We start from the raw sequence: 71,725 nt of genomic DNA on the forward strand, positions 1-71,725 counted from the left end.
CTCAAATAAAACCACGACCTCTGCTTCCTCTCCTATAATGATAATCATTTAAATAAGAAATTGTTCGGGAGAATCATAACAATATGAAATAAGTTCAAAAAATCTTGAAAGCGGACTCAAATCAATGAATTGTACAAAAGGGTATCAACTTGACATGTAAAAGGTATTAAATTATTTCTTTCTATGATCACACTAATGCATGCACCTTATTCTCATGAAGGCGGCCATTCATGCATTTTACCGCGAGAATGTTTGTGGAATTTGGATGAATAATGTTCTTTGATACTCTAGTAGTCTTCTTGTAGTTTTTGTTGTCGTTGTTTCTAAGAATCCCCATCCCAACCATTGCAAGGAGCACGACTTTGTCGGACATGGTGGGTCTTTTTCAGATCTGAGCCATGAACACATGTCTTTTTTGGTTGGAGTTTTAGCTTCTATAGATGGGGGCTCGTCTTCATCTAATGCAGTTATTAGAGAAGACCTTTGAAGATTTCGAGGATAATGAAAAGGGAAGAAAGAACTAACCTCAAATCTGTCAAACAAAAAAATCAAGGGAATAGATCGAGTTAGTCTACACGCTGGAGATCAAATGAGAGAAAAGGATGTAGTGAGAAGAGAGGAGAGATCATCAATTCGAGGGACTTATTAGTGGGAGAGAGAGATTAGTTAAATTGAGAGTTTTTTCCTCCTCTGATTTATCATAATTTTTTTTTTTTTTTTTTTTTGACTTTGTGAGAGTTTGGGGTTTTGTTGGGGTTAGATTCCGCTTTAAAAAAAGGTAGATGAATTTTTTTAGCTCTCCCTATTTTATCGTAATTAGTTTTGCCCACGTGGACACTCTCAAAACTCTCCCTCAATTGATGAGGGGAGAGCTATAATATATATATACAGAAGATTACTTTTATTGCAATGCAACTATCAATGTCCTTTCGAGGTAAATTAAGTTGTACGTCTTAAATCATGAAAAAAAATCATGGAATTGATGGTAAATGTTATTAAACTTGGTACAGTTCTTGGTTTCACAGTATCATCTGAAAATTTTAAGCTTCCAACATAAAAGTGATAAAACTAATAGACAAAGAGTGGGTGCATGCGCTTTGTCCGTCCAAAGCGATCTACTTAAGTTTCTAATGATCGAGGTTAAAACATTTTTTTTACTGTCTATCTAAACATATTACTTCAAACAATAAATAAATCTTTTATTATTTAAAAATCTTGACCCCCACCTACAAGTCTTTGCAATAGTGATTTAATATTAAAAAATGTGTGACTCTTGGTGTGATAACTACGAATTTACTCCTACACCCAAAGCAAAATAAAAAAAAAAAAAAAAATACTACATTCAAAAATGTTAAATAAGTAATTCAATTTTTGTAGATTATTTTATAGAATGGGGCAGAGGTGCATAGCACCTGCATCAGACTAGTAAAAAACTAAAAAATGTGGGGTGTGAGCAATAATAAATTCAGTTGTAAGTGTTTTATAGCTTAGTTGGTAAAATTTTTGGGTGATGATACCAGAGGTTCGAACCCCGCTACACACTATTGAGTTACTAATCTCTTTAAAAACATATTTGCCTACATATTTTTTGCAGTTTGTGTCTCAGTAGGAATGTAAATGTTGGAAATGTGAATGAATTTGTGTCCTCATGGGTTTGAACCCATGACCTTTTATATCTACTACACTCCCAATGTGGGGGCTTGATCCCACATTGGTTACTAAACTTAAGACTCTTAAGTTTATATTGGTTGTGTCCTTATGGAGGGATAGTGTAGAGAGATATAAGGAGGTGCTGCTAGCACACAAGGCCTCCTCCTGGTTTGGGGGCTCTCGGGAGGTGGGAGCTCGAAAAAACCTTAGTCGCGTCAGCCTTGAGAGGGTGCAAATCCACCCAATTGGGCTTCAGCGTGGAGTGCGAGTCTTGGGCTTGTTTTTGCGGGATATATTTCTTGATTCGAGTCAAACCATAAATCAGGTGGTGTCGTGACTCTGCGCCTTGAGTTGCGTTTTTCAGATCTATAAAACTAAGGTCTCTCTGTTTATCTAATCTGAACACAACATTATTTTTTCCTCTTATTAAAACTTATGTCAGGTATCTTTGAGAGTTCTTTACTTGAGCTGGTCATTGGCTGGTGACACAAAGCTCATCCAATTGGGAGAGGCGATTGAGGCTTGGCAACAACCATACCGTGGCGTTTTTTAGTCTTAAGGAAATTGTGCCGAAAGCAATCCTCGATGATAAGTTTTACTTGCATTCTTATTACTGTTTTTCGATACTAGCTATAACAATCTTAAGGCGAAAAAGTTTTTAAATTGTCTAGTATTGTGCTTTCGCTTGTTCTTTATCTTTGCTAAAATGGAAAAACCTAGTGGTAAGTCTACCATCCAAACCTGAGATTTTTATGGCAGAAATTTTAAAGTAAAAGGCGGATGAAAATCGCGGTTTTATCGACTACTCTGGCTGGTTGAATAGATTTCGATTGAGAAACCCATTTACAATGAAAATGAAGATGAACACGGTGGATTACGGTGGTGTGGAGAGATGGAAAAAGAAGGATTATTTATGTCGAAATTATATACTTGATTGTCTTTCCCTTTTATGATGTTTATGTTGTGTGTATGACTGCTACAGAATTGTGGAGTTTACTTGATAAGAAGTATGCTCTTGAAGATCACGGGTTCTAAGAAGTTTCTTGTAGGAAAGTTTAAAGAATTCAAGATGGAAGATGGGAAATCTGTTGTTTCTCAAGTGGAGGAGCTGCAAATAATCATTCATGAGATTTTTCGGGAAGGTTATAAAATCTGCAAAAGGTTTCAGGGTTGCTTCCATCAAACATAAGAAGAAAGAGATGACCTTAGAAGATCCGGATCGTCAACGCCCGGATCGAGGAGGATAAATCGGGAAGGCTTTGAAATCAATGTGGAGACTTCGAGATGAAGGCTAAGGCTAACCTGGTTGAAGGTAACGCCGCTAGTTCTTCTAAGTCTAAATCAACTAAATTCCCGTAAAAGAAACCATATCACGAACAAGAATAAACAGTCCCAACCTCATTTTAAAAAGAAACCTTACAATCCTGAAATTCATTACTATGTGTGCGGATCACGAGGTCATATAGCCCCGGATTGTAAATTCAAAAAAGGTCCGAATGATGGGAAGAAAGATAAGGCACAAGCAAATGTAGTTCAGGATGGTAATTTTTCTACTGTGGTTACTGAGGTTAACTTGGTGAGTAACATGGTAGTGGTGGGTAGACACTGGGGCTACCAAACACATCTGTGGCACCAAAAGTGCATTTGCGTCCTTCACTCCTCTGGGAGAAGGAGAGAGTCTGTTCATGGGTAACTCATCTGCTTCTAGAGTTGAAGGAAAAGGGACTGTTAATTTGAAGTTCACTTCTGGAAATGTTCTTAATTTGAAGGATGTTCTTTATGTTCGATATTAGGAAAAATCTGGTTTTACGGTTCCTTTTTAAGTAAGAAGGGGTTCAAACTTGTCTTTGAGTCGGACAAAGTTGTTGACTAAAGGGGAACCTTTGTGGGTAAAGGTTATTTAGATGAAGGCTTGTTTAAGCTCAATGTAACTGATTTTGAATTTAATAAAGCATCTACTTCTTCTTATATGGTTGAGTCATTTGATCGTGGCATAGTAGACTTGGACCGTTAATAATGTTTCAATTAAAAAGCTGATGCATCTAGGTAACATATCCAAGAATACTATTTCTGAAAACAAGAGATGTGAAGTATGTGTAGAATCTAAATATGCTAGGAAACCTTTCAAAAGGTAGAAAGAAACAACGAGTTGTTGGCATTGATTCATTTGACTTATGTGATCTTAAAGGTTACATGACTATAGGAGGTAATAAATATTTTGTTACATTCATTGATGATGCTTCACGTTTACGTCATGTTTATCTTCTTAAGAGTAAGGATGATAGCTTAGCTAAATTTATTTCCTTTAAAACTGAAGTTGAGAACCAGGATAGACAAGAAAATAAAATAGTTAGGTTAGATGGGGAGGTGAATATTACGGTCCTTTCAATAAATTTTGTGAAAATAATGGTATTGTACATGAGACCACTTGCCCTTATGCTCCCCAATCCAATGGGATAGCAGAGAGGAAAAAAATAGGACTCTCAAAGATATGATCAATTCAATGATCAATAGCTCTGGGGCTTCTATGAACCTATGGGGGGAGGCTTTGCTAACGGCCTGTTATATTCTGAATAAGATACCTTTTAAAGACACAGATAAAACTCCATATGAGATGTGGAAAAATAGGACACCGTCTTATAAATTCTTTAAAGTGTGGGGGTGTTTGGCTAAGGTGTCTATACCAACACCCAAGAGGACTAAACTTGGCCCTAAAACTGTAGATTGTGTCTTTATTGGGTATGCACAGAATAGCATAGCCCCTCTGGGTTTTAGTTTTCAAATCTAAAATAAATTTGTTGATGATAATACCATTATTGAGTCTAGGGATCTTTGTCTTTTTAGGATAAATTCCCATTTATTGAGAGATCACGGAGGGACTCAGAGTTCTTCTAGACTTGCTCCTAGAGTTCGAGAAGATTCTTCCTGCTGAAGATGAAATTGAACTTCGGGAGGAGGAGCAAGAGACCTAGGACTAACACCTCTTTTGGACCTGATTTCCTTACTTTCTTGGTAGAGGATGATCCTCGAGACCTATTTAGAGGCAATGTCATCTTAAGATGCCATTTTTGGAGAGAGGCCATTCTAAGTGAATATGAGTCCATTATAACCAATAACACTTGGGAGCCGGTTGAGTTGCCCCCAGTTTGTAAAACTATTGGGAATAAATGGTTATTTAGAAAGAAACTTAAAGGCGAGATGGATCCATTGATAAATATAAAGCGAGATTAGTAGCAAAAGGCTATAAAGCAGAGAGAGAAGGGTTTGATTTCTTTGATACTTACTCTCTGTGACAAGGATTACATCTATTAGAATGTTAATAGCTTTTGCTTCTACTAAATAATCTAAGTAATTCACTAAATGGATGTCAAAGCGGCATTTCTAAATGGGGAATTACAAGAGGAGATATATATGGATCAGCCCAGGAAGGTTTTGTTTTAGAAGGCCTTGAGAGAAAAGTTTGTAGACTAAAGAAATATCTTCTGACTAAAACAAAGTGGCATGAGAAATTTGTGATTGTACTAATCTCTAATCGTTTAATATTAATGAAATGGATAAATGCATTTATTGTAAATTTGAGGAACAATCTGGTGTAATTATCTGTTTATATGTGGATGCCATGTTGATCATTGGAACCAGGTTTAAAAACCGTCAATAAGACTAAATCTTTTTTGAGTAAGCATTTTGACATGAAAGATTTGGGTATTCTTGATGTCATTCTTGGCATTAAGATTGTGTATAATTACGATGGAATTACTTTGACTCAATCTCATTATGTAGAAAATGCTTAAAAGGTTTAATCAATTTGATTTGTGTACACCTGCCGAACACCATATGATCCTAGTATACATTTGACAAAAAATCTTTGGATCGGTGTATCTCCTTTAGAGTTTTCTAGGGTTATAAAAATGGTCATGTATCTTATGAACTGCACTAGACCCGACATTGCTTACGTGTAAAGCAAACTTAGTAGATACACCATAAATCCCAAAGCAATGAGCATTGGGATGCTCTTATCGAATATTGAGATATTTGAAATATACTTCAAATTCGGTGTTCATTATGGCGGATATCCAAATTATTTGGGGGAAATGCAGTGATGCCAATTGGATTCTTGATTCTCGGAATCTAAATCCACTAGTGGCTATGTGTTCACTATGGCGGGGGTGCGGTGTCTTGGAAATCATCTAAGCAAACTTGCATTGCCTGTTCCACTATGGAATTTGAGTTTATAGCTTTAGACAAAGCTAGTGAGGAAGCCAGTGGATCGGGAATTTTTGATGGATATCCCGCTTTGGCTAAACACATTCCACTGTCTCTATTCATTTGTGATAGCCAAGCTGCTATCTTGAGGGCCAAAAATACTTCCTATAATGGGAAATCTCGACATATTAAATCGAAGACATAACAACGCGTCGCGACGATTGTTAATAGATGGGATCATAGCTATTGACTTTGTGAGGTCAAAAGAAAATTTAGGCGATCCTTTAACTAAAAGCTTTGGCTAGAGAGCTGGTTTTAGTACATCGAGGGGATGGGGCTAAAGTCTATTAAAGACTAATTGCCTATTTAATTAAATCACCGATAACTGACACCCAACCTTAGTGAATGGAGATCCCGGGATCAAGGTTCAATGGGGAAACAAGTTATCTGCGTGATTTGTGGGAATACTACACCTAGAGTGAAAACTCTGTACCCATCCCTATGATGTAGTAGTACCTTACGTATCATTTAAAGGATGAGTGAATACTCTTAATGCTTTCTATAGCTGGTTTTCGATTGGGGTGTAAAGATCTGATTACACTCGATAGAGGCACCTATATGAGTGAGGAAGTAAAGGCTGCTTCCTATGAGAACTTATAGGCTTGTTCTCTAGAGCACTCATGAAACACAGGAAGCTCATGGCTATCTGAGCACAACCGAGGGAACTCTATGATGTTTTTTTTTTTTTATGTGTGTTACCTGTTGACTTGGCTTACATATATGTTGAGCAGTTCAAGACTATGGTCACCGGGTCAACTAGTAATCCCGACAGACAAACACCAGCCGAAGGTTCAAGTCGTTATGACACCTTCAACCCATTCATAACTTCTTCATACTCGGACATTCTTGTTTTTGTTTTCTTTTTCTTACGTTTCTTAATAATTCCATTCATGTGGGGATTGTTGGAAATGTGAATGAATTTGTGTCCTCATGGGTTTGAACCCATGACCTTTTGTATCTACTACACTCTCTACAATGTGGGGGCTTTAGTCCCACATTGGTTACTAAACTTAAGACTCTTAAGTTTATATTGGTTAATGTCCTTATGGAGGGATAGTGTAGAGATATAAGGAGGTGCTTTCAGCGCACACAAGGCCTCCTTGGTTTGGGGGCTCTCGGGAGGTGGGAGCTCCATAAAACCTTAGTCTTGGCGTGTGCCCACACACGTCGTCGCCTTGAGGGGTGCAAATCCACCCAATTGGGCTTCCGCGTGGGGCTTGTTTTTGCGGGATATATTTTGTTGGTCTTCTTTCCAAAGCATGCTTGATTACAAAATCTTTCCTTGATTTGAGTCAAACCATAAATCAGGCTGTCGTGACTCTCGCCTTGAGTTGCGTTTTTTCATATCTATAAAACTAAGGTCTCTCCTGTTTATCTAATACGGAACACAACATTATTTTTCCTCTTATTAAAAACTTGTGCGGGTATCTTTGAGAGTTCTGCAGAGTCGGTCATTGGCTAGTGACACGCTCATCCAACTGTTGTATCACGGGAGGCGATGCGGCGAAATGGCGGCAACCATACCGGCGGCGTTTTTCGTCTTAAGGAAATTGTGCCGAGCACAATCCTCAGTGATAAGTTTTACTTGCATTCTTATTACTGTTTTTCGATACTAGCTATAACATATTTTTTGCAGTTTGTGTCTCAGTAGGAATGTAAATGGGGCTGGTCAGGAGCGGGTTTGCCATCCCCATCCCCGACTTCGATTTTATTCTCCATACCCGCCCCAATCCCCACTTGAGAGCAATAAGAGATTTCCCATCCCCTCCTCGTATGGGTACCGGGTCCCCATACCCGCCCCATTTCCCATTAACCAACTTTGAAAAAAAAAAAAATAAATAATCATGACTTGTACTCATTATACTCACCTAACTAACTAATTTTACAAAAAAAATGTTACATCATTTAACAAAAACTAATAAGTTTTCACATTAGTCTAAGTAGTAAATTAAATTTGCAAGTACAAAAACCATATTCTAACTCAATAATATATAAGTATAAGTATCTAACCAATAATATATTTCATATAGCATAAAAATGGTTTTGGTCTAGTAATTTAAGGGTTACTTTTCCATAAAATGAGTTTTGTGTTCGACTTGTATACAAGTGGGGAAAAAAAATACATACATACATACATAATCGGGTCGGGGTCCCTTTCCCTGTCCTCGCTCCATCCCCGCTTGAGACCGGTCGGGGGGATTTCCTATACCGACCCCATACCCATTTAGTACCCCCATACCCATTCCATTAGGGTTCCGATCCCTATAGAAATTACTGTACCCATGGGTAATATTTACATCCTTATGTCTCGGATTAAGTAAATTTTACATTTTACAGTGGTAATTTTTTAATTTCATAATTTTTTAGTATTTTTTTGACTTTTGGAGGTGGCAAAACCGTAACTTTGCAAATTTTATAATTGTTTTTTGGCAAAATGGTAATTTCGGCATGGCAGATGTGTGAATATCGTAATATCACTGGACAAATTTATAAATTTGTCATTTTTTAAAAAATAACCATCACATCACTAAACCCGCACATGTTTTGAGAATACGTGTGTTACACGTGCATAGATGCTTTTTTTTTTTCGATAATCTCACATGCATAGATGCTAGTATAAAATAAAGTAGTATTTCTAGAGTACACTTTTTTTATGGGTGTTGGTTCTAGACACCCTTGATTAGAGAATCTGCCATGCAATAGACTCTCACCCCTGACCTGATGGAGGGCCTAGATTTCATAGCCCAGGTACAACCTCCATACTCTAGTATTTGGTAAAAGAGAGAAAAGGATCAGGCCAGCAATAACATTCCTAATTCAAATTTGGTTCACATGGCTGACATGTTAGAACTCGAATAGTCGCATGTACTACACACAAGTAGTACACACTGGTGCACTCCGCAGTTAAATGCCTTAATTTCAAACGTTGTACGTTTGTACTTTGTAGTACAAAATCGTATTGCTCAAGTAGTACGGCACAATTTCTTTCCTTCTCTTCTCGGATCTAATTTGATATATAAATGCCAGGGATTGAATGCAACTCACTAGACCACTTGAATTCACTCAAAGCTAAGGTCTCGTGAACTCTGCTCAATCTTTAGGTATTTGAGGTAGAACACTAATGGCTATCAAATGTTTGACTAGTTTTTGAAGAATGGCGCTCTTAGCAGACTCATCATGTTCTTCAAAGAGTATGCATATTCTTGTATGTTCATATTGATTGTCAATCTTATCTGAATTCATCCTTCCAACTCTCAGTTGTTACCCTTAAATGCATTGATCAAATATATTTTTTCTAATTTCCTTACTTTCTTTATAACCCTTTTTTATTAGGCGTTGTGTCTTTTGAGCATGAAAACCGTGAAGAAAATATTGTGTCCGTCACCGATGCCAAAAGGGCTCAGATATGGTTTGAGAGGTACCGTCTCTAAATAAATCATTGCAATATTTGCTTAGCTAAGGGATTTGGACTTAGCATCAAACTATCAAACCCGTGTCCAAGTGAATTATTATTATTATTATTATTTGTCGATAAGTATTATTTATTTTTGCATTATACTTTAGAAAATGGCAGGATTTATTTTTATGTACTTAGCAATATACTACCAACAACTACGACGTTTCAATGGGATTCCTGTCAATTTTACACACAATTTTTTTAGTTTTTGTTAGTTCATTTTTATACACAAGATTGCCTAATGATCGCGCTATTTCTAGACGAAAAATGGCAACCTTTCGAACTTGATCCTTATGAACTGGGATTGACTTGAGTGTTAGTTAATCACTGTACTAGTACTCGTGCTAATAATCTCATTCTTCAATTTGAACAGTTTCCCCAATACAATGTTCTCGAGTCACAAATGTTCGTTTACACGTTTATTGGAGAGCGAACTTGGCTGTACCAAATACGTGGGCAACTTCCACACTGCTGCGCGAGACTCATTCCGCGCCCTTCCTCTATATAATCGAATCTGTCCATTATGGAAATTGTTGCGGAACAATTGCTTTGTGGATGAGAAATTTTCTTTCTCCACTTCCACCTTTGCGCTCAACAAGCCACAATCATGTACAATTCTCTCTCTCTTATTTGGATTGTTTTATTACGTGAAAAAATTAGATCGGATTTCTATTGAAAGGATCTCAGAATCACCAAGTTATCAATCTTATTGTCCTCCATTTATGTTTAGGGGTGCTTTATGTTTAGGATGATTGTTAAAACTAAGAAGTACGTTGGGCTGGAAAATTGCCCAAGCCCAATGTTCACTTGTACCTGGGCCTGCTCTTCACAATTCGATGTTATAAAGTGCGTGGGCGTGCATATTGAATTTGAAGCCTCAGATCCAAAACCCTGGCCCCATAAGTATTAAACTAATGTACTATCCTTTTTAATTACAGGCAACCGTTAGACCTAATTAACTTTTCTTGATCGAATTTTAACATTTGGAATGATTACTGATTTTTTTTTGGGTTTATTATTTTTTGGCCCCACTTTTAATATTTTATTCAGCATTAGCCCCACTTTGTTCATTCGTTTATTCGTTTTTTGCCCTAGTTCAATTAGTTGACTCAATCAACGTTAACTCCACCATTTCATATTTTCAAAATAACATGTAGTAAAATTTTGTTTTGTTGAAATCGATTTAGATTACCACATGACAAGTATCTAAAACTCAAAAATCGACGGCTTGGATGTATGTAAATTACTAACTAACAATTAGGGTTAAAGTTATTTGTAAATTTTGGGTTTTTTTTTTTTCAAATTAGGGTTTAGTTTTTCAAATTTGGGGTTTTGTCCAATTATAGTATATTAGTCAAATTGAACACTAATTAGCTAAAATTATACCATATAAATTGGGGTTTTTGTCAAATTAGGATTATCAGGTTATATATTGGATATTTTACATAAATTGGCCTTAATTACACTTGACAAATTAGGACTTTTGTCAAATTAGGATTCTATGGTGCATGTTGAACATAAATTGGCACTAATTACATATAACAAGTTGGGGTTTTGTCGAATTAGGGTTTTATTTTGTAAAGTGAACACTATGAAGTCTATTTGATTGGGGACTTAAATATATTTAAAAAAGTCATTATATTTAAATATATTTTTGTTTTTGGCCCTTCTTTCATCAAACATTTAAGTGTTTTTATCCCCTCTTCCATTAATGGATTAGATATCAGTAATTGGATGCCAACTCTAAGATTTGAAAATGCGTAAATTTATTTAGTTCAGTAGGAAAATATGATGAGCAAAATATACGGTGCGATTAAAGTTGACTAACGGAACGGAGGCCAAAAACGAATTAACGAACTAAGTGGGGCTAACCGCTGAATACCATATTAAGTATGGCCAAAAGCTAATAAACCCATTTTTCTTTCTCTTTCTGGGTAAGATGATTTTTTCTGAATCCAACCATTGTTAATTTCTATGGACAAATTAAATGAAATCATCTGGTTATCTCCCAAGTAATTCTATAAAGAAGGAATTGAAATACCAAAAGGTTAAGGGACATGGGTCATGGGTCATGGGATATGCCAAACATTATTTTCCAAATATTGGTAACCAAGACGCTTTATATATTTTTGCAGTGTTTACATATCTGCTGGAGCTCACAATGTCTTCAAAGTGAAGCCTACAGCTTTCAAGGACGCACTGTGCCATAAGAAAAGGAGGCTCTATCGACTAGAAAACAATTGAGTTAATCCTCTGCACCAGGGAAAAAGTGGTACATCTGTGTTGTATTCCAGAGGCCAAAAACTTTCTGTCAATCGGAAGCGCATCAAAAACTCAAAAAGCGTCATTGCTTGCACCGATATCTCTCAGTTTTGTAATAGGAATTGTTAAACTTGGATGATTATGAGGCAGTGGCCTGGCAACTGTTAAATGTCATCATTATCTTTTGTTGGTAGGGCATCTCTAATGGGGGTGTAAAATTACACCTCCACGTAGGTGCTATTAGAATTTTACAACTCTAATTGCATATTATTGTATAACCTATAAATATTTACTCTATATTTTCCAATGGAAAAGTGTAAAAAAATTGGATTTTAAACTCGGACGTCACTTAAAGTGACGTTTCTCTTTAAATTAAAGTGGGACGACACTTTAAGCGACGTCCGAGTTAAAAAATTACGAATTATGACTTTAGAACTAAAAAGGGATGCGACTTAAATTGACGTCCGAATTTTTGTTTTGTTAAGACGTTGGTTAAAGTGTCACCCGAGCTATTTATCAACTAATTGTGAGATGGGGAATTCCCCACCTACGGTATATCACTCCTATTAGAAAGAGTGTTTTGGCACTTGGAATGTAAACTTTACACTCTATACGGTTTACACGCCCAATTGGAGATGCCCTTATATTGTAATTGTAGACTACCAAATATTAATGCTACATACACATTTCTAGTGTAAAACAAACATTGTATGAGAAGACTAAATTTGATCAAAGTGCATAACATATACATTTATTTATTTTTTATTTTTTATTATTTTTTCCAAAAACACTTCCGAATGTACATTTTACAAGAGGAGGGTTTGGCTGACCCCTACCAATTTATTCAAAAAAATGAAAATAGACTACAAGAAGATTGTTATAAAAAAAAAGGGTTATTTTGACTTGCCCCTCATTTGAAAACGACATTAGACTTGCCCCCCAGACTAACTCACCGTCATAGTCAATTGTCATTGACCGTCATCTCGTGGTCAAAGCAGTTGAAATGTCTTAAATACCCTTTTCGTTGAAAAATTACCAAAATGACGATGAGTTAGTTTGGGGGCAAGTCTAATTTCGTTTTCAAATGGGGGGCAAGTCAAAATGACATATTGGTTTTGCAATTCAAGACACATTTTCATGTTTGAGAAAGAAAGAGACACGTGTCGACATCTCGTCCTATCTAATCTAACTGTCACAAACATATAATATATTAGACACGTGTTATTAGACATGCCCCCCCTAAATCGCCATTACAATTGAATAATCTCCATTAATGAACTCAAGGTTTAGGGCTTAATTACCAATGAGTGATGTGAGTCGTTGGATGTGGATAATTAGATTTTGACACGTGTCATGTACATTTTCTAGTTTAAAAGGGTTACTTTGGGTTATTTTGACTTGCCCCCCATTTGAAAACGGAATTAGACTTGCCCCAGACTAACTCACGGTCATTTTAGTAATTTTTCAATAAAAAGGGTATTTAAGACATTTCAATTGTATTGACCACGAGATGACGGTCAATAACAGTTGACTATGACGGCGAGTTAGTTTGGGGCAAAAGTCTAATGTCGTTTTTCAAATGGGGAAGTCAAAAAAAAAAAAAAAAAAAAAAAAGAGAGACCATTCACGTCATGAATAATCTCTTCCAATGAAATTGGTGTTGAAGGCCACCATGAGAAAACTGTTAGAGTGTGTGGACCAGAAAAAGAAATAGTCCCACATTGAACAAGAAAGGAGTTCATCATGGGTTGATAAAGTGGGAAGCTCACTAACCAAGTCACCGGGCCTTTTAAGATAAAACCCACACCCATGGCCAAGATGTGGCCCAAAGCCCATGGGGTGGTTAAGTGGGGACAATATCGGTACTAGTTATCCCACGGGCGCTGAGGCTGAGGCCACGGGCGTGCCCGTGTCCTAACAATCGGTATCGAGCCGATGGTTCAAGGGACAAAGGCAATTGATCATGCGAGAATCAAGAGGCGAAATCATTCAAAATCGAGCGCCCGGTGCGCCGCAACTTCAGTGGAGTTGCTTAACGGCGTGCGCCCGCTACACCGAAGATTGGTGCCCTGGATGTTGTAGATTCGGAGGGTGTAACTTCGAGTTGGATCTAGCAACATGGAATGATGTTCGAGGTGGAGTAGGCTCGAGGTTGAGAAAAATCCCCCTCCCCGAGGCCCGCACACCACCGAGCTCACGGCATTGGATCGTGCTCGACGATGAACGAATATACTCCCTTGGAGTTCGGTCTAAGGTGGAGATACTCCTTTGGAGTTCGGTCCAAGGTGGAGATTGTTAGAGTGTGTGGACCAAAAAAAGAAATAGTCTCACATTGAACAAGAAAGGAGTTCATCATGGGTTGATAAAGTGGGAAGCTCACTAACTAAATGCAGGGTGCCTTTTAAGATAAAACCCCACACCCATGGCCAAGATGTGGCCCCAAAGCCCAATGGGTGGTTAAGTGGGGACAATATCGGTACTAGTTATCCCATGTAAGCCTGAGGAGGCCCAGCTGTGGGTGTGCCCGTGTCCTAACAAAACCGACTTAGAGCTAAGTCCATTGTACATGTACATGTTATATTAATCATATCTTGAAATCAAAGTAGATACAATGAATGAGATAGATGAGAATAATACATTAAGTTTGAGAATCGATCTATGACAATCATCGTTGTTGTGATCACTGCTGCGGTAAGCACTTGAATCCATGATTTAGCAATTCCATTTCGAGTTTTTGGAACCCCTTTATGTTTCTTGCCAATCGCTACCGCGTGATGACTAATTTCTGACCTCCCCCCGACAATGATTTCCGACACCACAAATGTACCACTTTTTTTTTCCTATACTTGTAAGCCTAATTGCGTCGTTCCCAGTGGTGAGGGCCTCATTCAAGGACGGCTTTATGCATTTGTCAAATCCATTTCCATCCACCTTCTGGACATTGTGAGCTCCCTTGGAGTACTTAAAAACTGCATCATGAAATATAAGTATTTTGTTTAATTCATGCATAAACGATACTGTTGATCTACTTGAGAGTGAACACAATACATTCCATCAATCAACTTGAGGCAATGAGGCACTCATTTTCTTCCCAAAAAGAAAACAGAGGAAAAAATTATAGGATTTTTCATGAAAGAGGCATAAAATGAAGTACTTTACCTAGTGTATCTCCAACACGAATTTTTTTGTCTTTAGCCCAAGCTTGATAATCGAATCCCGTTGTCCAGCCCTGACCATCTCCAACTGTGAAAGTCTTCGCCAGTGTGATCATTGGAAGGACTGAAATAGCCATAACCACGGCAAATATGATGAGCATTTGTTTAGACGCCATTGGAGTTTCACACACTTTACGTAATTAAATGGCTTTAGAGAACATCATATCTTATGTGACCCCGAGTACTCAACCCAATACCGAGCAGGACTCCAGGAGCATACACGAATGGTAATTTTTGACTTTATGACTTGGAGAGTTGACAGGCTGAAGACGGCAAGCCTTCTGAATGCATTCCATTTCCATATACATATACTCACAAAATACAAAACAAAAAATTCTATATTCTTAAAACTGGGAATTTTGTAATATATGTAATCTTTTGGAAGAATCATGGTAATAAGACAATACTGGTGGAACTACTCTTAGGAAAACTTAACTTTAGTGTTGTACTAGATTTTGGACCCGGGCATACGCCCGGGATCTATTAAATATTTTGTGTGCTGAAAAGGCTTTATAAAATGTCTCACTCAAATTTTGAATCGGAATATATTTTTATTGAAAATAAATCGAAATATGTTAATGAAGCGGCGATTATGGTGCATAAGTCTTAGAAATTAAGAGATCAAATTGAGATAACATCTTCACTTTATGGTTTAGGATATTAATCCATAATTTTCAAATAAAATTATCTTAAACTCGATCTAGCTTGTATAATATTTTTTAGATTTATGGTGATTTAGCGGCAAATTTTCGAATCAAAATATATTTTTATTGAAAATAAACCCGAAATAATTAATGAAGCGTGATTATGGTGCATAAGTACTTGGAAACTAAGGGATCAAATTGAGATAGCCGAAGCGATTATGGTGTATAAGTACTTGGAAACTAAGGGATCAAATTGAGATAGCCTCTTCACTTTGTGATTTAGGATATTAATCCGTAATTTTCAAATAGAATTATCTTAAACTCGATCTAGCTTGTATAATAGTTTTATTAGATTTATAGTGATTTAACGGTAAATCATCACCACCGGCTTTACGTACTAATGTGTACAAATTACTAAAATAGATTGATTGTTTCCATATCCTCAAAGAATACACTACTCCCACTTGAAAAGATTTATCACATGAACGTGTCCTACTGACGAGGGTGTCGTTATATTAAATTATTCTAAAAATATTAGCAACTATGCATATATAGCTATGAGATATGAAAATTATATTAATTACTCAATTAAATTTCTTGCACCACTCTCTATAAAAAGAAAACATCAAACTTTGATAAAACTCATCGACTTCTTTTCATTGTTAGTTTTAACAATAGAAGTTTGATTGAAGTTTTGAGAATGTCCAATTTGGTGAAGATAATATTGAAGCTACTTGAATAGCAAGGCATTCCCAATCACAATAAAAGAAGTATGATAAACATTACTTAAAAATGCAAAACTATATTTGTCGAGACATTTATTCCCCTACATATAATACAAATATATTTTAGGGTTATTAGTTGAATGCATTTGCATCAAGTTTATGATTTTTCATTAATTATTCTTTGAGGTTAGTTTAATATAGTCACGTTGCATCCAATTTCCAAATTCTCATTAATTATTCTTTGAGGTTAGTTCAATGCGGTTGCATCAAGTTTTCGATTTCCCATCAATTATTATTTAAGGTTAGTTCGGTTGCAATTGCATCCATTTTATGATATCCGTTACTTATTCATTAAGGTTAATTCAATCTGATTGCATCCAGTTTTTTATGTTTAGTTAATTAGTATTTGAGATTAGTTTATTGAATTTGCATCCGTTCTAAATCTCGTTAATTACTCTTTGAGGTTAGTTCAATACATCCAGATCCAATTTGATTTCTGTTAATTGTTTTTCTAGGTTAGTTCGATAGTTTACAATTTCTATACAGGTTTGCATACATATAAGAGTATGTTTTTTTAAACTCACTTTCATTTTGAGTTCCTAATTACTCGTAATTACTTATGTGAGAAGGCTTAAAAACCGACATTTATGCTATGAGGTCGGTCGCGATCTTGATTACATTCGACTTTCGATTTTCGATTAACTATTTTTTTGAGGATATTTCAATGCATTTGCATCCAATTTCTGATTTCCCGTTAGTTAATATCTTATTTTAGTTTAATGCAGTTGCATCTAGTTTTTGGTTTTTTGTTAATTATTTTTTGAGGTTAGTTCAATGCAGTTGCATCCAATTTCCGAATTTATGTTAATTGTTCTTTGAGGTTAGTTCAATACATTTGCATCAAGTTTTCGATTTTCCGTTAATTATTTTTTGAGGTTAGTTTAATGTAGTTACATCACATTTATAATTTCCCGATAATTATTCATTTAGGTTAGTTCAATGTAGTTTCATCCATTTTTCAATGTTTAGTTAATTAGTCTTTGAGATTAGTTCATTGCATTTGGATCTAGTTTTCGATTTCCGTTAATAACTCTTTAAGGTTAGTTCAATACATCGCATCTAGTCTCGATTATTTATGCTTTGAGGTTAGTTCAATGCAATTATATCCTCAGTTTCGATTTCCGTTAATTATTTTTTGAGATTATTTCAATGCATTTGCATTTAGTTTCCGATTCCCCACCAATTATTCTATGAGGTTAGTTTAATGCAGTTGCATTCGGTTTTTTATTTTATGTTAACTATTTTTTGAGTTTAGTTCAATGTATTTGCATCCAGTTTCCGATTTCTCAGCCTATTAATTATTATTTGAGGTTTGTTTGATGTATTTGCATACCGTTTCCGATTTCCCATTAAATATTTTTCAAGAATTTGTATACAATTTCTAATTTCCCTTTAGTTATTATCTGACGTTAGTTTAATGCAATTGCACCCAGTTTTCAATTTCTAGTTAATTACTTTTTTAGTTTAGTTTATTGCATTTGCATAAAGTTTCCAATTTCCCGTTAATTACTCTTTGAGCTCAGTTATGCATTTGAATCCAATTTCCGATTTCCTTTTAATTATCCAATGTGGTGTATAATACCAACTTCTACTGATCCATCTGTAGTGTCCTTGCAAACATGACATAAAAAGTAAATTATGTTTGATTTATTATGTGGGATCATTGAAGATTACCAATTCCCGATTTCCCATTAATTATTATTTAAATTATGCATGACTTACTATGTAGAATCTTCAAAGATTATCTACGAACGGGTGTTGTTATATTAATTATTTTGAAAAATATTTGTAAATATGCAAAACTTTGATATATTAATATTATATTGATCACTCAACCAAATTTCTTATAACGTGAAAGCCTTATTCTCCATTAAAAAAAATAACTCATGTACCTTTAATAAAACCCTTCAACTTCATTTTGTTGTTTAATAATAGAAGTTTGATTGAAGTTTTGTGAAATTGCCTAATAAGGTGAAGTTCATATATATTGTAGCTACTTGAATAGCAAAGAGTTCCCAATCATACAGAAAGAGATAAGATAAACATCATTTTAAATGCAAAACTATACTTACGAGACATTCCCACAACATATAACCCAACTATGTTTTGAGGTTAGTTTAATGTATTTGCATCCGGTTTCTGATTTTCCGTTATTTATATTTTGAGGTTAGTTCAATACTGATTGCATCCATTTTCAATTCCGTTATTTATTTTTGAGATCGGGCCTCAATGCACGGTTATATCCAGGTTTCGATTTCTCGTTAATTATTCTTTTTGATTAGTTCAATACATTTGCATCTAATTTCCAATTCCCTGTTAATTATTCTTTGAGGTCAGTTCAATACATTTGCATCCAGTTTCTGATTTTCCATTAATTATTCTGTGAGATTAGTTTAATGCATTTGCATCCAGTTTCAGATTTCTCGTTTATTATTTGATAAAGTTACATTTGCATCTAGTTTCCGATTTCTCATTAATTATTGTTTGAGATTAGTTTAATGAATTTGCATCCAGTTTCCTATTTACCATTAATTATTTCTTGAGGTTAGTTCAATGCATTTGCATCCAGTTTATTTTTTGAGATTAGTTCAGTGCAGTTCCATCCGGTTTCCAATTTCCCATTAATTATTTTTTAATATTAGTTCCACGCATTTGCATTATATTTCCAATTAATAATTAATTTTTCTTTGATGTTAATTCAATGCAATTGCATCCAGTTTATGATTTTCTATTAATTTAATCTTTGAGGGTTAGCTCAATGCATTTGCATCCAGTTTCCGATTTGCCGACAATTATTTTTTTATGTTAGTTTGATGTATTTGCATCCAAGTTTTGATTTTCCGTTAATTATTCTTTGAGGTTAGTTTAATACAGTTGTATCCATATATATTCCAATTTTCTATTAATTACTTTTTAATATTAGTTTAATGTTTGTATTTGCATCCAGTTTCTGATTTCCCGTTAAATATTATTTGAGGTTAGTTCGATACATTTGCATCCAGTTTTGGTTCCCCATTAATTGTTTTTTTTTTTTTTTACGTTAGTTTCATTCCGAAGATTATATATATTTTAAAATATTTGTCATTATTGCTTTGCCTTTTTTTTTTTTTTTTTTAAATTATTTTCTATTATATATTTTGTGATGTTATTTTTGTATAATTGTTTTTAACTATGTTTTGAGGCCATGTTAAGGATATATTGAAATAAGTTAGGTGTTTTATCATAGACACTAAAATTGTATGATTTGTAGTAAAGAATTAGTTTATACAAATTACATATTTTTTAGCAATTTTTATTTGATCAAATATATAAGAATTGGAACACTAAAAGTGTTTAATTAAGTAATAGAAAATTATTTTTACAAATCACTTATTTTTAGCAATTTTTAAAATATTTGTCATTATTGCTTTGCCGTTATTTTTTTTTCCATTTTCTATTATATATTTTGTGATGTTATTTTTTTGTATAATTGTTTTAACTATGTTTTAAGGCCGTGTTAAGAATATATTCAAATAAGTTAGGTGTTTTATCATAGACACTAAAATTGTATGATTTGTAATAAGGAATTCTACAAATTACATTTTTTTTTTTTTTTGATCAAATATATAAGAATTGGAACACTAAAAGTGTTTGATTCATAATAGGAAATTATCTTTTACAAATCACCTATTTTTTAGCAATTTTTTTTATTTGATCAAATATGTAAGAATTGGAAATACACTCAAACTCTCCAAATATAATAATTAGAAATACACTCAAACTCTCCTAAGAGGTTATATGTATGTGAGATTGTAGGCTATTAGAAAAGACTATCTTTCATATTAGAGTGCCACATAGGAGAGAAAAAAAACTAACTCTCTCATATTAGAGTGCCACATAGGAAAGAGAAAATCCTCAATTAGAGGTCTCTGCTTTAGTATATAGATAGTAGACGTACGACCATGCCGGAAATTTTGTTTGACTACTTGCACAAGAATTTGTATAAATAGATTGCACGAACCTCTTTGCCAAGCATCCCAGTTCATGTTGGGTTGGTGGAACCGTCGAGCTTTGCTCCGGTTGTCCGTATACCACACTTTCACCTCCCGGCATCGATGAAGAGGGCTGACCAGCGGCCGTCCGTCCATCAAAATTCGCCGGGGCAACAGCGCTGATGCCTAAAGAAGAAGCGCTGCTCACTCACTCTAAGCGCTTTTCGCCGGCCCAAATTTTATTGAAGAGGGCGCCATAATCACCTAAGCGCCAGCGACTCGCCTCGGCTTTTGAAGAAGGCGCCCGCTCACTATATGTAGCGCCAGCTCCGCACTGTGCGGCCAAGCCCATTTTACTTCCCTTTGTCTATGTACACCTATATAAAGGAAATAGATTAGAGTTTTGAAGTACAACTTTGAGAGATTCATTTCTAGGGTATTGTGGGAGCTCTGTTGAGCTAGGGTTTGAGTGAGGCCTCTTCTTATTGATTCTTGATCTCTTGTAAACTCTCCAATCTTTGTTATAAAGGAAACTTCGGCTCTTGTGTGTGGATGTAGGTAACATTTACGAACCACCTAAATCTTTGTGTCTCTTTGCATTGTTACTTCCATTATTATTGTTGCTATGAATTGTGATGATATTGTAGTGGTTTTGCTTTGTTGAGGTTGTTGTGATAACTACCAAAGTCTTGGGTGGGTGATTTCCTTGGTGTGAGCTCCAAGTTGAAATCATTTGAGAAAGAAAGTAACTAGATTGAGGTGTGACTTTCTAGTGAAATCTCCCAACAAGTGGTATCGAGCATAGGTGACTGTGTCAGAGCTACAGGGGTGTTTGAGGAAATTCCTCTGAGAGGTTCTCCACCGTAGGTTTTTGATAGAGTCATGACGACCGAAAAGGAAAGCTACAAGATAGAGAAGTTTGACTGAACAAACTTCGGCTATTGGAAGATGCAAATTGAGGATGTTCTCTATCAAAAGGATTTGATGGAAACATTGATATGTGAGAAGTCTCATGAGATTCCGAAGATAAATGGGATTTGCAAGATAGAAAGGCCTTGGCCACAATCCGATTGAGTCTTTTCGAAGTCGGTAGCCTTCAATATTAAGACCGAGAAGGCGAGGCTCTCATGGAGGCACTTACTACGATGTATGAACAACCCCGACGCTGAACAAAGTCTATTTGATCACCAAGCTATTTAGTATGAAAATGTTGGAGGGGACCTCCTTCAGGATCACCTAAATGAATTCAACCAAACTAAGGACCAATTGAGCTGGTTGAGATTACATTTAGTGATGAGGTGCTAGCTTTGGCGATACTTGGACAATTGCCTCCAAGTTGGAGTCGCGACTATGGCTATTTATTAGTGGCTCTCAGGAATGACCAAGTTGAAGTTTGAGCACGTTGTTAGTATGGTACTAACCGAGGAAATCCGAGACAGATTGTCCGTCATCTTCGGGATCAACTTCGAGGGTCGCATTGAAAGCAAAGCAGGGAAGAAAAGAAAGTCAAACAGAGTCGTTAGTAAGAAGAAGTGGGGGAGATCAAATCTCAAGCCTCCCGATTGCAAAGCGTTGAACACAAACCTCGAGACATAAGTGAAGTGGTGTGCTATAATTGTTGTAGTAGCACGGCCACTATAGCCCCAATTGCCCCACCAAGAAACAACAACAACATTAATAAGAACAAGAAAAGAATCAAGAAGCTAATGTTGTTGAGATGGTAGATGACGCTTTGATATGTTCGATGGAGCACAAGAAGGAGTCTTGGGTACTTGATTCCGGCCAAGATCTTTCCATGCTACCTCACATCGAGAGTTCCTTGAGAACTACACCGAAGGTGACCTTTGAAACGGTCTTTCTCGGTGATGACCAACCTTGTGACATTGTCGGCAGGGTGATGTGCATATCAAGATGAATGGCTCGTCATGGTTATTGAGGGGCGTCGGACATGTTCCGGTTTTGGGAAGAATTTGATTTCTGTAGGGCAATTGGCAAGTGAAGGATTTGTTACAATCTTTACCGGGTGATACTTGGAAGGTCTCGAAGGGTTCATTGATTGTTGCAAATGGTAAGAAAGATGGTACTCTCTACATGATCGCACATGGTTGTGAGTCGATTGCCGCGGGCACATGGCAAAGAGGATCCGAATGTTTGGCACCGCAGAACTTGGTCACATGAGTGAGAAAGGAATGAAAATCCTTCACTCTTACGGTAAACTCCCAAAGTTACTGATCGACTGAAATTGACTTCGTGGATAACCGTGTATTTGGAAAGCGTGTCGGGTGAGTTTTCGTGAGAATGGGTCGAACTCAAAGCTAGGAGGCTTGAGTTGATACATACAGATGTCCGGGGGCCGATAATGTCTCTTCACTTGGCGGAAAGTCATATTTTGTGACTTTCATTGATGACCATACTAGGAAGGTGTGGGTCTATTTCTTGAGACACAAGTCGGCATATTTGAAGTGTTCAAGACTTGGAAGGCCATGGTTGAGAATGAGACAAGCTTGAAAGTAAAGAAAGCCGAGATCCGGCCAACGGTGGAGAGTATGAGGATTCAGGTTTTAAGAAGTCTTGTGTCGACAATGGCATCAAGATGGAAAAGACTTTGCGGGGACACCTCGTGAGAATGGGGTTGCAGAGCGGATGAATAGAACAACGACAGAGAGAGCTAGGTGTATCGTATTACACTAGCGAGGCTTGCCCAAGCCAGCTTAGGCGAAAAGTGTTAGCACAAAGACTTACGATCCAATAGAGGACCATCGCCTTTGGATTTTAAGATTCCGAGGAAGTGTGGAGCCGGAAGGATGTGAACCTTTCCCATTTGAAGGTGTTTGGTTGTGTCCCTATGTTCACATTAGTGACCAAGCTAGAAGCAAGCTTGATGCTAAGTCACTAAAGTGCACCTTCATCGGCTATGGCGGTGATGATTTTTTGGGTATCGCCTCGGATGATCAAAATCGAAAATCATTCGTAGTAGAGATGTTGTGTTTAATGAAAAGGTGATGTACAAGGGCGGAGATGAAGCCTGAAACCAAGGAATCGGGTACGCAGAGCGGCGCGCAGTATGTTTGAGTTGGAAGACTTTGATGTAAGTCGTGGTATAATGGGAGCCCCACGGTCGAGGATGACGAAGAGTAGTGACTCGAGAGAATAATGAGGATACTACACCACGCGAGTCCATCTCCACCTCGTGCCCCAAGGAAGACATCCGGGCCACATGTACCGAAGTTCTAGATATCCGCCCTCCCTATGTGAATTACTTGCTTCTTCGATGGTGGCGAGCCTCAATGCTATGATGAAGCATTGGAGGTGAGTGATGCAAGCAAGTGGGAGCTTGCTATGCAAGATGAGATGAAGTCCCTCATCTCCCTCGTGGCACGTGGGAGTTAGCCAAACTACCCACGTGGGCAAGAAGGCTCTACGAACAAATGGGTGTATAGAGTCAAAGAGGAACATGATGGTTCCCAGAGATACAAGGCAAGGCTAGTAGTCAAGGGTTTTCAGCGAAAGGTGCATTGACTTCCGCAGAGATATTCTCCCGGTGGTGGCCAATACTATTATTGGCCGTGTTGAGTATTGTTGCAAATGAAGATTTGTATCTTGGCAATTGGATGTTAAAACGCCTTCCTCCATGGTGACCTAGTTGAGGAAATTTATATGCAGCAAAGAACCGGAGGGTTTCATCAAGAAGGGTAAAGAGAATATGGTATGCGGGCTCGAAAAGAGCTTGTATGGTTTGAAACAAGCCCCCTAGGCGTTAGGGTACGAGGAAGTTTGATAACTTCATGCAAGGAAATGGCTACTATAAGTGCAACGCCGACCATTGTTGCTACTTCAAGAGGTTCGACTCCAGCCTACATCATCCCGTTGCTATATGTTTGATGATATGTTAGTAGCGAAGTTCCGATATGTCGAAATTGGGAGATTGAAAAGAAGTTAGCAAGTGAGTTCTCTATGAAGGATTTGGGTGCAAAAACAGATTCTAGGGATGAGGATCGAAGAGATAAAGGCGAAAGGTATTCGAGTTGTCTCAGGTGAGTATATTGAGAAGGTATTGAAGAGGTTCAAGATGGGTAGTCTAAAACCGGTTTGCACACCTTTGGCGATCAACTTCAAGTTGTCCAGGAACACTCTCCCAAGATCATTTGTTGAGGAAAGAAACTTCATGGCTAAGGTACCATACGCCTCGCCATTGGAAGTCTTATGTATGCCATGGTTTGCACACGTCCGGATATAGCCCAAGCGATTAGGAGCCGTCGGTGGATTTATGTCTAATCTCGCAAGCAACATTGGGAAGCCGTGAAGTGGATATTGAGATATCCGAGAGGTACTACAGAGAAATGCCTATGTTATGGAAGGGTGTTGTGAACCCGCAAGGGGTATGTGGATGCCGACTTTGCAGTGAGGTAGATCGCGAAGAAGCACTATCGGGTTATGTCTTTACAAAGGGTGCTACCGCAGATGAAGTTAGATTTCTCGATTCTGAAGATTGTTGCTTTGTCTACCACGTAAGCGAGTATGTGGCCGCTGAGAGGCAAGCAAAGACGATCCGTTCTGAGGATTGATGGAAGAGCTTGGGATGAAGCAAGAGAGAAGTGTGTTACACGGTGATAGTCGAAAGTGCTATACATCTTGCCAAGAATTCCGGCTTTTCATTCTAGGACCAAAAACACATTGGTCTCCTATCATCATTTTATCCGATCTCGTTGGAGGATGAGGTTTTGCACTTGAGAAGATCCAGGGAGTGAGAATCCGCGGATATGTTGATTGGCTACCGTGCCCTCATCGAAAGTTGAAGTTGTGTTCAACCCGGTGGTCTTCTTGTTTGAAGACCATGATGAATGAGCCGAAAGTGTTTCTTTAGTTTTTGGATTTGGATTGAGTTGTTACAATTGAGATGTGATGTGCATGAAGAATCTCGAAGGTTCCAAGTGGGAGATTGTTGGGTTGGTGGAACCGCCGAGCTTTGCTCGGTTGTCCGTGATACCACACTCACCCCGCATCGATGAAGAGGGCGGACCGCGTCATAATCCATGGCCTTCAAGGCGCCGGCAAATACAGGCGATGCCTAAAGAAGAAGGCGCTTCAAGGCCTAAGCGCGGCACTCGCTCGCCCAATTTTATTGAAAGAGGGCCCTAGCACCTTTCAGCGCCGCGACTCAAATTTTAATGAAGATACCACCATCACCTATGAAGCGCCAAGCCAAGCCGCAATCCGCACTGCCCAAGCCCATTTTACTTCCCTTTGTCTATGTACACCCTATATAAAGGAAATAGATTAGAGTTTTGAAGTACAACTTTGAGAGATTCATTTCTAGGGTATTGTGGGAGCTCATTGAGCTAGGGTTTGAGTGAGGCCTCTTCTTATTGATTCTTGATCTCTTGTAAACTCTCCAATCTTTGTTATAAAGGAAACTTCGGCTCTTGTGTGTGGATGTAGGTAACATTTACCAACCACCTAAATCTTTGTGTCTCTTTTGCATTGTTACTTCCATTATTATTGTTCTTTATGAATCGTGATGATGATATTGTAGTGGTTTTGCTTTGTTGAGGTTGTTGTGATAACTACTAAAGTCTTGGGTGGGTGATTTCCTTGGTGTGAGCTCCAAGTTGAAATCATTTGGGAAAGAAAGTAACTAGATTGAGGTGTGACTTTCTAGTGAAATCTCCCAACAGTTCAAACCTTCAATCAAAATCATAGTTCAAACGACTTCAAGTAATTTACTAATAAGTTAATTGTGATGGCTTCTAACCATTTGTTTGTGGGACTTGCCATTGTTGCCATCTTCCTTCCTAGTATTACTCTTGCGAAGGTTTTTGTTGTTGGAGATGATGGCGGAATGGACGATTGGATTTGATTATGCAGCTTGGGCTAACGGCAAGGAGTTTCACGTAGGCGACCAACTAGGTATGTTAATTTGCTTGCGGAAATTATGTTATATATACGCTCGCGAAAACAGACGGTAAATTTAAATGGTTTGATGTAGTTAAATAGATCTTAAAGCATGCAGTAATTTGTATTCATTTAACTCACTAAAACCATGTTAAATTTGCAGTTTTTCATTGTACTATTGGAGCTCATAACGTTTTCAAAGTGAATGGAACTAGCTTTCAGGACTGTGTGGTTCCACCACCAAACGAGGCATTAGCTACTGGATCGGACATTGTGAAGTTGGTGGTCAAAAGCTATTCATCACGGTACAACCAGAATTTACAACTCCCGCTTTGTCTCCAACCTTGTCCGAAATTATTAGTTCTCCAGCTCCAGCTCCAGCTTCAGCTTGGTAAGGAGTGTATATGAGACACCGTACAAAAAAACTATTAGTTAGATTCTAGTATGGTAATTAGTTTAGTATATATAAGGAAAAAACAAAACTATAAGTAGACTCCTTCAGCTTATTGTAATATAATACCATTCACAGTAAAAGCTTATAGCCTATACAAAGGTTAAGTTACTGCTTATAGTCCATTGGAGCTAACGGATCTTTCAGGCGAATCAATGGCTTCTACTTAATTTGTTCCTCGTCCCTTGCTATAATGTCTGTCACCATCCCTAGAGTTGTTTTGGCAACCGAGTATAAAGTTGGAGATGATAGTGGTTGGACCATTAAGTTCGACTATGTAGCCTGGACAAAGGATAAGGAATTCCACGTTGGTGATAAACTCGTAATTTAATTAGTCTAGTATATTTATGATTTAGACAAATATATAGTTCTACAGTTTTCTCTGTTTTGTGTGATTCAATTTTCTGACATTTTGATAATGAAATTTCGCCATTGAATTTTACGTGTTGCAGTGTTTAGTTATCCTCCTGGAGCTCACAATGTTCACAAAGTAAATGCTACTGGATTCAAGGACTGCATTGTGCCACCACAAAATGAGGTTCTATCAACAGGCAATGATGTTATTACACTAGCAACACCAGGAAACAAGTGGTACCTGTGTGGCATAGGCCAGCACTGCACCGTTGGAGGTCAAAAACTTTCTCTCACCGTGCTACCTGCAGTGGTCGCACCATCCCCTGCACCTGCATCTCCAAGTTCAGCAATAGGGGTGGCGAAATCTGGATATCACGCATTTGTTCTAGTCCTAATGGCCATTGCAATGAACTTCATAGTTTAAGAACCTTTGGAAGTTAGTAGTGTCCTGGTAGAAGAGCTTATGTTACAGAGTCTTATCAGGATTTTTATGGACTCAATTTTTTACCCCTGCAAAATTTTACCACCTCCATTTGTATTGACTGTGATTCTATAATATAACATGCGATGGGTTTTCATTACTTTCGAGCTCATGATTTCATTCTTTCAATCTTCATGCTGTATCAAAAAAATAGAGAGGAAACATGGTCAGACTTAACTTGAAATGATAGTACTTCAAGAAAATGCATAAAATTGGTATTATAATCAGCTCACGAGAATTGACACCATGATCTGATGGCGTGCAAAAAGAATTATGGTTAAGAAAGAGCGCATTTCAGAAGCAATATCTAGTAATGAACTTGAATAATGTGAAAATCTAGTAATATCTTGTAAGGAAAAACTTGAATAATGTATATATCTAGTAATCCTCTATCAGAATAAAAGAATGTGATTATTCAAAGCAGAGTGGTCTCCTACAGTTTTCCATCCCTTAGAGGACTGTGGTCCACTTTTACGAGAATTCAGTTCAACCAGACCAATTAAATAAGCAAATTTTGATATAGTTGAAGGATATTGCTTTTTTGTTAACCGAGACTTCATGGGTTGAAACCAAAAAAGGTTCGATCACGTACTACTAAGGTATTAGCTTCATACTGTAAAAAATCTCCAATGACATAGTAGAGTTTGTTTGGACTTTGGACAAGCTGAAGTAACATTTGCCTTTGCGATATGTCTTAGATTTCAGACATAATGGTCCCCAGAACCGACGATAACATCAGAAATATTACTAGGAATATAGAATGATAATGGAAAAATAACAATAAGAAAACTATGATGATAGAACTCATATCCAGTTTTGCCTGTCTATTTCACAAGATAAACTCAAGTGTTGAGATACACATCAGTCTTGAGATACATGTTGTGTCAGATATTCTTGGACGCTGAACGCGAAATTACTAGTAAGGATCTATCCTGTTTTCCTACTTTCAAAAGTGCTTTTCTATCAGTGCAGAAACGTAAAACAAAAGTTGCTTGTATTGGCATCTCAGAGACATCCCTGTGCAAAGAAGAGAGTTCGACAACAAAGTATAGTCCAACATATGGCTTGCTCCCAAGGATTGTGGGAAAGAAGAAAAAGAAAAATCACAAGATGACAAATATTGGTTCTTGATGCAAGATTCAGCCCAAGGTCCAAGATAACATTCTTGAAGTGATAACACATTATATACATGAAAAAGGATCCACTATCATTATTTCTTATTGAAATTTCCACATAGAACAAACAGTAGTTTTTATTAATTCTCAATGAAATATTATATGACTCATTCAAAGCAATGTCTCGAGAAAAATCTATGTAGGTAGTCCACCTTAAATCACTAATTTTCTAATGGTTCAACGTCGGGAGCTTTGCCAAGTGTTCTATCTAACGCTTCTGAATGAATAGTCCATAGCCGATTAGGCATGTGTTTCGTACTTAATTAATACAGGAGAAAAACCTATAAGTAGACTCCTTCGGCTCATTGTAATACCATTCACAGTTATTGCTTATAGTCTCTTATCCAAATAAACCCAAGTTTTTTTTTAAGTCCATTGGAGCTAACAGAGCTTTTAAAGTGAATCAGATATAAGCTCCAATGGCCTCTATGAATTTGTTTATCGTCCTTGCCGTTGTTTCTGTCGTCTTCCCAACAGTTGTTTTGGCAACTGAGTTTAAAGTTGGTGATGATAGCGGTTGGACCATTAAGTTTGATTATGTAGCCTGGGCCAAGGATAAGGAATTCCACGTTGGTGATAAACTTGGTAATAGAATCAATCTACTACTTTCATGTCTAATTCTTTCTATGATTTCGAAATCTATAGGAGTTATAGCATTCTTTTAGTTATCTTCAATTTGCATGATTCTTTTTTGAGGTGAAAATTAACTGGAGTATTTAACTAACTTTTGCAGTGTTTAGTTATCCTCCTGGAGCTCACAATGTCCACAAAGTAAATGGCACCGGATTCAAGGACTGCATTGTGCCACCACAGAACGAGGCTCTATCCACAGGCAATGATGTTATAACACTAGCCACATCAGGAAACAAGTGGTACCTCTGCGGCGTAGGGCAGCACTGCACCATCGGAGGTCAGAAACTTGCTATCACCGTGCTTCCTGCAGCAGATGTGAAACTGGATGCACCATCCTCTGCACCTGCATCTACCAGTTCAGCAATAGGAGTGGTGAAAATTGGATATCAAACATTTGTTGTTGTCCTGATGGCTATTACAATGATCGTCTTAGTTTAAGAACCTCTTACTCCTTATTATCATTACATTCATATTATTGTCGGACTTTATCACGATTTGGGGTGGACTTCTCTGCACTTTTTATTATTTCCATTTGTATTATGGCTGTGATTCTATATTATAATATGGTCTAATTGAGAGTCCCTGTTTCCATTCTTTTTATTTTCCTGCTGTCACAAATATGAGAATGGAATCATGATCAGTAAAAAAGAATCAATTGTGAGACATTACTGTAAGAAAGAATTCCAATAACTTGATTTAATTCAATGATAATCAATGTACCAATTTGACACCATAATCAATTGACGTAAAGAAAATAAAGGTGAAAAAGATACTAAAATGAAAGACTGCATTTCACAAGCAATTGAATAAACACATATAGCTAGTAATGGACTGAACCTCCTATCAGATTAGAATAACTTGAATGTGATTACTCAAACTAAGTTGTCTCCTACAGTTTTCCATCCCAAGGAGACAGCAGTCCAGTTTTACAAACCAAAATCAGCTCAATTAGGACAGATTTAGATAAACTAGAATCAACTCAATCAGCCCAATGCACCAATTTTTCTTTTGATAAAATGATACTTGTACATGTCCTTAACAATACATTTACATTTTCATATCACAGCAGTCAGGAAAAATTATGGCCTTGCTTGAGACCTTATAAGTTTGCCCATGGTATTACAAGCATATATGGTTTCTGGATGATCCCATCCATAGAGAACTTCCCTGATGCTTATTGATTCTCTGCATAGCTGTTGTCCAATGTCAGGATCCCCACCTTGAAGCATCAGTTTAGCCCTTATCTCGAATATGATTGCTTTCAACGTGGTTGATTCCTTATAGAGGCGTGCATTGAATTTTTTGGTTGGAGTAGACAAGCTTCCCATGAAAATTGACTTATTGTTCTTCTTATCATAGTGTGAAAAGGTAGAGGCCTCCATGTCTTCCAATGCTTGGGTGCATAGTCGCAAGAGCTCCAAAGCTGTGTTGCAGCATGAAAAATTGGTGAAGGTATAAGTGGCTAGTGGTAGAGCTAGTTGTTTCACAAAACAAACCAACTCAAGTGCCTTGAGGTTAATAACAGCCGGATCTGCACCAAATTTAAAGAGTAAGAAACAAGCAGCCCATATGTGCTCCCTGTGTTCAAGCAAAGATCCTTTACTGTTGATTGCCTGAACCATTGCGTAAGCAACTGCAGTATCACCTCTTTTACGAGCATATAATCTGATAGTATCATGAATCTGTATATATCCCTGCTTTGTCACAGTTCGTGCTAACCCCCATCTTATTAAGGCATTTGAAGATTCTTCTTCAGACCACTTCTTCTGAAACATGAAGCATCGGCGAGTTACAGCACCCAAACACCTATTCCAAATGCTTCCTTTATTTTGCTTTTGCAAACCTCCAGATGATGCTACCAAAGTCAAAAGAGAAACTGGAATTTCTGCAGGAGCAAACCAACCACTGGCTATAACCATTCTTGATGCAATGTCGTCAACCTGCTTAATGTTAGCTAAACACAGTTCTATAAGGCGAATGAGAAATGGATGGCGCCTGAAAAATGGATCTGCTCCTCCAATAGCCTCTTGATCAGGTGTTTGGTCTATCACATCAAGCAGTCCTTGAGGACCTATTAGAAGCTCAGAAAGAACTCTTCCTACAAGAGCAAGCCCAAATGTGAGCCTACCCAACTTCTCCTCAATGGCTCGAAGAGCACTAACTTCTCCTGCGGGAATATGACGTAGCGTACCTTTCATTAAACACATGGATTCAGCAGCAGATAAGTAAGAGAGTTGTAAGGTTTCGAGGTTCATTACATGAGAAAGACGTGTAGAGATAACAATATGAGTCTCCCCGCCAAAACGTGGGAGTAACTCCATTATGTTTTTTGCATCCCACCAGTCTTTCTCACTCTCCATGTTATCAATCACAATCAGAAAGGGAATGTCCCTCATGAACTCTTTCCTCAGTCTTCGGACAGCTTCTCCCTCTAGTTCCTCAAAATTTCGTGGTTTGTTGCTCTCCAGACTTAGCTGGTTCTCAGTGGCCACATCAACTTCAAGAAGATACAACAAATTCATGTAATTCTGTCGGACATACCTTGCTTCTCCGCCAACCCACAAAACCATTCTGTAACTCTGAGAGAACTTGTAGGCAAATTCCAGCAGCAACTCTGTCTTACCGATTCCACGTTCACCGGATACACAAGCAATCCCTTTTCTATAAGTTGCTCTTGTCGGTTGCCCCCTCCTCGTTTGCCTACTCCCACTTTTCCCCGCTGAGAGCTGGAAATGCTTTGGAAGACTCGCATTACTTTCCATTTCAATATCCACATCTGATTCCTTCCATACAACTGCTTCCTTCCCCTTAGTTTGAGTTCCAAGTCTCATTTCTGCTCCATCCTTGTTCTTTACCCTTCTCCTCTGAATATTTTGAAGTTCAAAACACTCATTTCTTCCATTCTCATTGAGATCACCAAACAACATGAGCTCAAGCTCAAGAAGCTCTTTCTTCCTGCCAACAAATGAATCATTTCGAGGAAATGGAAATTCCTCTGCAGCCTTCTCCATCCACCTTTTAGCCCTCTCCACCACACTCCTCCTTCCCAGCTTTCTCCCTAGCAGGATGATTGCCTCAGAAATGCAATCCCTCAGTTTATTCAAGCTAGCCTCTAACTTCCAGCCTTCCATGTACGAAAGTGCATTGACGACTTCCTTCCACTCCTCCTCAGTCCCTCCATAATATTTCCACAGCTCCCCACCATATCTCTCCCACACCTCCCCTCTCCTGCCGATTATATCTCTTGCCAAGCAATCTGCAGCACCCAAGTCAAAGAAAATTGGAACCAGATTTTTCCGGCTCAAGAAACTCCTAAGCTCATACATACTATAAGCATTTGAAAAAGATCTTTTGGTGACAAAAACCACTCCAATAGTAGCAGAATCCATTGCTCTTTCAACTATACTATGTGCGACCGCATCCTTGCATTTACTACGATCTGCAGCAAAGCAAGTTACCCCTTCCAACTCCAACTCGGCGCGCAACCATTTTGCAAATCTAAGCAGAGATGGTTTAGAACTATGCACTCCAATATAAACATCGCAACTCTTCAACTTTGCTGAAGAAGGAAGATAAGGCGAAGATTCAATTACTGGGGACTTCATTCTCCTATCAATCCCAGAATTGCTTTCAGCCCCCGAGTAATTTCGATCAGGAATTTGAACACCCGGGACTAGTTTGCTTAAATCATCTAAAGAGAGAACAGGTGATGGCATTGGGAGAAGTGGAAGATCAGTTGGCGGCTCGGGTTTTCCCATAACAAATCTAGTATTAGGATCAAATGAAACTGGGTGTGAGGCTTTTGAGCCAGTTCTTGACGAATCAGAACCAACCGAAAGCGATGATTGAGAATTGCGACCAGCAGATGAAGGAGTTCTTGATGTTCTTTGCTTTGAACTCTCCATGGAGGTAATGGAAATGGTGTTGCTGTGTAAACAAAATGATTGCCTGTGAAACCTGAAGCTTGTGGATTCATAGGTATATAGTAAGTTTTCACCAACTTGGTAATCTATGCCAATAATTTTGTTTTCAATCTTATGGTTACCAAACTTACATTTTCTCAATCTTAAGGTTACCAAAAGTAAATATTCATATAGTGGAAACCCAATCTGTATTTTAATGGTAGCCAAAATGGTTTGGTTATAACACCAAGTTACTTAAAATGGAGGGTAGTGGCATTTTCTGTAATGGATTTGAATTTTAAGGGGCTTTTGTGGAAAATTCAAACTGAAAAAAAATTGAATTGTAGTAAGAACTAAGAACCTCGAGATAGTTGTCAATCACGCACTGTCTTTATTTGAAGTATCCATGATTTTAGGTGGTTATTAGGAAGAGTAATTCTAAGGAAACAGAATATTTTATTATTATGAAAGATTTTACTGGTATTACATATATGGATCAACTACCACCAATGGCGCAGGGTATCATATGGTAAATGGTGTGAGTTCTAGTCCGATCCAAGCTGTTCACCACATTGGGATGATAGCAAGGCAAATTTATTCAAATAAGATGTATAATCGTATTTGATTGAATTGGAACAGAATTGGATTTACTGGTCTTCATTTTTATTGGCTACCCTTTTTATTTTGTATTTGGACGCAAAAATTTACTGTTACCTCAGCTCCCACAGAACTGATAAACTATTTATTTTGAGTAAGATAATAACATACGTTGTAACCTTCATAGGTCATATAGCCAATTTCACACCATTGACTGTGTATATCCTTGTAGAACTAATTGTGTTACAACGAAACTTTTGTAACTTAAATTTTGGGCATCCCAAAACAAGTTTGTAGTGCTTTTTAGATATTTTTCCCTTGAGGTATGTGTATTATTTTCATGGAACACAAGCATGATATGTATGTTCTCCAACTCTCCAAGCAGCTGGTAATCTCAATTTATTTGCTTACATAGATACAGGCATAGAGTTGCATAATGTGATGCATATCATATAAAATTATAGTTACAGTCGTTCTCTTCAACTTTACCAAGGAGTCTTAATAGTGTACTTGATATAAGCCACCAGAGCAGCCACCACAAGAACAGCTGCAACCATGTTCAATATATATGGCGTAGAGTCACTCAATTCCATAGAAACCATTCTACTCCCATTCTTTTGATCTTCAGCACCATGTCTCACATTTCCTTTGATTCCATTTTTTGTTATTTGGGCCTCTGTTATCTCTCTGTTCTTTTCTTGTTTTTCATTTGTAGCGTTAAGTCCATCTATTCGTTTCTTCTCTTTTACAATCTTTTGAGCACCACTCTCTTCCTTTTCTGCTTTGCCAGTCTTCATCAAATCTATTTCCTTTTCAACAATATTAGATGAGGGAGCTTTTTTTTGGTGATCAATGCTGATATCATCCTGGCTATTATCATTTTTTGACTTGTTTCCAAACAATATTTGACCCAGTATTAGCTTTGGATTAAGTGTTTGTTTTGTCTCAGTAGTTTCTTTTTGAGCCAAAGGCAGCCTTTCTTGACTCAGTGAAGCTTGTGGTATTGGTGTAGGTTTTGAGTTGGTTATTTTCTCAATCAGTGGATGTTGTGGAGCTGGTGTAGTTTTTAGCCTTTCACTTGGTTGAGGTTGTGGCATTGGTTTAGGTATTGGCTCATTAATCGGTTTTTGACTAGGTGGAGTTAAAAGGGTGGTTGTAGGTTTTTGACTGGGTGGAGATTGTATTGTCAGTGTAGGTTTAGGTTCAATAACCGGTTTTCGAGTAGGTGGAGACTGTAGTATTAGTGTAGGTTTCGGTTCAGTAATCGGTTTTCGAGTAGGTGGAGATTGTACTATTAGTGTAGGTTTTGGTTCAATAATCGGTTTTTGACTCGGTGGAAGTGGTAGGGTTGGTGTAGGTTTTAGGTCAGGGACTGATTGTTGACTCGGTTGAGGTGGCGGTGTGGGTATGGGTTTTGGCGTTTGATCAGATTTTGGTACAAGCTGCTCTTGTTTCTTGTCTCCAGTCTTGATAGGCATTGTAATTTTGAGAACTGCATTCTCAAACTTAGCTTGAATCTCCTGTGTGTTGCAATTTGTTGGAACACGTAAACTCTTGCGAAAACGATTCCATTTGTTATTCCCAACTGGACGTTCACCACTAATCATCACAAAACCAGAACGATCATCCATTTGAACCCTTATTTGGTCCTTCCTAAACCCTGCACCAATTCAAGAAAAAAAATAAAAAGTATAAGTGGTAATGGATGCTGATGCTTTAGACCTTTAGCATTTTCCCCATTTCATAACTTATAACTCCACGTACACAGTTCAAAATTTCTACATTGGAGCATAACTATTTCTACGCTTTCTAAAACCATACAGTCTTTCAAGATAATTATATGTTTTGGGCATAGAAATAATACTGGTCGTATTAAATTACGTTTAGAACATTACCATTTTTCTAAGAAATAGCTATATAGTATGTAATACAACCATGCATTCAGACTCTTTTTGAACCTTTACCATGACCATATGAGCCCTCTAAAAAAATTAAAAATTAGCTATTGAGGTCTGCAACAGTCAATAATTATTATGTTGTACACTTCAACTAGCAAAACAACAAAAATAGGCCAGGGAAAAAACATCTTCTAAAAAGCGTAAAATGTTTTTTAATAAACAATAAAATTGATAGAAAAATATGCACACACCCGGGAGATTGATTGTGAGAATTTCACGTGTTTCCTCTTGCAACAAATCTGAAGACGGCTGGAAATCCTCATACGAGCGAGCACCAATGATCCTAGGCCTAGTAGCCATTCCTAATTCTTCACCAATTTTATTTTTGCTGAACATCAACGCCAAATAAAACTTTTGAATGGAAATCAAAACTCTGATGTAGTCTTAAATAGGCCAACACAAAAAATTATGTCATATTCTTTCTTGCTTCATGTATTCATTCAATTATTCCTTACTCATTTCGAGATGGTCACTTCACTCATAGGGTCAAGCAACCTTCTTTTCTTCCTTCGTGCTCTTTCTCTTAATGGGCCCACCTAAACCTCGGATCCATCTAAAGCCAAATGGATCGGGTTTAACCCGCACCATTTATAATATTTCAGCGGGAATTTAATAACAACTTTTTCAATTTTGAGGCTGCATCTAAACAAAACCTTTAAAAACTGAGACGATTTTTTTTTTTTTTTTTTTGAAGAAGAAATGGCGGTAGACTCGAATTTCAATTCGTTATTACAAAATCTAAAACTAGATGAACCTTGGCTTCCTTCAAAACCTTGGGAATCTATCTCATCTGAAAGTGGAATTTCTCGTGATCAGAAATTGAACTCATTTCAACGCTCTTTTTATGACCCTTCAACTATCTCTGTAAGTAATTAAGTTTCAATTTCAGCTAATTTTATAATCAAATTATATGAATTTTATTATGAAGAATGTGAAACCCTAGATTTATTTAAACAAATATAAATAAGTTACTTGTGAAATACTACTAGAATGTGCTAGATTTCAAGGAGAATTGATGTTCTAGTCGACATTGACTCGAAATGAGTATTCATTGGCTTAGAACTTTGCCCATATACAATGCCAATCTCATTTTATAACTACAAACATATTAGTGTAAACGTTAGGCGGAAAGATAAGTACTTGAGTAAGAACACTAACTATGAATTATCTGCATATCTGGAATTTTTTAAGATTTGAGAATTGGTTTCTTTGCTTTGCAGGAGGCTAATTTGGTAAGATTGGCTATAAATGCGTTACAAGGAGTGGAAGCTAGTCTTTATGCTATTGAAAAACTATCGGAATCGTTTTGTACTGATCCGGCAGACAGAACTTGTCATAGAATTCCTAGTCTGTGGTATAGGTCATCTAGCACTAATGCATTGGGGAAGGTTCTTAAATCTATAGGTCGTTCAGGTTTTGTGGCTTTTCTCATTCGGAAGTTTGTGGATTATTTTCGTTGTCAGACTTTGAGTGTGGGGGGAACTAATAAAGAAGAGAGTGGAAGGAAACAAGGGGATGTTGAATTTGAAGGAAGTCGAAGTGAGAAACCATGTAGTCTTGTAAACCAGGCATTTGCGGTTGCGTTGGAAAAAGTTTTAGAAGGATTTATATGTGGTTTGGATACACTAAATGCGTCGGTACAGTTGAGACGTTCTTCAAAAAGTGCGGATACATATGGACATATTTCTTCTGGGGTGGGATGTCTTACAAGTGTGGTTCTTTCTGAAGTCACCTTTATGGAGGTTTACTTACATACAAAAGATTTAAGAACTCAAGTTGAGGCTATGGGAAATATTTGCATGTTTAAGAATGTTGCTCTTGCCTTCTCAACATTATCTTTAGAGGATTTGACTACTGAAGCTACCATGGGTTTTAGCAACTTTCCCAAAGGAGCAGATCTGCTCTCATATCTATATTATCAGCTCCGGGTAAGCATGATTAAACTGTTTTTCTTGGCTCTTTGTATGTATTCCAGTCTTTCTCATATATTTGAGGTCACTTGTTTTTGTTGACTGTATTGGTCAACTCCGTGTACGCTACACAATTATGTGTTTGGCATAGCTGGTTTTGTTTTCTTATTGTGCATCTTGAATGCTTTGTACATAGTAAAGAAGGAAATAAGGAAAAGATGTCCTACAAAAGAAGTGAACCGGAAAGAAATACAAATAAACACAACAAAAAACTGAATTTTCTTCCCATTTATACCGAAAATGGTCAATGCTATTTCATTTGTCTCATCGTGCACTTTAGACCAAAAAACTCCCACTTTTATCATGATTGTAAGCTTTTCAAGTTTTAACTGTTATGTGGCAAGGTAAGAATATAAGCTTAAATGAACTTAATTACGCCATGAAAGATACGTGCTTACACTTTCAGTTTATTGTGCTCTTTCGAAATGCTGATTCTTTATTTCATTATTTCCTTTTAGGATGCTGATCCTGCTCATCAGGCACTATTCAAATTTCTATTCATTCGTTCCTGTGAACCTTACTATGGATTCATTAAGTCGTGGATATACGAGGCAAGAATTAATGACCCTTATAAGGAGTTCATTGTTGAATATGTGGATATTTCACCACCTTATTCACATGGTGGAGCTGGCTTCTTTGATGCCGTCTGGTTGTCTTCTATAAGGGTAATGTTACTGGTTAACTTTTACCAAGGTTTGGTTTCTTATGTCTTTTCGAAGTTCCTCCTCAGTGGTGTACATCTAAACTCGTACCTGACAAACATTTACTATGTATTACAGGTACGAGAGGGAGTTTCTGTTCCTTGTTTTCTGGAAAACTTTTGTCTTCCCCTTATTCGAGCTGGTCAGCAGCTTCAAGTACTTATTAAGCTACTTCAGTTATGCAATTGTGTTAGTACTGGAGGGATAACATATGAGGATATCCTCCCATGTTGGAGTGGTTCTTCAAGTTTTTGTTGGTCAACCATGTCCCCTTTGACTTTCAACAAAACAGAAATAGAAGAGATGGCACTTATGAGGAAAAATATGTACAGATTGATGCGGGAGAAGCTTCATATCCTTCTTGCGAGATTAGATAGGAGATATCAGCCAATGACTAGCAATGTAAGCCGACAATTTCTTTCATGACAGATATTTGTTGTAAACTTAACAAATCTAACATCCCTCCGAGTATGATTTTCTGTTGTATGATAGTAATTTATGTTTCCTTTGAGCTCTGCTGGGTATCTTCTAGTGGTTTGGCTTTTTTGCATGTCCTTGGTATGATTCTACCACTTGTAAAACATTGGATAAATTAGTTTGTGGGCTCCACAGTATTAGCGTACTTAATTTGGAGAATTGTGTGCAGATTGGAGTCTCTAATGTTTTGATTGAATCTTTGTAATATTTAGTTTTTTTCTTTTTTAGTTTGTTCTCAGAGGAGATTTCTTGTATTGGTTTGGTTACCTCATCCTAACCTATTTGTATAATTTTTGTTTCATATAGTTATAAAATGTATCTATTTACCGATCAAAAAAAAAATGGAGAATTTTCCTTAAAGTCTGCTTGATACGCCTAACAAAAACTTTACGTAAAAAACTATATGGGTGCGCTTTTTGTTTGTTATATGTGGATAAGGCGTAGAAGAGGCTTGATGATCAATGGAGAGGCAATAGGGATGGATTAGAGAATATAGGGAAGAGGAGAGAAATACAGTTAGAAGCAAGAATTAGAAGTTAGACTTTCATAGTGAAATAGGCAAATTACTCACTTATTCCATGATGTCCTCAAGGTATTGCCTTTTTCGCTTGAGCCACTCCTTTAGGACAATGTCTTTAGGAGTGGCTTGCTGCTTCTAACTCATTTTCTCACGTGGTCCAGGCGCTTGTTAGAGGGTTTTAGGCATTTGTGCTGCAAATGCCAAAAAACACAATGTTTGTGATTGAGCCTGTGCAGGGGTATCACAGCCTGGGACGCTGCTCTGATTCCTCCGGTTTAATCCTTGATCCCATTTTGGTCTCCACAAGATAGTGATAAATGAGCTCAACTGTTTAGTACTACTACATTAGTTGTCATATGGCACTGTTTGTCGTGTCAGTATGTGTTTTTAAAAATAAAATGTGGTTTCTGTATTATAGGTCATTTTAATGTTATATTCTAACTTGATTCAATGATTTGATTACCTTAATAATTTATTCTTTTATATTCTATGGTTGTCTTTTCTGTCTAGGTAATTCCTTTTGGTATTGAACCTGCTGTTGGTGGTGGCAATAGAGACACTGTAAATATTCCAATTTCATGCTCAATGGATAGAGGCTGGATAATTCGAACTGCTGGAAAAGGAGACTTGGATTCGTAAGTCTCTCTCAGACTCTTAAGTCTTATCTACCTGTTATTGTCAAAAGTCCATGCCATGCCTACTTCCTTCTTTCCATTTTTCTTTAAAAGTCTTTTACAGCAAAGACTTTTACCTTTAAGGTCGATTGGTTGCTTGCTGGATTTTTTTTTTTTTTTTAATTCTCATCAACCGGACACATAAAATTGGTGCGTGTAGGTGGCCGGTTGAATTGCTTGTAAACCCATTTTCTTGAGAGATATAATGGACCAAAAACTTGATAGTCTTAATAATTTAATATTGAATTGTCCGGCAAGAAACCAAAGACACCCTTAACTTTGAAGTCTTTGCTGTTTCAATGACCTTGTGATAAGTGGTGTTGGTTAATATCTAATGTTTTAGGGAAGCAGGTTCCCATGAATCCGACACTTCTGGTGCAGTAGATGACATCTCTTATCAGGTGGATCCCTTTGAGTCTTCTTCTGAATGTTCATCTTGGAGTAGTTCTGGAGAGCTCAATGAGACTGAAGGACCTTTTGAGTCTCTTGGTAGCTCAAATAATACTGAACTGAGGTATATATCTGCTTCAGAGCATTTCAAAAATCTTTTACATGGACAAATGTTACCAAATCCTTCTCAACATCAAATGCCGTCTGCCCACCATAAAGATACATTAGCAAAAATTTCTGATGAGGAGAAGGAACTGAGTTACATTTCTGAGTACTGTGTGTCAGAAAATACAAAACTAGCTAGATTCTCGGAAACTGTGTTTGGTGATTACCAGTCCGTTAATTGCTGGCCGCTTGGGGGACTATTGAAAAACCCTTTTTGTGATGGTCTAGTACCCAAGGGAGAATCACAATCACACGTCACAGGTTCTAGCCTGGAGGTGCTTGGCAGAATTGAGGAAGTTTTCATGAACAAAGTGTCATATTTCGCAGAGCTGTTTGCTTCTGGTGAATCTTCACCCCAGCAAGCTAGGGGAAATATTCAACTTGAAAATGGAACTCAGGCTTCATCTACTTCATATTTCTTACCATTATCAAAGCTCAATTACAATTGCAACATCTTCAATATCAACCCCATGCTAACAAAGAATTGTTGGTGTGACATGATGGACAAACTGGGAGGTGATCATAAACAATCTTTTGTCTCATATTTTGACTTTTCATCAGTAGAGGATCCTCGTATGGTATACAGGGAAATGTCAATACCCACTCCTGGTCATGGATACCAAAGTAAGCTTCAATTCTTCTTGGATCATTCTGTTTCTTCTGCGAAGGGTGACAGTAACTGCTTTGGAGAACAGAATCAAGGCAAAACTGTTGTTCCGGTTGATCAGATAAATTCCTACTCTGTTACTTTGCCTGGTAACCGGCAGGAAGAAACGGCTTCAACAAACTCTTCTGGTGGTGCTGAATGGGAGAGTTCTTTGAGTTACCTTGGTAAAAGGTTCAAACATAGTATTGAAGGTCGCAAGAAAAGTTTGGGGTCTATATTCAATATACCACTTGACTTCATCATCGACAAATGCATGCTGCAGGAAATCCTGATTCAGTATCCTTGTTTTCATGCTGGTTTTAGACTGTAGAGTAGTCCATCATATATTTACTTGATAATTTGATATTCATACCCACTTTGATGTTTTTTGAGACATCTTTGTTTAGTGGCAAACATTCTTCCCTCAATTCAAAGAATTTATAGTTATATCCTTTAACCTTCAAAGCCACACACACATGCACACACAGTCCCAGACTTTACTTATTGGACAGGAGTGCTTCTTCAGTTTAATCTTGGCATCTATTATACAGGTATTTTAAACTCACATGTTTGGACATACATGTATGTTTACGTGTATCTAGATCTTTGTCAACATGGATGGATTCATTAGAACGGAGAACTGCATGGTTCAACCTGGGATGTTTTTAATCTGGAGCTTCTTTTCTCAAGATAGAGGAATAAGAGGTTGACTGTTGCATACCAAACAGGCTTACTGATCGTGAAAGAGTGATAATGTCTAAACTAGTAGGAGGTTATTCATTATTATTATCTAGCTATTTGGCAAGGTGAAAGGTGCCTGATTTTTGCTCTTGCTGTGTCAGTGTTGTATATTATTTTTTTGTTTGTCTGGGTGAGTCTGTGCAGTTCACTGTGTACCGATTCATCTCTGGGGATCGTGGATCGCCGAGTGATTTTCCTAAACTGCAACAGATATGAGTATATTAGCGATTTCAGTATCATGTTGCTGGAGGAAGGGTTTGATCTGCAAGGACATTTACTGGCTTTGCGACGTTACTATTTCATGGAATTCGCAGATTGGGCAGATTTGTTTATCATGTCACTTTGGCATCATGTATGATATTTATTTTATCACGTCTCTTGTTTGAATGATTATTAATAAATGCATGTACTGACGTTTCTTTTGAAACTAGAAATGGTCTGTTGCAGAGGCCAGCCAGAGAATTTCAGAAATTCAAGGTTTCCTTGATTTGGCAGTGCAACGGTCCTCATGTGAAGCAGACCCCTACAAGGAACGGTTATACTTGTACAAGAAAGGTCATGTCGTGGTGCCCCTCTCCACTCCTGGTACTGGTAAATATTTTTTTATGTAGAATTTACATTATCTGAGGAACTGTATTAATGCTAATGCTTCATCTATTTTTCCTTAATGATGTTTAGCTTTGGTTCTTTGGCTGTTTTGGAATAGGAGTTCACGCCTTCGACTTTATAGCTCTGGGATACAGAGTGGATTGGCCAGTCAATATCGTTCTGACCCCAAGTGCACTAAAGACATATTCTGATATTTTCAGTTTTCTTATTCAAGTCAAGCTGGCTGTTTTCTCCTTAACGGATGTCTGGAGCTCAATGAAGGTATTTTGTACTAGGCATGTTTTGGCTGACTTCTAAAAAATTGTGGTATAATTTTTGGTCCATATTTTGGTATATATCCTCACTCCTTCCATTTCATAAAGATATATTTTTATAGCAGGTGATGTCTACCATTTGTTGCTCCCAGTAGGGGTTTCTTTCTTTCTTTTTTTTTTTAAATTTTTAATAAAAAAAACCTGTGTACCGGACTCATGGGCATGAGGTGTAGAAGCTTTGTTTTAATTGGCACTGTATAGGACGGAAAATATTTGTAGACTATAAGTTTCTATGCTGGTCTTTATTGTGTTAAATCTTCTATGTCTATCTGTATGGATGGTTCTTTACTTTTTTTTGTCTCCCACTTGAATTGGTTCTGATATTGAACCTTTGAAGCTTTTGTGCCGAACCAAAGCACTGTGGTGCGGTTTGTAATTGGGAATGTGAACTTGGTCTCCCAAAATTGCAACTGGGAATTTTCGTACTGTTGTATAGCTTTCATGGAAGCAGTGTGATAATGGGTCCCTACATCTGCAGCTTCACACTTTTTTTGTACATTATTATTACGTGTGCTACTGTTGAAACTCATTCTGTTTTATGCCTAGTTCCAGTTCTCTTATTTATAAGTAACATTTATAATCATATTTTTTCCCCAGGATTTGGTTCATTTAATAAGCCAAAGTCATCACTGTCAACTTGATAAGCAAGAGAAGACAATTTTCAACATTTTAATGAAAATGAGGTGAATCTCGCTAACCACCCCCTTCCCCTTCCTAATTCCTAATTGCCTTCTTTGTAAAATTAGGATTTTGGTGCTTCTTCAATTACTATGCTATCTAATATTTGAAATGGTTGCCAATATGATTATTGTTAAACTTATTGACACGAATTTTCCTCTTTTTATCTCTTCCTTTTATTTGTGATTGTATTAGAGCAGAAGGCCAAAACTGCATTGTATTTACATTGTTTTCTGTAGTGAAATGTTATATCTCTGCTGTCGTTATCAGGCATCAACTCAATCACTTTGTATCTACGCTGCAACAGTACGTTCAATCGCAATTGTCAGATGTTTCCTGGTGCAGATTTCTTCATTCTCTTAAGCACCAGGTCCAGCCTCCTATATAACTTTTACCTTTTACATTTTGCTCATAAAATTCTGCCCCATAAAAAAAAAAAGAAAAGAAATGATACTGGTCAATGTATAACTTTCATACAGATGGCTATTCAGTCCCTCCTCTCATTGCTATGTACCTTGAATCCTCGATTTACCTCATTACTGAAATTTGATATTATCAATAGTAAAAAAAGGCTTTTGCATCTGTTGAACAAACGTTAAGTTTTTCAATAAAAAGAATTTACAGTTATTTACTGTTAGTCTGTCTCGTGTCCGACACAGACTATTTCTTAGATATGGTGTGTCCATATAACATAGGTGTGCATTTTATCAATCATCACTTCTTAAGATCTTAGTAGGTTATAATTAGAGGTTTAGCATCTTGTATCAGGGCTACTAGGCTAGTAATTGCTGAACACAAATTTAATTAGTGACTTTTTCACTTCCACCATATTAGTGACAATTCGTATCAAGTTGAGAAACAAATGCACAAATTTCTGCTGATGTGAACCCAGTGCTTTGTCCTCTTAGTTGTGACTTGTGAGTGGTTTGCTAATACTTTTTTCTACTGTGGAAAAATCAGTACTATTCTAGAACTTGTAGTTCGTTTGTAACTCATTTTACATACTCTGTTGTTTTTTGGAAATGTCTCTGCTTTATACAGGTCAAAGACATGTTTGATTTAGAGTCAGTTCACATGGCGTATCTTACCGATTCATTGCATATGTGAGTTGAAAGCTCTCAATTAGCTCCTTATTTATTTTATTTATTTATTTGCTAGGTATGCTGTGAACTTGTATTGATATAATAAAGGGAAATAAGTAATTTCTTTAGTACCTCATTCATAAGAGTTCTTGTCGGATTTTTTTTGTTAAACACTTTATTACGTGGTCTAATACTATTTGAATCATGAATTCATAACATGTGATTTTATTTTTTTGGTAATGCTTAATTATGCTGAACAAAATATTAAGAATCATAAATAATTCCCCAAAAGAATAAGCTAAAGGATGTAGAGGTTCTTCAAAGGGAAAAATAAGGTTTGTGCCTATATAGTAAACGGCAAAAGTTCTATTTTAGTTTAATCAATGAGTATTTTTTGCCCTCTAGATGCTTTTTGTCTGATCAAACACGACCAGTAGCTGGTATCATTGAGAGCATTTTACAATGTGCCCTGGATTTCCGCTCATGTTTTACTGGAGTCGTCTGGGAGGTTGGATTTGATTGTAGAGATTCATCAAGGGTTCTTGGAGGGCTTAACATTTCTCAGGTACTATTTTATATCCTGTTTGTGCAACTTGGAGAAGTGTGCATATTTGGAAAATAGATGACAGGGTATTTTCTTGTGAGTATAAGTCCTGCAAAAGTTGTTTGTTGACTTAGAGTTCATTTTCAACAGTGTATATGATGCATGGATGGGCACTGTTGTATAGTGTCGTGGGGGGGGGGAGGATGTGGTAGATGATTTCTTATTTTGTAGATATCTATGACGCAAGATTTTAAATATTTCAGCTATTATGTAAATTATGCAAGTTCCTAGCATTCATCAAAACTTTCCTTGTCATGCTTACATATATTGTGTGTAAAAGTGTGTTTGCCATCAGTTGTGTAAGATACTTGTATCGGTTGGGGGGGAATGGGAAATAAGACCAGATCACCTTGATTTCAGTGGTGATTGACACTTCAAGATTGTATCCACCAACTAAACTCGTATTGTGGAATCACTAGATTTCATGTGACACCTATCTCGTTCTATTATCTCTTCAGAGAAACAGAAGATTCAGTGCAGGCGTCTGTATGTTATTTTATGTTTTATGTTTTTTTTTTCTTTTTTATTTATTTATTTGTTTTAACTCTCATTCTATTCTTCGATGCAATTCAAAGGTGTACAAAATTTAACTTGTGTTAATTCTATTTTGTGGAACCTCAACCTGGTTCCAAAACTGATGCTTTGTAATTTTAAACTTTGAATCGATAATGTGTATGGCTTTAACTACTAATAATGAGGTATGCATCTGCTAAAGAAACTCTCTTCTGGTAGTACTTTGCATAAGGTTTTTTGACAGTTCTCAGTCATTTTTTTCCCTGACCTTATAGGTGCTCGCTATCAAAGCAGTTTTCGTGAAAAACCTGAAAGAGCTATATCTTTGTTATCTGAAGTCCCCAAAACATGGCGAATTCAGTCTGTCTCGTTTCTGGGGATATCTCAACTATAACGACTACTACTCAAGTATCATTGGTAGTGGACTTGTACATTATGCTTTGTGAGCCGAGATAATTCGTTATTTCACAAGTTCTGAGATGAATACTCTAATGAAAGAGTGTCCGGAGTGTGCACTCTACTTGGTGTCGAAAATCAGCAGCTCTTCTAGAGCAGTGTGCCATACCGCTTTGGTCCATAAAGGAAGACAGAAGCGGTCAAGAATATGCTGACTTGTATTTTCTCACAGCAGGACACTGAGATCCCCCATCTGCACCCTCATTTTGACGAGTTATTGGCAGGTCTTGTTTGTGACCGTGTACACTTAGAACAATGGATTTCCGTGCGAGATGCCCAGAGATATAGTGTTTGTCAGGTTGTAAATGTATTCCAAGTGAGTGTTGGCTGCAAGACAGAAGTATAGAAACCTTGGGGGGGGGGAGGGGGTTCCCCCTAATTTATATCTAAATTAATAAATGTAAAATAAAATAAATGCGTTGTTCATTTTGTGTTTCATTAGACAAAACAATTTAAAAATTGCTAACATTAGATGAGTATTCCATAAACAAATTCATTGTCTCAATATTAAACGCAATACCACAACCTAATTCTCATTTACATTACAACACATCATTGTCAGATTGTCTCACTATCAAATGCAATATCAAACGGTAATACCACAACCTAATTCTCATTTACATCATTTACAGTACCACAAATCTCCACACAAACTCGTGGCACAATCGAAAATCATATTAGGACTCGGTAGTAAATCAACAAATTCAATACTACTACGTCTAAACCAAAAACAAAATACTAAAAAAAGACTGAACATCCAAAATCTTCCTTCTACTCTTTCTTCTTTCCTCCATTCATTCAGCTTTGATTCTAACAGACTGCAAAAAAAAAATTGAAACTGATAGGGGAATTAGCGATACCCCACATTTGAAAATCATTTGCGATATCCCCACATTTGAAAATTTTCGTCAGTCAACACTTAGTTGACCGAGTCAAACCGTCGTTAGAAAAAAAACTCAACAACCAAACAAACTATGGGCTGGGCCGGGCCGGGCCGGGGATGGTTCATAATATCTGGTCAGCCCAACTCATTGTCTCATTTGTATTGCGTTTGATGCTCCAACAACCCACACCAAATTTTACATCAGGATCAGCCGATCAGGTATTCGATGAACATCAGTGTGGATCTTTTTTCGTCCATTTCATAAGTTGTTCGTTGTTACTACTGAGTGTCAGTTGATTTATTGCCCACTCAGTATAGGCCCAATGGGCCGGAAGCCCAGGCGCCCACTAGCATAATAACTTACCACCCGTCAACCGAAAGTTTCGAAATTCTCTCCAGATATCATAATACAGAAAGCTTTGCCCTTGCCCTCTCTTTAAGCAGTAAATTGCAGTGCATTGTTTTATTCTTTTGCTGGAAGTTATGTCCAGTTACCAGTGACATTTTAATTTTATCTTACTTAAGACTTAAGAACTACAATGTTATCTGTTAGGATGTCCAAGAATTTTAGTATGTGTAAATTAAACATGTTAACCATGAAATTCAGGTAAAGTAGAGAGAAGCCAACGTCTCTGCAGATCAAGCAGCAGAGCATGCTTCTAGAATCCCTTCGCAGAGTTTAGATTTATATGTTAGGAGTCACCTATTTTAGGTTTGTCTGAAACCAGGACACCTCACCTAGTCACCTATTTAGGTTTTTCATTTAGGGTACCCTTTAAAAAGGTTTACAATCTATAACTTTTACCCATTGGAGAACTCTCTAGTCTCTTCCTTGTCATTTTACAATTCCTCGCCTCTAATCAATACACACCGAAAATATAATTTTGTTCAGCAATACAAAGCCAAACCCTAAAGGAGTAGATTTCTTAAACAACTAGTAACCTACAGTACGCTTAACCTGATACATAGGGGGTTGGTTAGATTCACCTTCCACCTTTCCCTGGGGACTGGGTCATCAAGCATGGTACGACAGTCCAAATTCTCTTTCATATGTTTTGTCTTCCAAAGAACACTGAGGGTGGGGATATAGAGCCATTAAGTTCCCTGAATGGTCAATCACATGCTTCAGCATGTGGTGATGTAGACACAGACCCTTTTAACCCTATCAAATGCATCCGCGCTCAATGTTGTAAAGTACTAATGACAAAGCATCAGGTGGTAGCTTGTCATGAATTTGTTGGACGGAGATATAGTTTTTTATGTAGTGGATACTAGATAGAAAAAAGGAAGCTTCTCATGAATATGCTGGATGGAGATATAGTTTTCATGTAGTGGATATGAAAGCGAAATCTAATCCCTGCAATATAATGCCTCGGAAAAGAACCGACCTTGAAATGCTGTTGTCAGAACTGGGTTTGCTGGCGGATTTTCTATGCCATACCAGTTGGTGTCGGTTACTCGGTTCTAGAGACTTCCCAGTGTATAGCTTATATCATTTGTTTAGGGTTTGTGGACTGTGGATCAGTAGGTATGGCCTTGACAACCTTAGTTAACCTTCATGCTTGATTTTAATAGTACTTGGTAGTGGTCTGCCTTAATGCATAACTTATTCAGAAAATAAAAATTAAAGAATTAATTTACTCCAAACTCAATAATGTAAATTGTAAACAAGTATTGTTAAGTAAACAAGAAATCAAATCGATATAACAAATATATCATGAACAAACCTTTAATTTCAACAAACAAACAAACCTTTTAGTTCAACGAATGAACTTAATTTACCAATTATTAAATCTGAGCCTAGTGATGATCACTATATCCTTAAGATAGATTTTCCCCCTCACGGTGCTTGAAGGTTGATGGGAAACTGTCTCCCAAGATAGAACGGATTTCCTTCTATAGAAAGCTAGCACTTCAATTCTATAGAATCAGCGAACACAACATAGTATTTGACTAAGAACAGGGGGAGAAGAGAAAGATCAGAACTCTATGTGATTTGGTGTCCCTTGCTTTCTCTCTAAATTCATCCACTATTTATAGGTGAGTGGTGTCTCTTCGAAATAACACAGTGACTCTTGGGAAAAAGTAAGCAACTCTTTGAAAAGTCACATATATTAAAAAGACACATCATTTCGGCATAAAGTATTGTTTCGAACCAGTGCCTATTTCGAAAGGTCACACCTTTTCGACATGATGCACTGTTTGGAACCAGTACACATTTCAAAAGGTCGCACCTTTTCGGCATAATGCACTGTTTCAAACTAGTGCATCCTTTTGAAAACGTTTTTCTCACTTTACGTATTGATCTCAATTAGGGTAACTTGGGAGACAAATTACTCATTCATATCTCAATGCATTTGTGCAAAGCAAATCCATTTTTCTAACAGAAGCAACACATCAATTCAACTGTGATGACACTTAGATTATCTACGAGACTCGCAAACCCGTTAATACATGCCAAAGCAAATAATCATATTTGTAGCGAACAGTCAAAGGAAACGAATATTTCACAATTAGCAGGCAGGTCATTGTAAAGTTGGCAGTAAAAGTATTTGGTTATGCAGGGAGTTGTTTCCAAGTGTTATTTTTCTTAAGCAGATTGTAATTTGTAATTTGATAATGTTGCATTTGGGTTATCAAACTGACTAAGAACATGAAGACGTAACAGTTTAAAGAATGTTAACATCAGATAGGTATTTAATGAACAAACTCATCTCTCATTGTCTGAATATCAAATCCAATATCAGATATTCAGATTATCACACCCAATACTACACAAACAAAACAATCTAACACCTACTTCTCATTCACATTTCCATACATCACCACTACTATGTCACACAAACTAATGTGGGTATTGATGGTGGACATCGGATTTTCTGAAAATTCCTTCGCGAGGGCCATGTACTTTACTCAGAACAACCAAGAAATAAGAACATGAAGACAAAAGATCACAAAACACTTAAAAAAATATTATCAGATAGGTATTTCAACGAACAAAGTGATTGTCTCTTATTGTCTCAATATCAAATGCAAAATTAGAGTATCAAACACAGTGCCAGCCCTGATATTTTGGTGGCCTAAAGCAAAACAATAGAATGTGGCTCTATATGCGTTAATATTATCAATTTTTGTTTTTAAACTTGTGTTATTTAATATAATCCAAGAGTGAGTGAAGTGATTTTGTTATTTGACAGAAGAGTTTTATTTGTTTTTTTAGATATAGATAAAAGTTTGGGTTTTTTAATTGTGAGTTGGTTTAATGTTTTTTGTTTTTTTTTTGAATTGTTTGTAACGAGTGGGGTAAGTATTGCCAAAGAGTTTAATAAGGAGTTGGGTTATCGTGGATTGTGAGTGATTTTGTTATTTGGCAGAAGAGTTTTATTTGTTTTTTTAGATATAGATAAAAGTTTGGATTTTTTAATTGTGAGTTGGTTTAGTGTTTTTTGTTTTTTTTAATTGTTTGTAACAATGGGGTAAGTATTGGCCAAAGAGTTTAATAAGGAGTTGGGTTCTCAGGGATTGTGAGTGATTTTGTTATTTGGTAGATGAGTTTTATTTATTTTTTTAGATATAGATAAAAGTTTGGATTTTTTAATTGTGAGTTGGTTTAGTGTTTTTTGTTTTTTTTTAATTGTTTGTAATGAGTGAGAGTGGGGTAAGTATTACCAAAGAGTTTAATAAGGAGTTGGGTTATCGGGGATTGTGAGTGATTTTGTTATTTGGCAGGTGAGTTTTATTTGTTTTTTTAGATATATATAACAGTTTGGGTTTTTTAATTGTGAGTTGGTTTAGTGTTATTTGTTTTTTTTTTAATTGTTTGTAACGAGTGGAGTAAGTATTGTCAAAGAGTTTAATAAGGAGTTAGGTTCTTAGGGATTGTGAGTGATTTTGTTATTTGACAGAAAAAATTTATTTGTTTTTTTAGATATAGATAAAAATTTAGGTTTTTTAATTGTGAGTTGGTTTAGTGGTTTTTTTTAAATTGTTTGTAACGAGTGCGGTAAGTATTGCCAAAGAGTTTAATATAAAGAGTTGGGTTCTCAGGTATTGAGGAATTAATTGAAATTGTGTGTTTATTTTTTTCTTAAATATGGTTAGATAATAGTGTGGTCCCTATTTTTAGTTTTGGTATTTGGTGGCCCAAAGCAATTGCTTGGGTCGGTCGGCACTAATCAAACACATGACTGTCTCTTATTGCCTCAATATCAAATGCAAAATCAAAGTATCAAACAACCTAACACAAATCATAGTATCAAACACAAGACTACACAAGTAAAAACCCTAACACCTACTTCCCATTAACATTTCCACAAACTAATGTACGTGCCCAACTAAAACTCCCAATCACTGTTGTACTTCAAATCCTTTTCTTCTTGTCCTCCATCCATGCTTTAATTCCAACATTACAACCTACCAGTAAGAATTAACAAAAGAATAGTAAGAACAACTTGCAAATCGCAGAAAAACATAAAGATCTTTAGCAATTACCCAAAATAGAGAACTAACGAACCTAGTGAATCCCCCCATCTTTCTCATGATTATCTTTCTCAATCTCCGTCTTAAATCTTTCGTGACAAATCAGCTTCCTCTTCTTGATTGGGGTACGGTGAAGTACTTCTTCTCCTTGCAAGTAAATCGCTTACTTGTCACGGTGGGTTGTATCTCTGTGAGTGTTTAAGCCTTTGTAAGAAGGGTAATGAGTTGTTTGTGACTCTGTGGGCATGCGAGACATGGAAATTTGTCTGGATATCTTCTTGCAGCGGTTTTTAGTCGACCTCATTATTGTCACCAAGTTCGGCGTTTTTTTGAAAAAAACGCGTTTAAAACCCGAGATATTGGCAAGGCGTCTAGTTCCAGTTTAAAACCCGGTTTTTTCAAAAAAAAAACTGTTTTAAACTTAAAAAAAAACGTTTAAAACCCGAGATTTTGAAAATCTCCCGTTTAAAACTTTTTTTTTTTTTTTTTTTAATCTAAAAGAAAACACAAAGAAGAAAAATGGGTTTTGGAGTTTACCTTTTTGAAGAGTGGGGGTTAGATTGACTTATTGAGACAGTTTTATTTTGTTTTGGACTATTAATAATTAATTATAAATTTTAAAGTTATTAATTTATTTGTAGAACTTGATTATGCCATTATGATTGGTAATTAGTATATTGAGACAGTTTTATTTTGTTTTGGACTATTAATAATTAATTATAAATTTTAAAGTTATTAACTTATTTGTAGAACTTGATTATGCCATTATAGTTGGTAATTAGTAGTATCTTATTTAGAGTCGTGTTTTGGTATTGAATCTAAAACTTATAGTATTTGGATGAGTAATGATAATTTGATACTTTCATGTATTTGAATTTTCTTTCATTTAATTTGTATTATTTTTATTTTTATTTTATGTGTCAATTCTTTTTTCTACTCTTATAAAAAAATCAAATTCTTTATCTATTATATTCTTTATCATCGGTTTTACCGTTTCTTTTCACGTATTATGCATTATATATGCGTTTAAACCCGTTTTTTTATGCCCCACGCTTTTTTTTTTTTTTTTTTCCGTTTTTTTTTTTCGAGACGCGTTAGTTTAAAACACGAACTAAGTTTTTTTTTCAAATACACCGTTTTAAACCCGTACCGTACTTGGTGACAATGGTCGACCTACATAATCACCCTCATCACCCACTTCCTCATCTTCTTCCTCTTCCTCCTCATCATCATCATCATTATCTTCCTCCTCTTCTTCTTCGTCTCCAAATTCTCCATTATCACTACCATCAGCATCAACAAATCCACTTCAAGAACTCATTCTTCAACCACAACACCACCTTCAATAATTTCCACCCTTTCTTCATCTTCTTTTAAACCAGAATCTCTCTCACCTAAAATTTTCATTTTCTTGACCACTCTCAATCACACTATCAATCTATGGCAATCTTATTTAGAAGGATGTTTCTATTTTATCTCGAGATACGAAACGAGTTTTCAATCTATGTCAATTTGATTTATAAGGATGTTTCTATTTTGTCTCGAGATACGAGACGAGTTTTCAATTTCCCGCCAATACAACATAACACTCTTAAGATGGGCCCACTGGCGGTTATCAGTTTGTTTCTTCACGTGGGGCAAGAAACAAATTCTCAAACATTGCAATTTAACACTTTCAAAATTACTAAATTACCCACTGAGTTTTTGTGGTGACCATGTGCCATGTGTCATGTGTGGTAAATTTTCTAAATTGGATAGGTGAGCCAATTATTCTTTGACATATCATGGATATACAAACAATCAATTTTTCACCTCAAAGCAAATTGATACGAAAATTAGATCTTGCCTTTGATAATAACAGAGGGAAAAAAATAGACAAGGCCAATAAAAATTATCAACACTTATAACCAAGACACATGCGAGTTGTACAATTTTTGGGAGATGGGATTTGTAAGGTACAGAATGTGAATGTTTCTTAAATTTGTTTTGCTCTAATTCAAATATGATTCTTTATATTGGTGCATCCGTGCATGCATTTTTTATTTTTATTTATTTTTTTGAATTGTAGTACGTTGATCAGCTCAAAACTCAGAATAGTCTAACCAGAAAAGAATATCAATGGCCCTTTCCAAAAATCACTTTGTAGGACTTGTACGTACTAAATCTGTCAGGTGACGCCCAAAATTGAAATATCTTAAGATATTGGCAAAATTGATATATCGAGAATAATATTTTGAAACTATTTCAAATGTGACCAACAAAATGAAATATAAAAATTTGTTTTGGCATACTACGAGAAATACTAACCCAAAACTGAGAAGATAGCGGGAAAAGATTGTCGTATATTTTTTCACCCTTTAGTGAAGGGTGTGTAAGGGTGTTTGATCCACATGGGCCCGATGAGGCTCCCACGTTGGAAGATAGGTATCATTCCCTTTCGGAGCCCATTTTTGCTGCAATTTTCTTACGCTTAGTTTGCTTCCAGCCAAATGAAAAATTGCCATGTGGATGAGAAAACGGAACCAAGAGTTTTACTCCGTTTTCCTCGTGATAGTGACTAAATGCCAAATTTTACTTCATCAGTTTTTTGTCAATCGGGCCCACCATAAAACAACTGTTTTGACTTTTGATATAGAAAATTCTTCCGGAAGAAAATAAAATGGTGTGCACCTGTGCACCTCTCACGCCCCAAATTTGGCCCAAGTTAGAGCATTTGCGAATTGCCTCCAAATTATAACTAAATATTTTTTCAATCATTTTGTTTTAATAAAAACACAAGTTCACTAATTAAGAGGAATGTGAATGGAAACTTCCAAAACCAAAACGTAGTAATACATTTTTTTTTAAGACCATTGAATTTGGATTTGTATTCTCAACATAAGTTCACTAATTAAAATTTAAACATATGGTTAAGCTGTGTGTGATGAATAACAATGTTTCGCTATGAAGGGTTTTTTTTTTTTTAATAAAATAAAAATCCACACACTAATGACAGTATACTCAATTTTTACCGTTTTGTTTCATTTTATTTCCCAAAATCCATCTATTATAAGTGATATTAGGAGCTGTTAATGGATCAGTTTGGGTCGGATTATGGAAAATCCGAACCCGAACCAATAAGAAAATTGGAAACCCGAAACTGAACTGAACCGATAAAATATATTACAAACCAAAACCGAACCAACCCGAACTGAAAACTACAAAATTAAATCGAATAATTTTAGCCACACAATTGATAAACATATACAAAATTAATCATAAATATTACTAAAATGTCGTTTTATCGGTTCGGGTTTATATCAGCTCGGTGGAAGGCAAACCAAATGACCAAAATCCAAACCGTTTTTTATCGGTTTAGTTTGGGTCGGTTATCGGATTATCGAAACCCATTTGACAACCCCAAGTGATACTATAATAAAATATTAATAATAATTAAGTATCCGAAATTGAAAATGGAGGCATGGAACTAGTCTCTTTAACTCTCAACTAGGAGTGGTAAGTTGGATTAGGATCTTTGGGTTTGGTTTGACCAATTTAACATTTTTTTTTGTTGCCTTTGACTCCAACCAATTCCGAATCTCTTTTTCTTATTTTACTTCAAAACCTAGGAAGTGAGCTAGTAAGGACTTGGAGCGTATTTTGGCATTTCCTACCCACACTTAAGACCATATCCAAACAATAAAAAAATATTATCATGTGTCATATATTAATTTGCTAAAATGTGTACACACAATAAAAACCACCTAGCCCGTCTAGGCGCATCTTAGAAGGCCTAAACGCTCTCCTATCGCTCAACTACTACATAATATTTTTTAGAACATTGTCTACAAAGATCACTCTGAAGTGAGGATCAATGGGTAAAAAATGATAGGTCATGACATCAAAATTGTGATAAACACAAGATGCATATAATACTTATTATTATATATTTAAGTGACTTTCAAAAATATATTCAAAAGTAGTCAACAATTAGAAGTAAGTTATTTACATTTTAGATTTGTTTATTATTATTATTATTATTTAGGTTATACTTTGTAGGGGTGTGCATAGGTACCCAATTACCTGAACCGGAACCGGAACCATTTATAGCGGTTCTGGGTCCTAAAATGTTAGACCCATTTATTGTGGGTCTTCAAGAACCGACCCGATAAAGAACCGAAACCGTTAGAACCGAATAGTAAAAAATTGATGGGTACCCGAACCGAAACCGGAACCGATTAGTTTGATTTTGATATATAGAATTTAGTATTATATTATACTAAATAAAGACAAACCCAAATATTATTATTATATATAGTCTATATTTGTTAGGTGTAAAATTATACTAAATATATATAACATTTAGCATAATAGTGAATGTGTGTTATTAAATATATCTTTTATAATATTACATTAAATATGTGTATTATAAATATTAATAATAATGTTTACGTGTCTACATCTACACGTATAGTCATATACTATGAATTAACTAATGTATTGTCTATATTAATTAATGCATGAACGTGTACGTGCTTGATATATTACATATATATATATATTAGATAACGAATACGTGCAATGCTAACTAACAATTGTGGTACACGTGGTATTTAATCTATATATGACGCATTACGTATAATATAATATACATATGTTCGATTTAAAATATACATATACGTATAATGTATGAGAATGTATTTAAAATTTTTAGATAACTTTCAAATATTATTATTGAATTTAGGACCATTACTTTTTATGAGAGGACAAAAATATCGATGACAAGTGTTATAGTCGCTGTAAACCAACTTTTATATCGGTTATATAACTAAAAATAATAATTTTAGCAATAAAAATATATAACCCGATAAGAAATCGAAACCGGAATTGGAACCGGAACCGACTTAATTAATGGATATGGGTCCGGGTTTTCAAAATATAAGAAAAAAATCTAAAAGAACCGAACCCGATAGGAACCGCTAAAAATAGACCCAGAATTGAAACCGATAAGAACCGACCAAAAACCGACCCATGAACACCCCTAATACTTTGCTTCTAGTTTTATATTTTTATTATCGAAAAAGATTTTAGTCAAATTAATTTGGGGCAATTTGCAAATTTCCGTGAGGAATTAATCCTCCAACAGATTGGGACAAATTTGATGATTGAGAAGTGCACAAATGCATACATTTTGTTTTTTTCAAAACAATCACCTTTATGGTGGGCCTGATTTTTAGAAAAATTGACAAAATTAAATGTCTTTTCCTCACTGTCTAGAGAAACGAAATCCATATAATTGCTCCGTTATCATTGACCACGCGGCAGTTTTTGATTTGGCCCGAAGCAAACTAAGTATTGGAAAATTGCAGCAAAAATGACCCCTTCCCTTTCGTAGCTTGAGCTAAGGGTGTAAAATGAGCCGGGCCTATGAGGGCCAATATTAAAATTATAATAATTCCAATTTTTAAACAATATAAATTATATTATTTAGATTAAAACTAATTATTTTGAAGTCTAACATGTTACAAATTTTGTTTTTCTATAGTAGAACATTAATATTCTTATTGTTGTTGATTTTATGAAGTATATTATTTGAATTTGTTGTTAAAATTTTCTGTGGGTATTTTATAATCATTTTGAACATGAAAACACTGTCAAAATGTGTCCATTCATATAGGTATGGATTTGGGTGTTTTTAGGCCCAAAAATTAAGTTAAACAAGCTTAAAACATTGAATAAATAAACCTGCGAATTTCCTCTGTAAAAATCTTTTTATTCAAAAACAAAACTCTAGCCTCTATTAAAAATAAGATTTTTTTTTATTGAAATAAATAAAGGGAAAAAGAAAAAAAAAATGATTGGAGAAAATGAAGTTTTTGTATTCCTTTACTAACATTCAATTCAAAGTGAGTAGGTTAAACCTTATTTATTTTAAAAATATAATTAATGGGTTGATTATCATATGATTTATATTAGTTGAGTATTGATTTATTTATTGGTATTTTGTGATCAAACATTATTAATTTGATTAAAGATATACTGGGAATATTGAGTTATTGCATAGCTTGAGTAAAAATTAATTTTTGTAGAGTTATAAAGAATTATACATTGTTGTTAAAAGTTCTCTATGTAGTAATTTTCATATTTGAATGGTTGTTCTCTATAAATTGTTGATTGGTTATTAAATTTCATATTTTGATAATTTTAGGTAAATTCTCGTAATTACATAAATTATTTTCTTAAAACGCATTTTCCTGTTGTATTACAATTTAGAATCAATTGATTCCAATTTCTGTAGATATAACTTTTTGAATAGATGTGTTTAGGCATATGATTCACTATTTTTTGGATGATAAATAATTTTTGCTAAATATCTGTTTTGTACGATATTTAGGAATTATTCATGACATCAGAAAATTCTAGATTTTTGTGAGTAGGTTCCTAGAAGTCTCCACTGACTTCAGTATTAATTTTGTAATTTTTGGAGTCCATTTCATAAGGTTGTTAACTTGTGTGCTTATAAGATTTATCAGCCAATATTGTAATTAATTAGTGTAGCGTCAGTAATTGAGGTTTTCTACAAAACCCGTCAGAAATATAAAAAAAAATCCTATGACGAAACATAGGTATTTTCAATACGATCATTTTGGTATATAACTTGTTCTGTTTGGATATATAGTTAGAAAATTTATATTAATTTTTTGCATAACAGTGTCTGGTATTGATTATGAGTAGAATTTATTGTAAGAGCTCTATAGTTGATTTTTGGGATGAATTGAATATTTATGGTGTTATACACCCTTAACATTGATTTTACTATTTTGGAACATGCATAATATATTACTGAATTAATATTCTTGTGAGAGTTCTATTGTCATAATGAATTGGATAGTATCGATTTATGTATAGTTTATCTTGGTACAAATTACCATTGAAGTATATTGTCGAAATGATAAATTGATGGTGACAGTATAATCTTAAATATAGATTGGATGTATGAAGACATTAATGAACTGTAGGGTTGTATGTGAAGAAGACGAATATTGGATAGAAAATAATACTCATAAAACTATTTTTGCATGGTATTTTGTTTCTGCCTAGATGGAGACCTTTTAGTACTCGGATTTGTATAAAATTTAATCCATAGTTTCCTGACACAATGTAGTCTGACATATTAGATTTTTAGATTTATCCAACAGTTGAGTTTCTATTGAGGTTTCCATTAGTAGGACTGGTCATAGTAGAAATTACACTAGAAAACTGCAGTGCGCAATACTTTTCATCTGATTAGATGGAGGTCGACCCATTATTGGATTGACCTAAAATTTCATCTGTAACTTTATTACACTAGGAAGTATGACATGTTAGAGTTTCAGAGAAATCCAATGGTGGGTTGTCAGTCGAAACACAGATTAACAAGGTTGTTAGTATTAGCTAAAGTTTGAAATGGATATGGTTAGGTGTTTAATTTGGGTGTTTAATTTGGGTCAATGTTATATATATAAACATTGACCATACAGTGCCATCATGCCTGGGGTAGGTTCCGTTTACAACACTTTTTATACAATACCACTTGAAAATATGAATTAAGTCTTGATTCCTTGTAGATATGATCTGCACACCATGGAGATCATCTCTACAAAAATTCAACTCATTTGAAAACTCCTAACCATGAGAAAAATTGCTCTCAACATATGAATTTTTATCAACGGTCCAGAAATATCGATTTTATAACCCTTTTTTGGCAAATGTAGAAATGGTCAAAGGACTTGATTTTTTATGGAGGTCATATCCATGGTGATAACATCTTATCCACAAAATATTAGCCCTTAAGGCCCTGTTTTGCAGCATGAATTGCCCAACCTATAGAAGGAATAAGGCCCTGTATACCAGGTCTTAGTGTTTGGTCCCATCCATTTTATGAATTGGGGTCACAACTAATGAGTAGGGTATAAACCAGGTAGATTGTGAAACCAGAAAAAACGTGTATAGTGGATCTTTGGGTTTAGGTGAGATAACGTAATACACGAGAGAAATACAGGAGAGAGAAAACATCATTTTATTATTCATTCAAGTTATACACTCAAAAAATTGAGCCTTCTTCTTCACCCACTCATTTTCTTCTCTCACAAATTTCTCCCTTCACCTTTCCAAATTAAAATTAGATATCATATTTTTTTTTCTCACAAATTTCTCCCTTTACCTTTCCAAATTAAAATTAGAGATCATAAACAGGAGGAGCAAGCAACAAAAAAAACATAAATGGTTTATGGTTTTTTCTTCTTCACCGTCTCCATTCCAATCGACCGACCATCGATCACTTTGATTCTTCAATGAAATTATGTTAAATTGAATTTTGGTTTTTCTTTTTGAAGTATTGATACGGGTTTTCTTTGGTCGATTTGCGTTTTTTTTTGGATTTTTATTCCATTGGGGGAGTTGAAAAAAAAACAATGAAAAATAGACAAGACAATCTCTCTAAAGAAAAAGGGACCAAACAGTTTCTAGAGTAACTACTTTTTGAGTATCCACCACTTGTTTTCCATACCCTAAACATGGTCGAATACTACCGAATTTCACATGGCCAAACAGAGCCTAAATCATCTTGGAGGGTCCGGTTGGGGTATTGTATAAAAAGTGTTGTAAACGGAACCTACCCCTATATATATATAGGTGGGTTCCGTATACAATGACTTTCATACAACAGATCTTGACCGCACATCATACAAAATCTAATGGTTTTTAGATAGAGTGAGTTGGCATTAATTTTGGCGATAAAGTTGTGCAAAAAAACGGCTCAAGCCAAGTAAAAAAAACCCCCCCACGTATTCCATTCTATTTTTCTCACCTTCTCGTCTCTTTTAGATTGAACAACAAGAAAAATAAATCTTAACCAACTAGATTTTTCTCCCCTCCACGACCGATACGACGTTCAATGACAAGAATGGGATAAAGCCACGTGCTCATCCTTTTCTTCTCTCTTTTGAAATTGCTCCCCTTCTCTTTCTCTTTATACAAAAAGTAACAAAAAACAGGAAACAAATCGTCGTTCCAGTTCTATCTCTTCTCTCTACCAGGAATTGTGACTGCTAGGTGTTTGGCATTTCAAGGGAGAAAAAGGAATTCAGCATGTACTCTTGTTCGTTACCTCTATTACGCAGAAAGAAATAAGGCCTTTGCTTCAATTCTCAAGAATTAAAACTTGTAAATTTGGGTTTAAGGGTTGATTAGCTGAAATCTTGCGGCTATTTATTTCTGTTAATGGGTTGTAAAGATTGTAAATCTGAAATACTTTTTTATAAAATTTTGTATTTTGGGGTGAGATTGTGGAGATATGTGTTTGTGCTGAACGTATTAGACAAAATGTCAATGAAATGTTTTTTTACAGATTTGTAAATGATGCAATACCATTATATAATGGGTGTGTTCGTTTGTTTGTTTGGCACTTTGGCAATGTGATACCACATTGTTGTTGGCGGGTAATTTGATACTTCACTTAGAGGGTTGAAATTAAAAATTGGTCGGTAGACTTGCCATCTAATAAGGGACCTCACACACTCTGATTCCATTCTTAGAATCTTCTCTAGGAAGTGATATTCCATGTCAAAAGGGGCAATCTGACCAAGCCACTTATACCCTTGTGCTGATCCTCTTAAATTGTAAATGGTTTCTTTTTTTAATTAATGTTCCCTGAATAACTAGGAACCTCTGTAAGTTACAAACAGATTCGATCAAAATAATAGACACATGTAAACTAATGTGTAATTGCAACATCAAAAGGAGTGGGTTGGTGCAAGAGGTTTCTAAAAGGGCATTTAGAGCATGTTAAGAGATTAAATGGAATTTTGTAGCTGGTAGAGATATGAATCACATCAAGAGAAGATATAGTTCGAGAAACCATATGGATGTGGTCAATCTCAAAGTTGCTTAGACTGTATGATGCAAAACAAAGTCATCCACTTGAACCCCGATGTTGTTTGTAATGTATAACTTGTTGCAGATGTTGTGCAGTCCTTCATTTTTATTTACCCATCTTGTTTTATAGGTCCAATGAGGTTAATTCAGGCTGCGGTGCCTCACATGGCTGCTAGGAAAAAGGGAAAGATCGTAAATATTGGAAGTGTTGGCGCTTTGGCACCGGGTCCCCTGGCGGTGTTTTTACCGCTAGCTTCTTCAAAGTCGCTCTTCACGCCCTAACGGTAACGCAGTTTGAGGTTTCAAATGCTTACCACCGGTTTCTTCTTTAGCTCAACAGATTTGTAATACATCTCTTTTGTTTGTATACATCACCATCTCTCTGGCAGTATCTTCTTCGATCTCATCCCGCTTTTAATACAATATGTAAGTACAAACCCATTAATTTGCATAAAGCTCTTTGCTTGTGGCACCCACTTTCAAACCATATAATTAACGAAACAAAAAATAAGTTCAAACCAAATTGTTCCAAACAATATGCTACTTCATTTCAACAAAAAAAAAATATATATGCATCTTGAGGTTACAATCAAGGCATTGGAAATCACCATCCAAAACTACAATAAATCCTCAGTGAAACTAACCTTCATTTCTGCAAGTAAATTCTAAGACAAAAACAACAAAAACACATGATTTTCTTTGTTAAACTCACAAAAACAGCAACCTTTGTGCTCTTTCAACTTGTCTCATTCGTAAGCCAATGACTTTGCCTTTTTTGAATTGGGATTTTGAGAACAATTGCGGCTATCATGGTCAGCGTACAAGTTACAAGAGCGACACTTTCTTTTCTTCTTACTTCTTGTTGCTTCTATAGGATGCACATATCTACCATGTTTTCCTCTTGCACCATCATCTTTATTTCTACCTTTAGTTTGTGATACATTAGGATCTAAAATCGGTTGAAGTGAAGAACAGTCATCCCCTGAATCACATGGAGCAGTTGATTCGCTCGAAATATCTTCCTCAACAACTTCATCAGGAATGATTTCTGAATTTTTTTTACCAAGTTCTCTCAAACCATCCAAGAACACTTTATAGCTTGCCGGAGTTTGGGAGGCAACACACGCCCATTTAGTGGCTTCTTGGCACAAGTAACTAAGGTTCATATAGCATCAACTTGTTCTTGGCAAAGAGACCCTTCCTTGTCACCCCTCCTAAATCGGTTAGCCCCTTTCAACCATCTTTCGTTAATGAAACATTTTGGAATTTCATAGACATCAAGTTTGGATAACACCTTAAGTATATGGGCACAGGGTATTCCAACAAACTCATAAAGGTGGCACTCACAAACTCCTTCACACATATGTTGATTCCACTTCATAATCCAATGCTCACCTTCTTCATTGGTCTTGCTACGGATGAATTTCACATCATATGTCATTAACTCACCAGATACCATGTCAGCTTTGTATAACTCAGCATTAAAGAACTGAGTCCTAAACTTTTCAAACATTTTTCTTGTATATATATTTGCACCATGTTTTAAAATGAAGCTTCTCCCAAAGGATAATGTGATTCTTCCGTTCTCGGACTCAAAATCCTCATTTCTCTCATTTACTTCCATAGTCTCCAAGGCTTGTTCATACTTTTCGAACAAAATCCATTAAATTGGTCGTCTGATTGATATGATCTTTAAAGAAACCGTTAACTCCCTCACTACGACCAAGTAGTGTTCAAACCAAAGAAAGAATGTAGTTCGATTGTACCGCAGTACCCATGCCTCCACGATCTTCATATAGCCCCGGTGAGCCAAGAATTTTCACTTAACTTGTACTTTTCTATCAATGTGTCCCACCTTTTCTTGAAATCCCCAATTCTGATAGTAAAGCATAGACATTCTTTGACCGCTCTTTTGAAACTTGACTTTTTATAGTACAAGTGGCCTAACTTTTCACCAAAATTCTTTTTTATATGCCAATAGCATAGCCTATGGCGTGTAGTAGGGAAAACTTTAGGAACTGCAGCTCTCATAGCTAGATCTGAGTCAGTAATAAACGAAACTGGATCCTTTCCCCCCATTGCATTTTTCCAAGTCTGAAATAGCCATATAAAACTTTCTTCCGTCTCATCCTGTAACAATCCACATCCAAATTGGATTGTTTGAAAGTGGTGATTCACACCAGTGAATGGTGCAAATGGCATATTATACTTGTTAGTCTTGTAAGTGGTATCAAACGAGACTACATCTCCAAACTGTTCATATGACATACGCGACCTAGCATCAACCCAAAAAAATTCTTGCTCTCCCTTCGTATCACATTGTATCCGCGAGAATAAAAAACGAGGATTCTCAACTTGTCTTCTTTGAAAATGGTTAAAGGCCCACTGAGCATCCCCAACATCAAGTTTTTGCCTTATGTCACGAAGATGGTTCCAACACCTACGGTCATTAAAACCAATCACATCACCTCCAAAAATATCTTTGACTTTGTTTATTTGTAGGTTTGCATCACGAAAACGTTCCACCATTCCCTTCATTGCATCAGGCATGCTTCGGTTTGATTTGAGGAGCATTCTTTTTGAGGGCGAGACAAAAGTGTGATTGTGTTCATCACAAAATTGGCCAACCTCCCACATCATTGTAGTTCGACCAAGTTTAACATACATTTGAGCTTTGCATTCCCCTATCTGGGTTGACGTATTCAAACGCGGTCTGTCCACATCTTCATTTATTTTTTTCTTGTGAGACCCAAAATGTAAGCAAGCAAAAGAGACATTTGTCACTCTGTCACAATGTCTCCAACCTTTGTTAGAGGATCTTGTAACGGTAGAAAAACCTTTACTTATAGCATACCTCTCGTAATACTGTTTAGCTTCATCACTTGAACCAAAAGTCATCCCAACATAGGGTGTCTCTATGACATCATTGGATTTCCCATTTTCTTCGACTCCAACATAGTGCCCGGTAACCTCAAACTCATCCACATGTGACTCTTCCATTTTTCACAGCACCTAAAACAATGATATAAGTGCATTATTAAATTGAATTCATTACTAAGAAGAAAGTGACCAACTTTTGACAAGATTTACAGAAATAATTAAAAACAAAATGAGTAAGTAGATACCCAAAAAACCAATCAAAACAAAATTTTAACCAAGTTACTCTCTTTCAATTAGAGGAAGTGTTTCAAGAAAAGCAAACCTTTTTGTCATTGAATGTCGTATCGGTCGTGGAGGGGAGAAAAATCTAGTTTGTTAAGATTTTTTTTCTTGTTGTTTGATCTAAAAGATACGAGAAGGTGAAAAAAATAGAGTGGAATACGTGGGGTTTTTTTTTGGCTTGGCTTGAGCCGTTTTTTAGCACAACTTTATCGCCAAAATTAATGCCAACTCATTCTATCTAAAAACCATTAGATTTTGTATGATGTGCGGTCAAGATCTATTGTATGAACTGTTGTATGAAAGTCATTGTATACGGTATATATATATATATTATGGAAAGATTGGTGTAGAATGAAAAGATATACATTTCATTTTATCGTAAATATTAAAATATATGGAGAATTGGTTATAACTAGTTATTGAATTTTGTTAGTATATCTTGGAAATTTAAAGTATCTGTGATAAATGGTATATGAAACTTGATTTTACTCTTTCAGAGTGTTGGTTCCCAGTTGGGAGTGTATTTTAATTATATTAATGAGGCATTCAATTAATGCGTTGTTCATGATTGAAAATATTTATATATATTGTTTATATAGTTGATGTTGAGGTGAGTTAAATGGCTATTGATAAATGTAAAATTGAATAATTTACCTACGAAATGAAAGATGAAACTCAAAACGCAAGTGAAACTAAACTTAATTACGCGTTGCTATCAAAGATTTCTATACTCTCAATTCTATCGAAATAGAGTGGAGTAAAAAGTTCGTTCCACTCTTAGTTCTTTAGAATTCAAGTTTCCTAGATTGACTAATCTATTCAAAGTCTAATGAGAGCAATGGTGGGAATTATACTACGATGTGAATTAAAACTAGACGTAATATAAAGATTATAACTTTATTAAATTTAACTAAACAATAATTGAATTCTAAATTAATAACTAAGAATTGAATAACAATAACTGAAATTAGATCAAACAATTTTAAATGACAAAATCGAAATGAACAAGAAATAACTATTTTATTTATCTAATCAATGAAGAACTATGATTCCAAGAATTAATCTAAAACAATGTATGAAACTAATTAATTTAACTAATTGAATTTAAAAACTAGATCTACAAGCTATTTTAATGGCTACTTTCTATTCTAGATTCTCTAACTATCTCTTTCTTAAGAGCTAAGTCTTGTTTTATGTAAAAGAGGAGACCAGATCCACAATTTCGTGCATGGGCTGAGGAGCCATGTTTTGGGCCGGAAAATCGAGCCCAAAGCCCAATTTCTCCAGTCCATAGAGCCCGTTTCAGCTGGCTTTGACTTCAGCAGACTTTTCGTCCACTTCTACTCCTTTGATTGGGTCAAGGCTTAGACCATTGGAAAGCTCTTTCCGAGCCGGTCGTTTTGACATAAGGTAGGCCTAAATCCGAGGCCTGAGTCCAAAGATATGGTCTTCGAAAATTCTGCTGACTTGTGCACTGTTTCTGCCCGTGTTGACTTTTCTGCTTTTGACCGGGATTTATAAAGGCTTTGTCTCCTTGAATCTTGGCCTTTATCACAGAACTTCTTAGCAACTAACCATTTGCTCCTTTATATCGCCAAAGTGGCACGTTTCTACACATAATTGAGTTCCATGCCTGAAATACATAAAAACACGTAATTAGCATTAACTCTTATTTATTACTCACATAATTGGTCTAAAAGTAGTATTATTAAGGGGTTAAAACTACAATTTTGGGCTCTTATCAGCTATTGCGTTTGGTATGTTTCGTAAATATTATATTACTTGATAAGATGATTTCATGATGAAAGAATTATATTAATGAGAACTCTTGGGTGTTAAAACCTGTTGTAAAAAGTTGTGTGAAAATTTAATGTGTCGCCCACATCGTTAGATCTCTCCACGCCTTTTTGTTGAAAAAAAAAATAATAATAAAAATGTTTATGACTTAATGTGAAAAACCGCCTTAAAGAGGAACTAAGGTATTCGTCTTGCAGGTCGGCTGGCTGTATTTCTTAAGTGTACGAGAATGTAAGTTTGGATTCCTTGAATGTACGAGAATTACCTGTTATTTTTTTTTTATGCCCAAAAGAGATTTTGTTTATGTGTATGGAAATCCCAAATATGGCTGTGACTCACAAGTTACGAGTTTACAAGATGGAAATATATTTTCTAGAGGCGATATCTCCGCTTGGGACATGTCTTGTAGTGGTACTCGGTGTGAGAGAGGCACCCGGGTATGGGTGATTTGGTAAATGTGTGAAGTGCAAATCGTGGAGTAGGAACTAAAAGTTGGGTATATTAATAAATGAGTCAATGAGATAATTAATAAGCAAAGTAAAATATTGATTTTACGTATGAGTGAGCTATTGCATATGAATATTTATGTATTATGATGTACATGATTTCTTATAAGAATTGTATACGTGGTTTGTGTGAGTTGATACTCACAAGAGATTAATGTACTCCATGATTATGATTTTCCTCGTTCTCATAAGTAGACGAGTGGTTTTTAAGTAAAATATTGATTTTATGTATAAGTGAGTTGTTGGATATGATTGGTTGTGTATTATGATATGATGCATATGATTTTTTCTATGGAGGAATGTGAATGTGGTTAGCGTGATATGATGAATGTGGTGGTGTGATATGAATATTGATATTTGTGATATCTTCAGTCTGATTATGTATACTCATAGTGGTTGCAGTGAGAGTGAAATAGATATATATTGTAAAGGATTACGTTTGGGAAATCTAACTTTGTTTTGCAGGAGAGTAGGACTTATTAACTTTTTATGCAAAGACGTTGTCCTACCTTAACACGACTTGATAGATTAAAGGTAATGTATAATATGTTTGTTTTCTAGTTTGAAATTATTTATAGTGAGCTTGTTTGGAAGAAATTACACACTGTTTTGGAAAACATAACTATCTTGTATTCCAAATTGAAATGGTTGGTAATGTTTTATTTATTTATTAGAATATTGAATGTAGTATTGTATATTTTATTTTAGTCTTACTCATACCAGCAAATTCAATTTATTGACCCATGTTTGCTTCCTTTTGCAATGTGGGTGTGTTCTTGGAAATATAGATGGTAGAATCACAAAATGGATGAAGATGCTTTATTTGAATTTACTCTTTGAGTATTATTGGTTTAAGTTTTCTAAAGTGTAAAGTTTTGATTTGAATCAGATGTAATAGAGTTGGTTAGTTATTTTTGAATTTGTGAATGAAGAATTCTTTCGGTTTTAATTTGATCTCAGATTTTTATTGTCGTGTTTGATAATGGGTTGTTAGGATTTTCGTTTTATCCTGGGTTTTGAGATGATTGAATAGGGTGACGATTGAGATATTTATATATTAGCTAATTCTCTATTTTAAATTTTCTGAAAATTTGTGATGTGACAAAAATTGTGAAGCCCTTACTCTCACCTCAACCCTCTTTAGAGAATTGAGGGCCAGGTTTGATTACTCTCTTAAACTCTTTATTTACAATATAATCTTGCTAAATTAATACGCTACACATTAGTTAATAATTTGGTTAAAAATTGTGAGCGAGATAATAAAATTCAAAAGTTTCCACATATGGTTTTTAGGTTCTATGTGCCAATGCATTTCTTGAATCAATAAGAAGTGTATATGAGACCAAATATAATGTGGTGTTGTAGATTGTAAAATAGTTTGTATTTGATTAGTTGAAGTTGATTAAAAACTTCATTACCATATACCAATGATCATATTATATCACTCTGATATATATTTATTCTAGCTTATACATATTATACATAGAGAATGAACCCGGGTTTTAACGACAATGGAACAATTTATTTTACTGAACTAGATTAGTCATGTAACGTTGGAGGAGCCTACACAAAGCACTAACTTATGCAAAATATACTTTTCATTTTGCTATTTATACAATAAAGAAATTGTGAGGGCTTTAGAGGGCCGGGTCGGCAGGTTGAGAGCCACCTTCATGCTTCCATATCTAGGCTCTTATTCTCCCCTCAAAACATGAGCACCGGACCGGCCCGATTCTCAAAGTGCATAAGGGCTTAAATTTAAGGGATTTTCGGCCCATGGGCCGGACCGAGGGCAAGCGGTTTTTTTTTACACCCCTAGCCTTGAGCAACACCAGCTTGTGAGTCCGAGTTTTTCTTTTTCCATTTCATTTGGTTTTCACATGTCTCCACTCCCCTGTAGGTTTCTTCACATTGATCATATTTAGTTCAGCTCTAGATACGGCTCGAAGGAAAGCGGGGGTACAGTTCTTTGTTGAATGTGCAAACAGTATATACCCAATAACCCAAGGTCTCCATGGATATTCAAGCTCAAATGTGAAGAATTTTACCTGATTTGGACTTGATTGGGATGCTTTCGGGGGTGGGTGGGTGGATGGATCTTTAGATGAATTTATTTCAATATAGATTCTTGCATATGAGAGCATCAATTTGCTCTATGTAGTTTTATCAATAAGGAAGCCCTATCGAGCTTGCTATTAAGCCGAATCCCTTGGGGTTCAATAGATTCAAGTTTCAACTCCACCCATATTCTGCTCAGTGCTCCTCTTGGAGCAGGTTGTGATAATGGCGCTGCAAGCAATGTCGAAGTAGTTGAAATTAAGAAGATAGAAAAGCGTTGACGTTGCCCTCTCTTTAGGCAGCAAATTGCAGTCATGCATCTGTAATGCATTTTTTTTCTTTTGCTGGAAGTTATGTCCAGTTACCAGTGACATTTTAATTTTATCTTACTTAAGACTTAAGAACTACTATGTATCTGTTAGGATGTCCAAGAATTTTAGTATGTGTAAAGTAAACATGTTAACCAAGAAATTCAGGTAAAGTAGAGAGAAGCCAACGTCTCTGCAGATCAAGCAGCAGAGCATGCTTCTAGAATCCCCTCGCAGAGTTTAGATTTATATGTTAGGAGTCACCTATTTTAGGTTTGTTTGAAACTAGGACACCTCACCTAGTCACCTATTTAGGTTTTTCATTTATTATGTTTTGCTAAAAAAGTTTTACAATCTATAACGTTTACCCATTGCAGAACTCTCTAGTCTCTTCCTTGTCATTTTACAATTCCTCGTCTCTAATCAATACACACCGAAAATATAATTTTGTTCAGCAACACAAAGCCAAACCCTAAAGGAGTAGCTTTGGTAAACTACAGTACGCCTGGGGGACTGGGTCATCAAACATGGTACGACAGTCCAAATTCTCTTTTATATGTTTTGTTTTCCAAAGAACACTGAAGGTTGGGATATAGAGCCATTAAGTTCCTTGAATGTTCAATCATATTATACTCAGATAACAAATAAGTTAAACTCCAACGAAGTATATTGTACTCTGATACAAAGGACGAAGTATATTGTACTCTGAAACAAAGGAGAACCCGATGGGGGCCGGGTTGATATTCTTGGAGTCAGTTGGGTATGGGAATCTTTAAGGTTGAAGATTCCCATATCATGAGGTCCAATTCCATACTCTTCTTGCCCAAAGTATCCTTCATAGTGGTCATCAGTAAAATATATAGAATTCGGCTTGCATTCGGGAAAGTCTGAAGTTGATAGAGACAGAGAAGAACTATGACCAAGAAATAGTACTCGGTCGTGTATGTTATCTAGTTCAATCCACTTACGTGTAACCCAATCCAGCTTGTAGACGCAGAATCCAGTGGTAGAGTAAGGCTTGTAAGGGTCGTCCTCTTCACCATCATCATTTGGATCTTCAAAATCCATTTTCCTATTGATCTGCAACAAGTCCCCCAATGATTCTACGAGATACTTTCCCCTTGATGGTTTGAGCGGCTTTGAAACTCGGGACTAACTTGCGGGGACAACTAGTGAGATCCCATGAGTAAACTACACCAGTCGCATTGAGAATGTAGAATTTATCGGGGCAGTGTATAATATCCACAGCCTTATCGTATTTCCTAGATAACGAAGTCCAAGATTTCATCCCAGGCTTAAAGAAGGCTAATCTCTCATCACAACCGTAAATTGCCATGGCTACAAAGTTTGTAGGGTTTGAAGCCGGATTTGCCGACAAAACAACCTTGTACAACAACCCAAGGTCCTGTAGCTTTAAAAAGATTTTAGGCGCGGGAGATGGATCTCATTGTTTGCAGATGACCAAAAGGAATTAATTAGACTAAGTTCATAATTCTCACAAACTGTTGCTACCCAGCCAAAGGAAGAACCAGGGCAGTATCTGTGGGGCACTGAGGCTTGGAAACTATAGACTCTCTTCTCAGAGAGGCTGTAGAAACTGCGGGTTTGGCTATCGTGGTTGAGTTCGGTTGGAAGCATGAGCATAGGAGGCTGGCGGGGCAAAAAGGTGTCGATTTTCAAGATATACAGATTGCCATGATCGACAAACAGCACCAAATTGGACGTAGTCCTTGACACGAATTAACTTATTTGCTACCAGAGACAATAATTCCTCTGGAATTTCCAACCAGTCGACTTCTCTATCCTTGGAGTTAAAACCCATTTTATTTCCTTTCCTTTCCATGAGTTAAAATTTAACAAACACACCCTAAGAGAACTCTTTTCATCTTTGAGACCAACAATGGAACTATTGAGGAAGCAATACATCCATGATATGAGACTTGCAAACCCGTTAATACATGCCAAAGCAAATAATCCGATTTGTTGTAGTAAACACTAAACAGTCAAAGGAAACCAATATTGCAAGTGTGAGGAAATCGAGGCCGCACGAAAAAATCAGAGCAGTACATAACACCCATCTACTTGAGTGTGATTGGCTCCATGGAACGCATTTTAACAAATTCCTTTAGTTCGGGTCGAAACTGGGTCGAGCCGTGTTCTGACTTCTGACCCCAACCCCCCTGCTCCCCTAGGCCCAAAAATGTTCGCTCCCTCACTCCAACTACTGGAAGTGTCCAACTGGGCAGGCTAGGGGAACGGGTTTGGTGTGGGTTGGGTACTTGGATCTAGTTATATCATATATTTCTGGATCTTAAATTCTGAAGCCTTATTTCTCGTCTGGGGCCCGGGTTCTAATTTGAACCCATGGTTTGGGTGGGCCGTAGGGGTTGGTTACCATGGTCGCACAC

General features: G+C 36.2%; 6 protein-coding genes and 1 long non-coding RNA gene across 11 annotated transcripts; 4 read left to right on the forward strand and 3 right to left on the reverse strand.

Annotated features, from left to right (window-relative positions):
- The first annotated feature begins 8,859 nt into the window (after positions 1–8,859).
- Positions 8,860–11,939, forward strand: LOC147510338 (uncharacterized). 2 transcript variants are annotated; one of them, XR_015218789.1, is made up of 4 exons: positions 8,860–9,118; positions 9,247–9,331; positions 9,744–9,979; positions 11,506–11,939. It is a non-coding gene; the product is annotated as an uncharacterized LOC147510338 (long non-coding RNA). The 2 variants fall into 2 exon arrangements; XR_015218790.1 differs by having other exon boundaries at positions 8,960–9,104.
- A 13,980-nt stretch (positions 11,940–25,919) lies between these two features.
- On the forward strand, positions 25,920–27,525 carry LOC147510339 (blue copper protein 1a-like). The gene is made up of 3 exons (XM_086602322.1): positions 25,920–26,154; positions 26,303–26,530; positions 27,043–27,525. The coding sequence occupies exons 1-3, from the start codon at positions 26,076–26,078 to the stop codon at positions 27,366–27,368; spliced, it is 633 nt and encodes a 210-aa protein (XP_086458448.1). The 5' UTR covers positions 25,920–26,075; the 3' UTR covers positions 27,369–27,525.
- A 1,387-nt stretch (positions 27,526–28,912) lies between these two features.
- On the forward strand, positions 28,913–29,816 carry LOC147510340 (blue copper protein 1a-like). Its single transcript, XM_086602323.1, has 2 exons — positions 28,913–29,185; positions 29,334–29,816. The coding sequence occupies exons 1-2, from the start codon at positions 29,020–29,022 to the stop codon at positions 29,669–29,671; spliced, it is 504 nt and encodes a 167-aa protein (XP_086458449.1). The 5' UTR covers positions 28,913–29,019; the 3' UTR covers positions 29,672–29,816.
- Positions 29,817–30,312: 496 nt separating this feature from the next.
- On the reverse strand, positions 30,313–33,138 carry LOC147510341 (uncharacterized). The gene has a single exon (XM_086598097.1). The coding sequence runs from the start codon at positions 33,136–33,138 to the stop codon at positions 30,313–30,315; it is 2,826 nt and encodes a 941-aa protein (XP_086454223.1).
- A 948-nt stretch (positions 33,139–34,086) lies between these two features.
- On the reverse strand, positions 34,087–36,108 carry LOC147510342 (uncharacterized). The gene is made up of 2 exons (XM_086602327.1): positions 35,882–36,108; positions 34,087–35,392 (listed from the first exon to the last, which is right to left on the reverse strand). Exons 1-2 carry the CDS (start codon positions 36,024–36,026, stop codon positions 34,218–34,220), a joined length of 1,320 nt encoding a protein of 439 aa, XP_086458453.1. The 5' UTR covers positions 36,027–36,108; the 3' UTR covers positions 34,087–34,217.
- A 204-nt stretch (positions 36,109–36,312) lies between these two features.
- LOC147510343 (Spc97 / Spc98 family of spindle pole body (SBP) component) lies at positions 36,313–46,656 on the forward strand. 4 transcript variants are annotated; one of them, XM_086602324.1, is made up of 14 exons: positions 36,313–36,554; positions 36,911–37,618; positions 38,119–38,325; positions 38,440–38,763; positions 39,869–39,993; positions 40,376–41,530; positions 42,185–42,326; positions 42,406–42,565; positions 42,681–42,844; positions 43,495–43,580; positions 43,846–43,945; positions 44,617–44,678; positions 45,063–45,222; positions 46,050–46,656. In XM_086602324.1, the coding sequence occupies exons 1-14, from the start codon at positions 36,390–36,392 to the stop codon at positions 46,218–46,220; spliced, it is 3,729 nt and encodes a 1,242-aa protein (XP_086458450.1). In that variant the 5' UTR covers positions 36,313–36,389; the 3' UTR covers positions 46,221–46,656. The 4 variants fall into 4 exon arrangements, 3 of the variants coding, with proteins under 3 accessions (XP_086458450.1, XP_086458452.1, XP_086458451.1); XM_086602325.1 differs by having other exon boundaries at positions 36,315–36,554; positions 42,406–42,559; XR_015218791.1 differs by lacking the exon at positions 43,846–43,945 and having other exon boundaries at positions 36,314–36,554.
- Positions 46,657–63,277: 16,621 nt separating this feature from the next.
- On the reverse strand, positions 63,278–64,486 carry LOC147510344 (protein FAR1-RELATED SEQUENCE 5-like). Its single transcript, XM_086598098.1, has one exon. The coding sequence runs from the start codon at positions 64,484–64,486 to the stop codon at positions 63,278–63,280; it is 1,209 nt and encodes a 402-aa protein (XP_086454224.1).
- Positions 64,487–71,725: the final 7,239 nt, after the last annotated feature.

The sequence above is a fragment of the Coptis chinensis genome, chromosome 3 (genome assembly GCF_015680905.1).
Source record: "Coptis chinensis isolate HL-2020 chromosome 3, ASM1568090v1, whole genome shotgun sequence".
In the NCBI taxonomy this organism is placed as follows: domain Eukaryota; kingdom Viridiplantae; phylum Streptophyta; class Magnoliopsida; order Ranunculales; family Ranunculaceae; genus Coptis; species Coptis chinensis.

Bases quoted from the DNA above. Each gene is read 5' to 3' on its own strand.
- LOC147510339 (XM_086602322.1), top strand. From the start codon at position 26,076: ATGATGGCGGAATGGACGATTGGATTTGATTATGCAGCTTGGGCTAAC. The intron at 26,155-26,302 runs GTATGTTAATTT...TTAAATTTGCAG, and splicing joins TCACGTAGGCGACCAACTAG to TTTTTCATTGTACTATTGGA. The intron at 26,531-27,042 runs GTAAGGAGTGTA...TACGTGTTGCAG, and splicing joins CCAGCTCCAGCTTCAGCTTG to TGTTTAGTTATCCTCCTGGA.
- LOC147510340 (XM_086602323.1), top strand. From the start codon at position 29,020: ATGGCCTCTATGAATTTGTTTATCGTCCTTGCCGTTGTTTCTGTCGTC. The intron at 29,186-29,333 runs GTAATAGAATCA...TAACTTTTGCAG, and splicing joins CCACGTTGGTGATAAACTTG to TGTTTAGTTATCCTCCTGGA.
- LOC147510341 (XM_086598097.1), bottom strand. From the start codon at position 33,138: ATGGAGAGTTCAAAGCAAAGAACATCAAGAACTCCTTCATCTGCTGGT.
- LOC147510342 (XM_086602327.1), bottom strand. From the start codon at position 36,026: ATGTTCAGCAAAAATAAAATTGGTGAAGAATTAGGAATGGCTACTAGG. The intron at 35,393-35,881 runs GTGTGTGCATAT...GAATTGGTGCAG, and splicing joins TCTCACAATCAATCTCCCGG to GGTTTAGGAAGGACCAAATA.
- LOC147510343 (XM_086602324.1), top strand. From the start codon at position 36,390: ATGGCGGTAGACTCGAATTTCAATTCGTTATTACAAAATCTAAAACTA. The intron at 42,566-42,680 runs GTAAATATTTTT...GTTTTGGAATAG, and splicing joins CCTCTCCACTCCTGGTACTG to GAGTTCACGCCTTCGACTTT. The intron at 44,679-45,062 runs GTGAGTTGAAAG...TTTGCCCTCTAG, and splicing joins CTTACCGATTCATTGCATAT to ATGCTTTTTGTCTGATCAAA.
- LOC147510344 (XM_086598098.1), bottom strand. From the start codon at position 64,486: ATGGAAGAGTCACATGTGGATGAGTTTGAGGTTACCGGGCACTATGTT.